This window comes from Oncorhynchus keta, chromosome 19 (genome assembly GCF_023373465.1).
Source record: "Oncorhynchus keta strain PuntledgeMale-10-30-2019 chromosome 19, Oket_V2, whole genome shotgun sequence".
Classification (NCBI taxonomy): Eukaryota; Metazoa; Chordata; class Actinopteri; order Salmoniformes; family Salmonidae; genus Oncorhynchus; species Oncorhynchus keta.
Genome location: NC_068439.1, coordinates 77664352 through 77736440, shown reverse-complemented (window position 1 = coordinate 77736440; position 72089 = coordinate 77664352). Strand labels below are relative to the sequence as shown.

At 44.8% G+C, this 72089-nt stretch overlaps 3 protein-coding genes and 1 long non-coding RNA gene across 10 annotated transcripts in view; 2 read left to right on the top strand and 2 right to left on the bottom strand.

The window, feature by feature from the left end:
• Positions 1–758, bottom strand: part of LOC118398881 (actin, alpha cardiac muscle) — an 8555-nt gene extending 7797 nt beyond the window's left edge. Inside the window, exon 1 of the mRNA XM_035794677.1 lies at positions 610–758. The gene's annotated coding sequence lies outside the window, so the exon portion shown is untranslated. The remainder of the gene's footprint in view (positions 1–609) is intronic.
• An 11369-nt stretch (positions 759–12127) lies between these two features.
• On the top strand, positions 12128–26102 carry LOC118398880 (adenylate kinase 7-like). Of its 2 annotated transcripts, XM_052471354.1 has the most exons (18): positions 12128–12255; positions 12364–12522; positions 12893–13007; positions 20664–20758; positions 20935–21045; positions 21130–21213; positions 21310–21398; positions 21526–21616; positions 21751–21828; positions 22294–22443; positions 22738–22866; positions 23069–23174; positions 23325–23453; positions 23584–23640; positions 23741–23938; positions 24132–24352; positions 25212–25370; positions 25741–26102. In XM_052471354.1, exons 1-18 carry the CDS (start codon positions 12169–12171, stop codon positions 25774–25776), a joined length of 2094 nt encoding a protein of 697 aa, XP_052327314.1. In that variant the 5' UTR covers positions 12128–12168; the 3' UTR covers positions 25777–26102. The 2 variants fall into 2 exon arrangements, with proteins under 2 accessions (XP_052327314.1, XP_052327315.1); XM_052471355.1 differs by lacking the exons at positions 21310–21398; positions 21526–21616; positions 21751–21828.
• A 5987-nt stretch (positions 26103–32089) lies between these two features.
• LOC118398878 (poly(A) polymerase type 3-like) lies at positions 32090–57442 on the top strand. 5 transcript variants are annotated; one of them, XM_052471351.1, is made up of 20 exons: positions 32090–32305; positions 33617–33787; positions 35425–35491; positions 36760–36841; positions 37200–37309; positions 40424–40477; positions 40609–40720; positions 41265–41354; positions 45779–45917; positions 47444–47561; positions 48275–48395; positions 48752–48836; positions 51910–51963; positions 52148–52267; positions 52340–52449; positions 52605–52726; positions 52891–53145; positions 54550–54756; positions 54962–55033; positions 55208–57442. In XM_052471351.1, the coding sequence occupies exons 1-20, from the start codon at positions 32298–32300 to the stop codon at positions 55301–55303; spliced, it is 2193 nt and encodes a 730-aa protein (XP_052327311.1). In that variant the 5' UTR covers positions 32090–32297; the 3' UTR covers positions 55304–57442. The 5 variants fall into 5 exon arrangements, with proteins under 5 accessions (XP_052327311.1, XP_052327312.1, XP_052327309.1 ...); XM_052471352.1 differs by having other exon boundaries at positions 32097–32305; positions 47444–47516; XM_052471349.1 differs by lacking the exon at positions 32090–32305 and adding an exon at positions 32313–32439 and having other exon boundaries at positions 37200–37294.
• On the bottom strand, positions 47441–47998 carry LOC127909493 (uncharacterized). Of its 2 annotated transcripts, none has more exons than XR_008071481.1 (3): positions 47856–47998; positions 47631–47765; positions 47441–47585 (listed from the first exon to the last, which is right to left on the bottom strand). It is a non-coding gene; the product is annotated as an uncharacterized LOC127909493 (long non-coding RNA). The 2 variants fall into 2 exon arrangements; XR_008071482.1 differs by having other exon boundaries at positions 47631–47720; positions 47766–47941.
• Positions 57443–72089: the final 14647 nt, after the last annotated feature.

The window sequence follows — 72089 nt, the reverse complement described above, 5'->3', positions numbered from 1 at the left end:
TGATGCGCTGTCTCTTTCAACCGCAGCAGCAGCTCCCGGCAGTTAAACCAAACATCCTTCTTCCCTTTCCAAAACCACAACAACACAGCGGCACCATGCTTCCCAAGAGTACCTCACAAAAGTGTGAATCCTTCCTAACAGCACCAAGTCATGTAGTCCTCCTCCTCTCTCCTCTCTCTGTCGTCTGTCTGAAGTAGTCGTAGTCCACCAGAGAAACAGTGTTATAGACAGGACTGAGTCCACTAGAGAAACAGTGTTATAGACAGTACTGAGTCCAGTAGAGAGAGAAACAGTGTTATAGACAGTACTGAGTCCAGTAGAGAGAGAAACAGTGTTATAGACAGTACTGAGTCCAGTAGAGAGAGAAACAGTGTTATAGACAGTACTGAGTCCAGTAGAGAAACAGTGTTATAGACAGTACTGAGTCCAGTAGAGAGAGAAACAGTGTTATAGACAGTACTGAGTCCAGTAGAGAGAGAAACAGTGCTACAGGGCAGTACTGAGTCCAGTAGAGAGAGAAACAGTGCTACAGGGCAGTACTGAGTCCAGTAGAGAAACAGTGCTACAGGGCAGTAGTGGAACATGAACAATACAAAAGAAGACACTCACCAAGTTGTACACCAAGACTGGAGTTTCCACTGGGACAAAGGGTGAGGGTGAAAGGTGTCCCTTAAATATCCCCCCTTTGTCCCGGGGCTGGTGGCCGGGGGCCGGTGGGCGGGGGTCTGGGGCCTGTGGGTCGGGGGCCTGGGGCCGGGGGCCTGGGGCCTGTGGGCGGGACCAGGAGTTCACAGAAGCCCAAATAAGAGCTGCTAGATAACGGTTCACTAGAAAGTATATCCTGTGTCACTCAGGGCCTTCTTTGTGATGGGACGCCATCTAACAGAGTGTTGTTACCTAGGAGACGGAGGGATCTAGTCCCGCCCCTGACTGGCTGGCTGGTATAAAAATAAGAATTGGTTGGCAGAGTGAACTGAAAGGGATTATTTCTAGATGTTTTTTTCCATTACAGTGTTACGGTTGATTATAGTTGTGTCATGATGAAGTAGGTGTTAACAGACTGACTTTTGAAGACCTGTGATTAGCTCAGGCCGTATTCGTGACCGTATTCAGATACATTGAAACTGTCGAGGAATTTCTGGCCCTTCCTATTGGAGGAGCGAAAATAATTTACTGCCCTATCAGATTTGACCCTGTTTGTTATTGTGTTATAAAGGAAAGAAAATGAAGTGAAAAGAATGGAGGACACACAATTAATCTCCATGTTTTACATAATTTGCATATTCATTTGCATATCGACAATGATTAGGAATGACTAAAGCATACATTGAGAGTGTTATTTTTATTGTGTACATGAATGTATGTCTCAAATAGCCTACAAGTGTTATCACTGAATGTAACAGAACCTTGTTTATCTGTCAGGGCTGTTATCATGTTGATGAATGGATGATTCATTTACCCTCTCCCAACCCTTTTGGCTAATAACAGACAACCAATGGATGATTAATTTACCCTCTCCCAACCCTTTTGGCTAATAACAGACAACCAATGGATGATTAATTTACCCTCTCCCAACCCTTTTGGCTAATAACAGACAACCAATGGATGATTAATTTACCCTCTCCCAACCCTTTTGGCTAATAACAGACAACCAATGGATGATTAATTTACCCTCTCCCAACCCTTTTGGCTAATAACAGACAACCAATGGATGATTAATTTACCCTCTCCCAACCCTTTTGGCTAATAACAGACAACCAATGGATGATTAATTTACCCTCTCCCAACCCTTTTGGCTAATAACAGACAACCAATGGATGATTAATTTACCCTCTCCCAACCCTTTTGGCTAATAACAGACAACCAATGGATGATTAATTTACCCTCTCCCAACCCTTTTGGCTAATAACAGACAACCAATGGATGATTAATTTACCCTCTCCCAACCCTTTTGGCTAATAACAGACAACCAATGGATGATTAATTTACCCTCTCCCAACCCTTTTGGCTAATAACAGACAACCAATGGATGATTAATTTACCCTCTCCCAACCCTTTGGCTAATAACAGACAACCAATGGATGATTAATTTACCCTCTCCCAACCCTTTTGGCTAATAACAGACAACCAATGGATGATTAATTTACCCTCTCCCAACCCTTTTGGCTAATAACAGACAACCAATGGATGATTCATTTACCCTCTCCCAACCCTTTTGGCTAATAACAGACAACCAATGGATGATTCATTTACCCTCTCCCAACCCTTTTGGCTAATAACAGACAACCAATGGATGATTCATTTACCCTCTCCCAACCCTTTTGGCTAATAACAGACAACCAATGGATGATTCATTTACCCTCTCCCAACCCTTTTGGCGAATAACAGACAACCAATGGATGATTCATTTACCCTCTCCCAACCCTTTTGGCTAATAACAGACAACCAATGGATGATTCATTTACCCTCTCCCAACCCTTTTGGCTAATAACAGACAACCAATGGATGATTAATTTACCCTCTCCCAACCCTTTTGGCTAATAACAGACAACCAATGGATGATTAATTTTTACACCTTTGGCTGACAACAGACAACCAATGGATGATTTGTTTACCCTCTCCCAACCCTTTTGGCTAATAACAGACAACCAATTGATGATTCATTTACCCTCTCCCAACCCTTTTGGCTAATAACAGACAACCAATGGATGATTCATTTACCCTCTCCCAACCCTTTTGGCGAATAACAGACAACCAATGGATGATTCATTTACCCTCTCCCAACCCTTTTGGCTAATAACAGACAACCAATGGATGATTCATTTACCCTCTCCCAACCCTTTTGGCTAATAACAGACAACCAATGGATGATTAATTTACCCTCTCCCAACCCTTTTGGCTAATAACAGACAACCAATGGATGATTAATTTACCCTCTCCCACACCTTTTGGCTGACAACAGACAACCAATGGATGATTTGTTTACCCTCTCCCAACCCTTTTGGCTAATAACAGACAACCAATTGATGATTCATTTACCCTCTCCCAACCCTTTTGGCTAATAACAGACAACCAATGGATGATTAATTTACCCTCTCCCAACCCTTTTGGCTAATAACAGACAACCAATGGATGATTAATTTACCCTCTCCCAACCCTTTTGGCTAATAACAGACAACCAATGGATGATTAATTTACCCTCTCCCAACCCTTTTGGCTGATAACAGACAACCAATGGATGATTTGTTTACCCTCTCCTACACCTTTTGGCTGACAACAGACAACCAATGGATGATTTGTTTAACCTCTCCGACATCTTTTGGCTAACAACAGACAACCAATGGATGATTTGTTTACCCTCTCCCAACCCTTTTGGCTAATAACAGACAACCAATGGATGATTTATTTACCCTCTCCCACACCTTTTGGCTGATAACAGACAACCAATGGATGATTTGTTTAACCCTCTCCCACACCTTTTGGCTAATAACAGACAACCAATGGATGATTTGTTTACCCTCTCCTACACCTTTTGGCTAATAACAGACAACCAATGGATGATTTGTTTACCCCATCCCACACCTTTTGGCTGATAACAGACAACCAAGCCATTATTTATTCACGTCAACCATGACTGACTCCTTACTGGCTGTCATCTCATCCCAACACGAGTGAAATATTGAAGTCACAACTTAACACAGACACTGTATTTTATTTACATACCAAAACTGAAACTTGAAGCTTGAAATCTCAGCTCCATTCACTGAAACTGTCCTCCTATCCATGACAGAGATACAGTCAAGTTATAATGACTAAGCTCAGATATGGGGTGTCTATCAGAGAGGGTAGATGGTGTGGGGGTGTAACTTTAGACCTCCTTGGGGGTCTGCAGATAGGGCCTATAGTAGGGTAGGGCCTATAGTAGGGTAGGGCCTATAGTAGGGTAGGGCCTATAGTAGGGTAGGGCCTATAGTAGGGTAGGGCGTAGGGCCTATAGTAGGGTAGGGCCTATAGTAGGGTAGGGCCTATAGTAGGGTAAGGCCTATAGTAGGGTAGGGCCTATAGTGGGATCGTGTCTGTGGTGGGGTAGGGCCTGTAGTGGGATTGTTTCTGTGGTGGGGTAGGGCCTGTAGTGGGATTGTGTCTGTGGTGGGGTAGGGCCTGTAGTGGGATCGTTTCTGTGGTGGGGTAGGGCCTGTGGTGGGATAGGGCCTGTAGTGGGATCGTTTTGTGGTCCTGTGGTGGGGTAGGGCCTGTAGTGGGATTGTGTCTGTGGTGGGGTAGGGCCTGTAGTGGGATCGTTTCTGTGGTGGGGTAGGGCCTGTGGTGGGATAGGGCCTGTAGTGGGATTGTTTCTGTGGTGGGGTAGGGCCTGTGGTGGGATAAGGCCTGTGGTGGGGTAGGGCCTGTAGTGGTATCGTGTCTGTGGTGGGATAGTGTCTATGGTGGGATAGCGTCTATGGTGGGATAGCGTCTGTGGTGGGGTAGCGTCTGTGGTGGGGTAGCGTCTGTGGTGTGGTGGGGTAGCGTCTGTGGTGTGGTGGGGTAGCGTCTGTGGTGGGATAGTGCCTGTGTAGATTTGCCAGCTAAGAGCTGTTGTGGAATGTTTGAGAGTGAGGACCCAAAAATATGCCAGACAGCTGAGAGGGAGGGGGCAAAGGGGGGTTAGAAGTTAAAAGGGGGGAGGAAGTGAAAGAGAGCGAGACACCCAGGGAGAGAGAGGGGTGGGGGGGTTGGAAGCCAAGCGAGAGGAGAGAGGAGGGGGGATAACAATCAGTGTCCAGAGTCCAGACCCTCCTCTCTCTCCGTCCGCTTGGCTCAACGTGTCTTGGAGCCAGCCTGTGGCAGCAGCCGGGTGGTAGCCTCTTTCCGATTGGCTCCTCTCTCTCCTTTTAGGGGCATGCTGTGTAACAGGTGTCGGCGGCTGCACGTTGTGGTGGCTTCCGGAAGTAACGTTCTCTGCCCCAGCTCCTTATTAGTCACCTCCATCCCCCCCATACACTCTGGCTTTGTATCTTATCAGGAGACAGAGAGGGTTTTTTCAGAATAGAATCTTGGGCCGGTAAGGTCCAATAGGAATGCGAGGACCCCCCCACCGTCACCATTTTGGACTGTGGTATTCCATTTGTAGCTGCTGTAGTGTGTGTGTTGGGATGTTGATGTACCCAAAGGGAGTATCTGTGGCCAACCTACTTTAATATGTCTATTCTCAGAATTCACACAAGAAGATAACTGTTTAAAACCAAGGATTCCTACAATTCTTATTGTACTTATGTTGGAGAATAATAGCTAGGTTGAATACATATTGAGAAATCTCCTGGTGAATCTCTTCACACAACAACACTACTTCACAACTCTCATTGTTGGAGTCTCTCTTAAGTACAATAGGGTCACATTGTTTTAGAAATGTATCATGACAGTATAGATACCTACACCTGTCTAGTCATCTGAATGGGAGAGATGTGAGATGGATAGAAGGATGGTGAGGTGTTGTGTGTTACACTATGTCCCGTTTCAGACAGTGAATCAACACCATGAGGTATTGGCCTGACTGTGTTCCATCACGATGATGTGAGAGCATTTTTTTCTGGCTGCGTCCTAAATGGGACCATTCTCCCTATGTAGTGTATTACATTGGACCAGAGCCCTAGACCCTATTTCCCTAAGAGCGTATGGCCCTGGTCCAAAGTAATACACTCTAGTGAATAGAGTGGCATTGGGATGCAACCACAGTGTAGTCTCACTGGATACCTTGCTGAGGAGAGGCTAGGGGGCTATATTTACTAGATACCTTGCTGAGGAGAGGCTAGGGGGCTATATTTACTAGATACCGTGCTGAGGAGAGGCTCGGGGGCTATATTTACTAGATACCGTGCTGAGGAGAGGATAGGGGGCTATATTTACTAGATACCGTGCTGTGGACAGGCTAGGGGGCTATATTTACTAGATACTGTGCTGAGGAGAGGCTAGGGGGCTATATTTACTAGTTACCGTGCTGAGGAGAGGATAGGGGGCTATATTTACTAGTTACCGTGCTGAGGAGAGGATAGGGGGCTATATTTACTAGATACCGTGCTGAGGAGAGGCTAGGGGGCTATATTTACTAGTTACCGTGCTCAGGAGAGGCTAGGGGGCTATATTTACTAGTTACCGTGCTGAGGAGAGGATAGGGGGCTATATTTACTAGTTACCGTGCTGTGGAGAGGCTAGGGGGCTATATTTACTGGAACCCGTGCTGAGGAGAGGCTAGGGGCTATATTTACTAGTTACCGTGCTGTGGAGAGGCTAGGGGGCTATATTTATTGGGGGTTATCACAGCAGTAAGTAGAGAGCCTGTGAACACAACCCTTCAGGATTCCCTGTAGTTGTACTGTAGTCTGGATCTTAATGAGGGATGAGGAACCATGTAGATGAAGAACAACATATCACTGTCTGTAGGGAGGGATGATCTGAACAACAGCTAGGGTCAACGGTTTCCGTTTAAAGTATAAGAACAAACAAAAAAAACACAATTCTAATTTACTTTTGAGAATAAAAACGGTATGAATCACCATAAGTTTGTTTCCTGTGAAATGTGAAGGGTATTCACCAAATTCAGCCTTTATGTTCCTCAAAAGTTCCAGCACTGACATCCATGTTGAATCCTTCCATGACAGACACAGAGGAGACATATCAGACATTCCAACAACATGAATTAGACCCTATACGTAGCCAAAATACTTTATTTTTTACATTTATCATAAATACATAAAACATTGCATTCTGAGCTAGCAGATAACAGATAAACAACAAATGAATGATACACAATGAATACCACTCCAATAATGAATACCACTCCAATAATGAATACCACTCCAATAATGAATGCCACTCCAATAATGAATGCCACTCCAATAATGAATGCCACTCCAATAATGAATACCACTCCAATAATGAATACCACTCCAAGAATGAATACCACTCCAAGAATGAATACCACTCCAAGAATGAATACCACTCCAAGAATGAATACCACTCCAAGAATGAATACCACTCCAAGAATGAATACCACTCCAATAATGAATACCACTCCAATAATGAATACCACTCCAAGAATGAGGCTAAACAAATACCATATATTCTGTTACCAATAGGGGTGAAAAAGGAAAAGGAAATCACTTTGAATCACCATTGAATTTTAAAAATGATTTTTATTACTTGTTTCACGGTCAAGTGGCACCAAGCCCAGTGAGAGTTGACCAGGATAATCAGAATAGGTCTGAAACAGGGCATCATTTTAAGGGACCTTCTTCCTTATAAGGTAACACAGGAGACCCAGGATATGTCTGTCCCTGACAGCTGCCTGGCCTGGCCTGGCCTGGCCTGCCCTGTGTGTGTGTGTGTGTGTGTGTGTGTGTGTGTGTGTGTGTGTGTGTGTGTGTGTGTTTTTTGGTTTTTAATTTCCTTGTGGGGACAAGAAGTCCTCACAAGGATAGTGAAATGAGGAACATTCGGACAATTTGGGACATTTCGCCGCTCACCCCAAGGAAAAAGGCTATTTTAGGCTTAGGGGTTAGGTTTAGAGTTAGGGCTACAATTATGGTTAGGGTTAGGCATTAGGTTTAGGGGTTTGGGGTTAAAGTTAGGCTTAGGGGTTTGGGGTTAAAGTTAGGGTTAGGTTTAGGGAAAATAGGATTTTGAAAGGGAATCGATTGTTTGGTCCCCACAAGGATTGTGGTGCGCATCACCATAGGCAGCTGTTCTGTTGGCCTCAAATGTATTTTAGCATTAGCACGCGCATGCCCCACCCACCTGAGGATCTGTGTTTTCCAACAATTTCCTGTGTTTGAGGGGTGCAAATTCCACTTGTCACTTAAATCCTGCTGGGTTGATTGCTTTAATTTTTACTCCTGCGACTCTTTCATGCTATTGCTTGTGTCTGTTAACGTTACGACCACGGAAATGTTTGTTAAACACACCCTGGTAATGGATGAAATGGGCTCAATGGAATACATAGTCTTTATGTTGCATCTATAATGTAGCGACCCGCACAGTCAGCTGTGTGTTATGTGTCAGGCTATTAGTTGGTTGTGTTGTACTTACCAGTACCCAGTGTTCACGGGGTCTGACATACCAATCAACCTGCTATCTGCCAATCACGGTAATGCCTGGAATGTTCTGACGCTGGGCTTCCTGGTGGTTGGTGGAGGGGGGTGGGGCAGGGGGATGGAGCATTGGAAGTTAAGACCAGGTTTAGCCTTTGTTCTCTCTCTTATGTCTGGCCTTCACAAGAGAAGGTCACGGTTGTTTTTATAGGGTATCGCTCATCTGTTTGGCGTGGGCTACGTCCAAACAGTAGCCTGTGTTAAGTAGGGTTAATAAACCGTCAATTTGTAAACTCAACCCCTCTGTCTGGACAATTGTTCCTTTATGATCTGGTCAATACAATAAGAACACTAAAGCTTCATCAGGGATTTAATGCAATGTCTCAACACTTACATCACAAGAAAGAGGCGAGAGAACTTTGTTTTGATGGGTGTTCATTTTTTGGGGGAATAAAAAAAAAGTTATAATCACTACAGTTTAAATTTTTACAAATTAGACACGTTGAAATGAAAGCAACTTCCTGAAAATGAACACAGATTATAGTGATACGGGGGGAGAACCCCCTGTCTACATATTCATCCCTCTCAATATCTACACCACAAGTTCGCCCTTAGTCTAGAGGTGTAATCTAGAGCCTAGCGTGTTGATTATTATTATTTTTTAAATCAGAGGCTATCCTGCTATCGACAGACTTGTTGAATGATGCAACAGTATGTGACAACAACTGTAATTAATGAGGCAGTCTAGACAGCACAGGCGAGTGCAGGAAGGACTAAACAGAGCGAGCGGTTGGTGGTGGCAGCTCTGTTCCACCCCTTTATGTTAATGTATTCATATATGCAAATTATCCCGGTGTGTTTATGCAATTGAAGCGCATATCATTATCTTTATTTTAACTCGAAATATTAAAAAATACCTTATCATTAGAACATTTATATTTGAGTGCATGCTAAGAAAAAAAGGGGAATGTGGCAATAAATTGAATTCCTGAATTCCCACCAAAATCCCTGAACTCTGTTCAGTATTCCCACCAAAATCCCTGAACTCTGTTCAGTATTCCCACCAAAATCCCTGAACTCTGTTCAGTATTCCCACCAAAATCCCTGAACTCTGTTCAGTATTCCCACCAAAATCCCTGAACTCTGTTCAGTATTCCCACCAAAATCCCTGAACTCTGTTCAGTATTCCCACCAAAATCCCTGAACTCTGTTCAGTATTCCCACCAAAATCCCTGAACTCCGTACCAGTAAGATGTTTTATGTGCTATAATTCAGTCAATATCTGATGGATTTTTTAAATTATAAAATTCAAAAAGTTTGGAGTATCAGGAGTCCCCCTTTTTCTCCCCAATTGTGTGGTATCCAATTGGTAGTTACAGTCTTGTCCCATCACTGCAACTTTCCTACGGACTCGGGAGAGGCGAAGGTTGGGAGCCATGCGTCCTCCGAAACAGGGACCTGCCAAGCCGCACTGCTTCTTGACACACTGCTCGCTTAACCCGGAAGCCAGCCACACCAATGTGTCTGGGGAAACACCAGTCAGCTTGCAGGTGCTAGGCCCACCACAAGGAGTCGCTAGAGTGCAATGGGACAAAAAAATCCCGGCCAGCCAAACCCTCCCCTAAACCGGACAACACTGGGCCCAATTGTGCACTGCCTCATTGGTCTCCCGGTCACGGCCGGCTGTGATTCATCATGGGATCGAACCCAGGTTTGTAGTGATCCCTCAAGTCTTGCAATGCAGTGCCTTAGACCGCTTCACCACTCCAGAGGCCCCTGCAAATTGATTTTATCAAACAATTGGTCCCCCCAAAAATGCGTCCCTCCATTGAATTTCAAAATCCTGATGTGGTCCTCGAGCCAAAAGGTTTGCACACCCCTGCTCTATACGCTCTCAAAGACAGGATTTAGATGCAGTTAGACCACTCGTTGAGTAGTGTGTAAAGACAGAATTTAGATGCAGTTAGATCACTTTTTGAGTAGTGTGTAAAGACAGAATTTAGATGCAGTTAGATCACTCGTTGAGTAGTGTGTAAAGAATGACTAGGTGAATGACAGGAGCATGAAATCATGCAATTTGAAAGGGTGAAAATAACTTTGACTTAGAGTATTCTATTTGAGTTATAGTATTCTATTTGAGTTAAGTATATTGCCTATTTGAATAAGAACTGAAGTCTCAATCGAAATATCTATATAGTTTGCCAGTGACATCTACTGCCTAATTCTGTCACTCTACCTTGCTATTCTATGAATATGTCTTACAATTTCCTGCCAGGTGCCATGTCTGTAATTATGTTTTATAGCATGCTGTCATTGACAGTCATACCATTGTGTCGTTGTGTTTTACAATGTGTTGTCATTGACAGTAATTCCATTGTGTAGTTGTGTTTTACAATGTGTTGTCATTGACAGTAATTCCATTGTGTAGTTGTGTTTTACAGTGTTCTGAAAGAGAGGCCTGTAGTAGGTAGTTGAGCCGTTTGAAGGCAGATAAGGCCGTGCCAGCAGTTTGTCAGATAGTGTCAGCTCTATAAATATGTGAAGTGCTTTGGAAGTTTCAATGTCAACGCTAACTAACCCTGTTGTTGTCCTGTGCTGCTATAGGTGTGTGGGGGTTGTGGGGGGTGTGTGTGTGTGTGTGTGTGTGTGTGTGTGTGTGTGTGTGTGTGTGTGTGTTGCATTGCACATACAGTGTGCTCCAAAAGTATTGGGACAGTGACACATTTTTCTACAAATTTGTTGGATGCATTTGCTATTTGTTTTGATGTGTTTCAGATGATTTTGTGCCAATAGAAATGAATGGTGAATAATGTATTGTTTCGTTTTGGAGTCATTTTGTAAATAAGAATAGAATATGTTTATAAACACAGCCAGCTCTAGGAAGAGTCTTTGTGGTTTAAAACTTCTTCCATTTACGAATAATGGAGGCCACTGTGTTATTAGGGACCTTCAATACTGCAGAAATGTTTTGGTACCCTTCCCCAGATCTGTGCCTCAACACAATCCTAACTCGGAGCTCTACGGACAATTCCTTCGACCTCATGGTTTGGTTTTTGCTCTAAAAATAAAGAGAGTCGAACACTCTATATAAATAAACTCCCAGTAATTTATTTGGTGAAACAGGATGCACCTGAGCTCAGTTTTGAGTCTCATAGCAAAGGGTTTGAATACTGTTTTTTATTTTGAATACATTTGCAAACATTTCTAAAAAACAGTTTTCACTTGTCATTATAGGGTATTGTGTGTAGATTGGTGAGGGAAAAAATTAATTTAATCCATTTTTAAAAAAGGGCTGTAAGGTAAAAATGTGTAAAAAGTTAAGGGGTCTGAATACTTTCCGAATGCACTGTAAGTGAATTTGTCCCAATACTTTTGGTCCCCTAAAATGGGGGGACTGGGTACAAAAAGTACTGTAATTTCTAAACGGTCCACCTGATATAGATGAAAATACCTTCAAATTAAAGCTGAGAGTCTGCACTTCAACCTCCATAGTATTATTTCAAATCCAAAGTGCTGGAGTACAGAGCCAAAACAACCAAGATATATGTCACTCTCCCAATACTTTTGGAGCTCACTGTATAATAGCCTACAATCAATCACCTGTCCTATTCGTAACAGAGTAGTTTAAAAGACTAGTTGCGTTGAGTTTTGGAGGAAGACATACTTTAAATCACCAAACAATCACCACCCTTCCCACAGAGGAAGATAAAGGATGAAGGCATGTATCATTCACATGACAGGACACAACAGGTAGAAGTCATGAGGAGTTTTATTATGTGACTGACAAAAAAAGAAAATATTTCACACAACTGGAGAACAAGTGCTATCTTCTGCACAAAAAACTCCACCAAAATAACCTGTGTAAAAAAGTTGACATTTATGCATAGCATTTTGTTACAATATGAAATTAACATTGAATGATGTATTTTTTTTAAATGTATTTTTTAATAATTTACTGGTATCTAAGCAAGACTCTTTTGGCGCTGTCATTGCTCATTGCTCACTTTTGCAAATGCACTTATTTCATTGGCTGAGGTGACGTTAGCAACCCCAAAGCGTCCCTCTTTCCCCAGCAACGGCAAACATGGCAAATGAAAAGACAGGAAGCTACCGAACTAAACGGGTTTTCGTCAACAATATTGATACGTATTCGTCTAAATGTATCGCAAAGGTAAAGTAGCAACGGTATACGTTTTTGTATCAGAGTTTGATGTGGCGAAATATTACATAATGTAGCTGACAATGTTTTTGTTTACACTTTCTTTGCAACTGTGTATAGTTTCTGTCAACCTGCATGGTTGGCGGCTCCTTGGAGGAGGCAGATGAAGAAGGTCCCGCTGAGGATGAGACAACACTTCAAGATGGGACTTTTCAAATTGTTGGAACTATCTCAAACAACGAAGGGGAAAAACCCAGTTTTGCATTACAATGTTATGCAGTGAGTATAGCTAATAACCAACTATAAACTGGGTGGTTCAAGCCCTGAATGCTGATGTTCTGACAGCAGTGGTATACCACGGGTGACAAGTCATTTATTTTTACTGCTCGTATTACGTTGGTAAGCGGTTTACAATAGCAATAATGCACCTTAGGGGTTTGTGGTATATGACCAATATACCACAGCTAAGGGCTGTATCCGCGTTGTGTTGTGCGAACAGCCCTTAGCCGTGGTGTATTGGCCATATACCGAACCCCCTCTTGCCTTATTTCTTAAATATACAATATTGATATAACCACACACTTCATCATTCAGAGCTATGCAATTTTCATCTAGGCCTGTCATTGACGTCTGTCCATGTCCATTCCAGTCACAGAAGCGAGATCAGCTGCTGCCAAGCCTTTTGAAATGTGATGTGGTGGTTTACAACATCTCAGAACATGCAACAGCAGAGCTGATAGATGAGGCAACTTGGGCAATTTCAGGTAGGCTATGGACCAGTCCATCTGTTGGATGAAACCATCATGATAAATTCACTCTCAGATAGGGTTGCCAGAGTTAATCAGTTTTACTCAAGTTAACTTTTTGTAATTAAAAAATAAATAAATTGTGTTTTCGTTGCAGTCTGAAAACATTCAAAATACACATCATCTACACAGATAAAAACAACAGTGTAATGTCAAAGCAAGTTGACATTGAAGTTAAAAGTGACCTTTATTAATTTGCTTGATTTTGCAAAACAGTACTTTGGACAAAATCAATATGTCAATATTCTTGTAATGCTTTTTGTATAAAAATAAACATTTAATTACAGCTCAATGTGAGCAAATTCAGAATTTGCCATTGTGATTAATCACAGCAATTTCTGCGATGAACTAGATGTGTTCCTTAATGTCTGTCCCTACTCTCAGACTGACAGCCCTACTCTCAGACTGACAGCCCTACTCTCAGACTGACAGCCCTACTCTCAGACTGACAGCCCTACTCTCAGACTGACAGCCCTACTCTCAGACTGACAGCCCTACTCTCAGACTGACAGCCCTACTCTCAGACTGACAGCCCTACTCTCAGACTGACAGCCCTACTCTCAGACTGACAGCCCTACTCTCAGACTGACAGCCCTACTCTCAGACTGACAGCCCTACTCTCAGACTGACAGCCCTACTCTCAGACTGACAGCCCTACTCTCAGACTGACAGCCCTACTCTCAGACTGACAGCCCTATTCTCAGACTGACAGCCCTATTCTCAAACTGACAGCCCTATTCTCAGACTGACAGCCCTATTCTCAGACTGACAGCCCTACTCTCAGACTGACAGCCCTACTCTCAGACTGACAGCCCTACTCTCAGACTGACAGCCCTACTCTCAGACTGACAGCCCTACTCTCAGACTGACAGCCCTACTCTCAGACTGACAGCCCTACTCTCAGACTGACAGCCCTACTCTCAGACTGACAGCCCTACTCTCAGACTGACAGCCCTATTCTCAGACTGACAGCCCTACTCTCAGACTGACAGCCCTACTCTCAGACTGACAGCCCTACTCTCAGACTGACAGCCCTACTCTCAGACTGACAGCCCTACTCTCAGACTGACAGCCCTACTCTCAGACTGACAGCCCTACTCTCAGACTGTCAGCCCTACCTCAGACTGACAGCCCTACTTTCAGACTTACAGCAAATACTCTCAGACTGGCAGCCCTAGCCTCAGACTGTACCTACGGTCAGATGCTGTCTCCTCAGACTGACAGCCCTACTCTCAGACTGACAGCCCTACTATAGCCTACCCTACCTCAGACTGTAAGCCCTCTCCTCAGACTGACAGCCCTATATCAGCCTACTGTACCTACGGTCAGACTGCAGTCTCCTCAGACTGACAGCCCTACTCTCAGACTGACAGCCCTACTATAGCCTACTGTACCTACGGTAAGACCCTCAGCCCTCCTCAGACTGACAGCCCTACTCTCAGACTGACAGCCCTATATAGCCTACTGTACCTCAGACTACTCTCAGACAGCTCAGACTCTACTCTCAGACTGACAGCCCTATATAGCCTACTGACCTACGGTAAGACCCTGTCTCCTCAGACTGACAGCCCTACTCTCAGACTGACAGCCCTATATCAGACTACTGTACCTACGGTAAGACGCTGTCTCCTCAGACTGACAGCCCTACTCTCAGACTGACAGCCCTATATAGACTACAGCCCTACAGAAGACAGCTGTCTCCTCAGACTGACAGCCCTATATAGCCTACTGTACCTACGGTCAGACTGACTGTCTCCTCAGACTGACAGCCCTATATCAGCCTACTGTACCTCAGACTGACAGACGCTGTCTCCTCAGACTGACAGCCCTATATCAGCCTACTGTACCTACAGTCAGACTGCAGTCTCCTCAGACTGACAGCCCTACTCTCAGACTACAGTACCTCAGACTAAGACAGCTGTCTCCTCAGACTGACAGCCCTACTCTCAGACTGACAGCCCTATCTCAGCCTACTGTACCTACTCTAAGACCCAGCCCTATCTCCTCAGACTGACAGCCCTACTCTCAGACTGACAGCCCTATATAGCCCTACTGACTGACAGCCCTACTCTAAGACTGACAGTCTCCTCAGACTGACAGCCCTATACTAGCCTACTGTAGCCCTACGGTAGAGACAGCTGTCTCCTCAGACTGACAGCCCTACTCTCAGACTGACAGCCCTCAGATAGCCTACTGTACCTCTCAGTAAGACAGCTGTCTCCTCAGACTGACAGCCCTATATAGCCTACTGACTGACGGTAAGACCTGTCTCCTCAGACTGACAGCCCTACTCTCAGACTGACAGCCCTATATAGCCTACAGACTGACAGACGCTGTCTCCTCAGACTGACAGCCCTACTCTCAGACTGACAGCCCTATATAGCCTACTGTACCTACGGTAAGACGCTGTCTCCTCAGACTGACAGCCCTACTCTCAGACTGACAGCCCTATATAGCCTACTGTACAGACTAAGACAGCTGCCCTCTCTCAGACTGACAGCCCTATATAGCCTGACTACTGCCCCTACGGTCAGACTGCAGTCTCCTCAGACTGACAGCCCTACTCTCAGACTGACAGCCCTATATAGCCTACTGTACCTACAGTAAGACGCTGTCTCCTCAGACTGACAGCCCTACTCTCAGACTGACAGCCCTATATAGCCTACTGTACCTCAGACAGTAAGACCCTGTCTCCTCAGACTGACAGCCCTACTCTCAGACTGACAGCCCTATATAGCCTACTGACCTGACAGTAAGACGCTGTCTCCTCAGACTGACAGCCCTACTCTCAGACTGACAGCCCTATATAGCCTACTGTACCTACAGTAAGCTGTCTCCTCAGACTGACAGCCCTCCTCAGACTGACAGCCCTACTCTCAGACTGACAGCCCTATATAGCCTACTGTACCTACGGTAAGACGCTGTCTCCTCAGACTGACAGCCCTATATAGCCTACTGTACCTACGGTAAGACGCTGTCTCCTCAGACTGACAGCCCTACTCTCAGACTGACAGCCCTATATAGCCTACTGTACCTACGGTAAGACGCTGTCTCCTCAGACTGACAGCCCTACTCTCAGACTGACAGCCCTAGCCCTCAGATAGCCTACTGTACCTACGGTAAGACGCTGTCTCCTCAGACTGACAGCCCTATATAGCCTACTGTACCTACGGTAAGACGCTGTCTCCTCAGACTGACAGCCCAGCCCTACTGTACCTACTGACCTACGGTAAGATGCTGTCTCCTCAGACTGACAGCCCTACTCTCAGACTGACAGCCCTATATAGCCTACTGTACCTACGGTAAGACGCTGTCTCCTCAGACTGACAGCCCTATATAGCCTACTGTACCTACGGTAAGACTGCTGTCTCCTCAGACTGACAGCCCTACTCTCAGACTGACAGCCCTATATAGCCTACTGTACCTACGGTAAGATGCTGTCTCCTCAGACTGACAGCCCTACTCTCAGACTGACAGCCCTATATAGCCTACTGTACCTACGGTAAGACGCTGTCTCCTCAGACTGACAGCCCTACTCTCAGACTGACAGCCCTATATAGCCTACTGTACCTACGGTAAGACGCTGTCTCCTCAGACTGACAGCCCTATATAGCCTACTGTACCTACGGTAAGACGCTGTCTCCTCAGACTGACAGCCCTACTCTCAGACTGACAGCCCTATATAGCCTACTGTACCTACGGTAAGACGCTGTCTCCTCAGACTGACAGCCCTACTCTCAGACTGACAGCCCTATATAGCCTACTGTACCTACGGTAAGACTGCTGTCTCCTCAGACTGACAGCCCTACTCTCAGACTGACAGCCCTATATAGCCTACTGTACCTACGGTAAGACGCTGTCTCCTCAGACTGACAGCCCTACTCTCAGACTGACAGCCCTATATAGCCTACTGTACCTACGGTAAGACGCTGTCTCCTCAGACTGACAGCCCTATATAGCCTACTGTACCTACGGTAAGACGCTGTCTCCTCAGACTGACAGCCCTATATAGCCTACTGTACCTACGGTAAGACGCTGTCTCCTCAGACTGACAGCCCTATATAGCCTACTGTACCTACGGTAAGACGCTGTCTCCTCAGACTGACAGCCCTACTCTCAGACTGACAGCCCTATATAGCCTACTGTACCTACGGTAAGACCCTGTCTCCTCAGACTGACAGCCCTATATAGCCTACTGTACCTACGGTAAGACCCTGTCTCCTCAGACTGACAGCCCTACTCTCAGACTGACAGCCCTATATAGCCTACTGTACCTACGGTAAGACGCTGTCTCCTCAGACTGACAGCCCTACTCTCAGACTGACAGCCCTATATAGCCTACTGTACCTACGGTAAGACGCTGTCTCCTCAGACTGACAGCCCTACTCTCAGACTGACAGCCCTATATAGCCTACTGTACCTACGGTAAGACGCTGTCTCCTCAGACTGACAGCCCTACTCTCAGACTGACTGTACCTACGGTAAGACGCTGTCTCCTCAGACTGACAGCCCTACTCTCAGACTGACAGCCCTATATAGCCTACTGTACCTACAGTAAGACGCTGTCTCCTCAGACTGACAGCCCTACTCTCAGACTGACAGCCCTACTCTCAGACTGACAGCCCTATATAGCCTACTGTACCTACGGTAAGACGCTGTCTCCTCAGACTGACAGCCCTACTCTCAGACTGACAGCCCTATATAGCCTACTGTACCTACGGTAAGACGCTGTCTCCTCAGACTGACAGCCCTATATAGCCTACTGTACCTACGGTAAGACGCTGTCTCCTCAGACTGACAGCCCTACTCTCAGACTGACAGCCCTATATAGCCTACTGTACCTACAGTAAGACGCTGTCTCCTCAGACTGACAGCCCTACTCTCAGACTGACAGCCCTATATAGCCTACTGTACCTACAGTAAGACGCTGTCTCCTCAGACTGACAGCCCTACTCTCAGACTGACAGCCCTATATAGCCTACTGTACCTACAGTAAGACGCTGTCTCCTCAGACTGACAGCCCTACTCTCAGACTGACAGCCCTATATAGCCTACTGTACCTACGGTAAGACGCTGTCTCCTCAGACTGACAGCCCTACTCTCAGACTGACAGCCCTATATAGCCTACTGTACCTACGGTAAGATGCTGTCTCCTCAGACTGACAGCCCTACTCTCAGACTGACAGCCCTATATAGCCTACTGTACCTACGGTAAGACGCTGTCTCCTCAGACTGACAGCCCTACTCTCAGACTGACAGCCCTATATAGCCTACTGTACCTACGGTAAGACGCTGTCTCCTCAGACTGACAGCCCTATATAGCCTACTGTACCTACGGTAAGACGCTGTCTCCTCAGACTGACAGCCCTACTCTCAGACTGACAGCCCTATATAGCCTACTGTACCTACGGTAAGACGCTGTCTCCTCAGACTGACAGCCCTACTCTCAGACTGACAGCCCTATATAGCCTACTGTACCTACGGTAAGACGCTGTCTCCTCAGACTGACAGCCCTACTCTCAGACTGACAGCCCTATATAGCCTACTGTACCTACGGTAAGACGCTGTCTCCTCAGACTGACAGCCCTACTCTCAGACTGACAGCCCTATATAGCCTACTGTACCTACGGTAAGACGCTGTCTCCTCAGACTGACAGCCCTATATAGCCTACTGTACCTACGGTAAGACGCTGTCTCCTCAGACTGACAGCCCTACTCTCAGACTGACAGCCCTATATAGCCTACTGTACCTACGGTAAGACGCTGTCTCCTCAGACTGACAGCCCTATATAGCCTACTGTACCTACGGTAAGACGCTGTCTCCTCAGACTGACAGCCCTACTCTCAGACTGACAGCCCTATATAGCCTACTGTACCTACGGTAAGACCCTGTCTCCTCAGACTGACAGCCCTATATAGCCTACTGTACCTACGGTAAGACCCTGTCTCCTCAGACTGACAGCCCTACTCTCAGACTGACAGCCCTATATAGCCTACTGTACCTACGGTAAGACCCTGTCTCCTCAGACTGACAGCCCTACTCTCTGACTGACAGCCCTATATAGCCTACTGTACCTACGGTAAGACGCTGTCTCCTCAGACTGACCGCCCTACTCTCAGACTGACAGCCCTATATAGCCTACTGTACCTACGGTAAGACGCTGTCTCCTCAGACTGACAGCCCTATATAGCCTACTGTACCTACGGTAAGACGCTGTCTCCTCAGACTGACAGCCCTACTCTCAGACTGACAGCCCTATATAGCCTACTGTACCTACAGTAAGACGCTGTCTCCTCAGACTGACAGCCCTACTCTCAGACTGACAGCCCTACTCTCAGACTGACAGCCCTATATAGCCTACTGTACCTACGGTAAGACGCTGTCTCCTCAGACTGACAGCCCTACTCTCAGACTGACAGCCCTATATAGCCTACTGTACCTACGGTAAGACGCTGTCTCCTCAGACTGACAGCCCTATATAGCCTACTGTACCTACGGTAAGACCCTGTCTCCTCAGACTGACAGCCCTACTCTCAGACTGACAGCCCTATATAGCCTACTGTACCTACGGTAAGACGCTGTCTCCTCAGACTGACAGCCCTACTCTCAGACTGACAGCCCTATATAGCCTACTGTACCTACGGTAAGACGCTGTCTCCTCAGACTGACAGCCCTATATAGCCTACTGTACCTACGGTAAGACGCTGTCTCCTCAGACTGACAGCCCTATATAGCCTACTGTACCTACGGTAAGACGCTGTCTCCTCAGACTGACAGCCCTACTCTCAGACTGACAGCCCTATATAGCCTACTGTACCTACGGTAAGACGCTGTCTCCTCAGACTGACAGCCCTATATAGCCTACTGTACCTACGGTAAGACGCTGTCTCCTCAGACTGACAGCCCTATATAGCCTACTGTACCTACGGTAAGATGCTGTCTCCTCAGACTGACAGCCCTACTCTCAGACTGACAGCCCTATATAGCCTACTGTACCTACGGTAAGACGCTGTCTCCTCAGACTGACAGCCCTATATAGCCTACTGTACCTACGGTAAGACGCTGTCTCCTCAGACTGACAGCCCTACTCTCAGACTGACAGCCCTATATAGCCTACTGTACCTACGGTAAGACCCTGTCTCCTCAGACTGACAGCCCTACTCTCTGACTGACAGCCCTATATAGCCTACTGTACCTACGGTAAGACCCTGTCTTCTCAGACTGACAGCCCTACTCTCTGACTGACAGCCCTATATAGCCTACTGTACCTACGGTAAGACCCTGTCTCCTCAGACTGACAGCCCTATATAGCCTACTGTACCTACGGTAAGACGCTGTCTCCTCAGACTGACAGCCCTACTCTCAGACTGACAGCCCTATATAGCCTACTGTACCTACAGTAAGACGCTGTCTCCTCAGACTGACAGCCCTATATAGCCTACTGTACCTACGGTAAGACGCTGTCTCCTCAGACTGACAGCCCTATATAGCCTACTGTACCTACGGTAAGACCCTGTCTCCTCAGAGTGACAGCCCTACTCTCAGACTGACAGCCCTATATAGCCTACTGTACCTACGGTAAGACGCTGTCTCCTCTTCCTTTTATGCTGCAGCTCTTCACTCAGATATTGAGAGTTTTGCGTCTCAGAAGATATTCATTTTGATATCATCAGTCATGACCTGGGCAATGAGCAAGCCTGCCGATCCTGTAAGTTTCTATTCAAATCTTGTGTTTCCTAACATTTACATTTACATTTAAGTCATTTAGCAAACGCTCTTATCCAGAGCGACTTACTAACTACTATATCTAGATCTATATCTATCTATATCTATATGTGTCAATACACTTTTCTGAATATTACTCGTATATTTTCTGTCCTTTAGAACGACCCAGAGATTCCTCTGACAGAGGACGACTACAGGAGGAAAAGACATCATCCTAACTTCAAGGAGCACGCCAATGCAGAGAAAACGGTGCTCAAACTGGGCAAAACCGTAAGTATAATGGGTAGGGTTCGGCAATTGTCAACAACAATGTCAACAACAACAAAACCAACAAGTCTTTTGTTTACCATACAGAAAAAGTCCAAGCTGTCCAGTTATGTTGTGGCGGCAGGTGTTCAGTATGGAATGGGAGAAAACCTCCTCCACTACTTCTTCAAGGTACATCTGAACTATATAACGTGAGACATTATTGTTCTATCAAGACATCGGTGGATGTTCTCTGTCTCACTCTTTCCTCTGGCTTGACTCCTCAAGACGTCTTGGCTGGGGGACTTTGCAAAAGTTCCTGTTTTTGGGCCTGGCACTAATGTTATCCCTACCATTCATGTCAACGACCTTGCAGGGTTTGTATTTTTCAATGAGTCCATTCCATTGTATTGATGTTCAATTATTGCTTATTTAAGGGCATCTGCTAGAGTTTGGGTGAAAAAAAAGACTAATTATATGATATTGTCTACTTTTGTCTACAAGGGTAATTCAGAATGTAATCGACCACAAGCCAAAGATACATTATTTCCTCGCTGTGGATGATTCCAATAATACTTTTGAGGATATTGTGAAGGTAAATAGGCTAAGCCAGACAGACATCTTGTTGATCATTTCAAGTTGGTAAAATTGTTGCATTTCTTTCTTTTTTTAAAATAGATTTGTAGATCTACAAAATGGTTGGTGTATTTTTCTGTATCCCCCTGCTAGATAATAAGCTTTGTGCTCGGTCCAGGGAAGATCAAGAAAGTCCCTAAGGAGGAGGCCTACCTCACCAAAGTTCTGACGGTCTGTCTGTTTTCATCCCTCATCTCAGGTTTAGGAAAGCTAATTCAGAAATGACCGTTGTCAGTTGGAGCATATCTTAATTAGCCTGGTCCCAGATCTGTTTGTGTGGTCTTGTTTGACCATGGGAATCTTAACTAGCCTGGTCCCAGATCTGTTTGTGTGGTCTTGTTTGACCATGGGGATCTTAACTAGCCTGGTCCCAGATCTGTTTGTGTGGTCTTGTTTGACTATGGGAATCTTAACTAGCCTGGGCCCAGATCTGTTTGTGTGGTCTTGTTTGACCATGGGAATCTTAACTAGCCTGGTCCCAGATCTGTTTGTGTGGTCTTGTTTGACTATGGGAATCTTAACTAGCCTGGTCCCAGATCTGTATGTGTGGTCTTGTTTGACCATGGGGAATTGACAGAACAGCAGTAGATCCGGGTCTGGTCGATGTTGGAGCATCAATTTCACCTTGTTTTCCAGAACGCTGATGTGGATTACCTGAGTGTCAACCTGCGGATAGAGCCAGTCTTTCTGAAGGAAACCTTCAACCTTCACTGGGTGTCGGAGGCTGGCATCATTGATAACATCAACCGGGTGGTGGAGGAATACAAACTGTTGAGATTACTACTGGTGAGGGACCAAACCAACTACTGTATGTTTACCTCTTCTGTTCTTATATTAGCTAGGGACTGAATAGATTTTCCCAGCACCAATTTAGAATGTGAGCATGTGTATTGTCTCTTATTGGAAGGAAAGCTTTGTTACACAGCAATACATAGAATGAGCACTGTGTTTAGGCTTATAGATAGATATATATTATAGATTATAGATAGTGTCATTATATTATTTTATATGATATTATATACTCATTTTCAAGCCAGAAATGGTTAAAATATTTATCATGCTCTTTGGTTTCCCCATCAGCCCATCAGAATCTGTCTTCTGGGTCCTCCAGCAGTAGGAAAGAGCAGCGTGGCAGAGAAACTGTGTAAACATTACAAACTGCACCACATCAACCTCAAAGAGGTCATTGATGAGAAGATGCAACATCTGGTCAGTAAAAGCAAACCGATGACACTTGTAAAGCGCTTCATATTTATTCTCTCTTGTAAAATAGGAAATGCCTCCCCCTTGTGGCAGATCAAAATAAATGCACCCCCTTATTATTTTCTGATATTACAGGTCTCTGTACTATACATGTACACTTACAATATATGAATCCAGGTATTCATTTGAGTTGTCCATTATATGTCAGGAGGAGGCTGTGAATGGCACTGAGCAGGAGGGAGAGAGTGAGGAGGCGCTCAGTAACGCTCAGGACCAACTGGACTCTCTGAAGGACAGCATGGAGCAAAATGGAGGTACAATAATATTCCACAACACAGCCATGAGTTGTTCCTGAAAGCATGTTTGTAAATTTAATTTAGACTCCGCCCCTCATCTCTATAATTTGTTTGATTTTATATTATGAAGATGCAGTGGTTTCATGAATGTCATCATAATTCTTGCAGGTCGCCTGAGCGATGGGCTTGTGTACCGTATCATGCGAGATAAGCTGAACTCAACGCCTTGCAGGAACCACGGCTTCGTCCTGGACGGCTTCCCCAAGTCCTACGATCAGGCCAAGGAGATCTTCTATGGTAAACATAAATCAAATGAACGTTATTTACAATTAAAGCGTTGATGATATCGTAAAATACTTTTCAAATAAATGATGGAAAAGATAACCTTGTCATCCTGCTTGTTCTCTTAAACACGGATGTTTTTCAGATGAACTGGATGATCCCAGGTCCAAAATGCCTGCCTTCAACAAGAAGATCATTCCTGGTAAGTGATTGTTAATATAACTGAATTGCACAGTATTGCATGTCTATCTATCACTGATCCCCCCACCCCCACCCCCCCACCCCGTCGGTCTCTTCTGCAGAGTTCATTTTCTCCCTGGAGGCATCGGATGACTTTTTAAAGGAGCGGGTGCAGAACCTGCCTGAGAGTGTGGCAGAGAAAATGCACTACTCTAAAGACGAGTACCTTACCCGGCTGAAGAAGTTTAGAAAGGCCAACGTGGAAGATGCAACGGTTCTGAACTACTTTGACGAGCTGGAGATTCACCCAGAGCACATTGGTTAGGACGAAATACTGTAGATATTGATTTACCAAAAGAGAATCATGTGATAGATTTTTGCATCATTTTGAAACCCTAATATTCAACTGTAACTATCAGAACCAGTAATTGTAGTAAATAGTGATTTGATTAGAACTCAACGCATTGAGAGGAAGTCTGTCAGTCTTTCATATTCTGTCTGTCTGTCTGTCAGAGGTGAACAATGCCGTCGATCCTGAATACGGTGCTGTGATGGACAAAATCACCAGGCTGGTGGGGCGTCCCAGGAACTACGGACCCACCCCTGAGGAGAGAGAGGAGATGGAGAGGAAGTCCGTAGAGGAGACAGCACAGCGCCTGGTACTGGAGACAGCAGAGTGGAATAGGAGGGAGGCTGAGACCGCTGCCAAGATGGCCACACAGCTCGAGGAGTGGGTAAGAGATGGGCTGCATCAGAAGTAGTATACTAGAATGGGAATAGGGTGGCATTTCAGGAAACATCTCTCTCACATTACTCATTGAGATTTGATTCCATTTTGGAATCCTTATAAACTCATCTCCACATTGCTTACCCCTATCCAGTCCTCTCAGATCTATAAACTCATCTCCACATTGCTTACCCCTATCCAGTCCTCTCAGATCTATAAACTCATCTCCACATTGCTTACCCCTATCCAGTCCTCTCAGATCTATAAACTCATCTCCACATTGCTTACCCCTATCCAGTCCTCTCAGATCTATAAACTCATCTCCACATTGCTTACCCCTATCTAGTCCTCTCAGATCTATAAACTCATCTCCACATTGCTTACCCCTATCCAGTCCTCTCAGATCTATAAACTCATCTCCACATTGCTTACCCCTATCTAGTCCTCTCAGATCTATAAACTCATCTCCACATTGCTTACCCCTATCCAGTCCTCTCAGATCTATAAACTCATCTCCACATTGCTTACCCCTATCCAGTCCTCTCAGATCTATAAACTCATCTCCACATTGCTTACCCCTATCCAGTCCTCTCAGATCTATAAACTCATCTCCACATTGCTTACCCCTATCCAGTCCTCTCAGATCTATAAACTCATCTCCACATTGCTTACCCCTATCCAGTCCTCTCAGATCTATAAACTCATCTCCACATTGCTTACCCCTATCCAGTCCTCTCAGATCTATAAACTCTTAAAACCCCTCTTTGTATACCATGGAAGAGTGGGCCACCAGCAACGACGTAAACCCTGGAGCTGTAGTTTCTGTTTAGCTGAGCTGTACATACGTTTTGTGTGGGTATCTCTAGAACCGTCACGTGACTGAGGTGAAGAGGCAGGAGCACGAGCTGCTGGAGGCTCGCTCCGCCCCCCTGAGGAACTACCTGATGAATTACGTAATGCCTTCTCTCACTGAGGGCATGATGGAGTGCTGCAAGGCCAAGCCAGACGACCCGGTAGACTTCCTGGTAATGTTTTTATTTGATTTAAGAAATAAACTTTATTAATCCCACAAAGAGAAATCAGATTTGTCACCGTAAAGAGACATACAGAAAAAATATACTGTTCACACGCATACATCAGAGACCAGTAGACGGAGGACTGATGGCTGATGAAATAAGCAAAACAAATGTCTTCCATAGAAGCAAATAGATTCAATAGAGTAGTAGCCTACTTCTCCTCTTCAATAATATAGGTTGCTCTTCACAATAAACAGATGTGAATTGTTGTCAGGTACCGAAGTAGCTCGGCCTACAGTAAAGAAATGTCACGTTTCCAACCGAATTGTCCTTTTTTTTCTTCTTCTAAATACTACATTTTTGTGTTTATCTATTTCAGGCTGAATATCTCCTCCGGAATAATTCACAAGATTAGTGTGATGTGGATAAGACATTCCAAACGTCTATGAGACCTTGTCGACTGGTATTATAAATGTTTTGTCATGACAGTGTTCTGTGTTGATCAAGTCTACCTTGTTTATTTTTCCCCACAAGAAATACGAAAACATATAATGCTCTGTTTGGAGGAATTATCATTTTATGAATATAATGATCTTTAACTAAAAAAAAGTGAAATGTATATTCTGATTAAATTGTGTGTTAAGGCCTCTTCTACACCCACCCTAGCATGAATTGTAATCCAGTTACAAACCCACAGCTGATTGGCACAGTGGCTGAATATTAAAAACAAGCGTGAAAACAGAGCTAGTGATTTTCTGAACAAGAAGTTCAACTGATTAAAACTCACAATAAGAAAAAAGCTGACATTTTAAGGCCAGGCATCACAGGCTGACATTTTAAGGCCAGGCATCACAGGCTGACATTTTTGCGTCTTATTAATTTTGAGATTTGTTTGTATTTTGGTCTATTAATATTAGTATTTTCACACAAAAAAAATATAAACATTTCAAAAACGTGATGAAAATATATATTTTCTTTAGCTGATCATATTCTACCTTAATTTGAATGAATTTTAACCACTTTAAAATGGAATTATATCAATAATTTCAAAGCTCACTGCATTGATTTCCCCATAATAATTTAAAATCCCATTTTCATAGAGAATGTTACAAACTGGACTATATTTAGTAACTTACTTAGAAGAGATGGTGATTGGGTCTAAGTAGGCATTTAGGAGTCTAATTTCAGTGTACTTGTCAGACATTTACCACCACATTTTTTTCTCAGCATCAGAAGCATCTGTATTCACCGATGTGTGTGTGGTTATGATAAGATATATTCTCCAGACTTGCCCTGAGGGAATTGTTGATATGTTGTAAATGTTTTATTCTAGATAACATTTTCTTTAGAAAATGGAAAAAAAATGAATGTCATTAAATCAAATCAAATCAAATTGTATTTGTCACATACACATGGTTAGCAGATGTTAATGCGAGTGTAGCGAAATGCTTGTGCTTCTAGTTCCGACAATGCAGTAATAACCAACAAGTAATCTAACTAACAATTCCAAAACTACTGTCTTATGCACAGTGTAAGGGGATAAGTTAGTATTTTAATCTGCTCTACTAATGTCCGGTGCTGGAGTGAAACCATCCAGCATCCAGAAAAAGGAATATGTGCGATATGTAAATATGCACATATGAGACATCACCTAATTTGCATATTTGTACAAAATATTGATTGAAAAATATATTTAAAAAATGTGTCTACGTTCAACTGGTAAAAGTTGATTGTGACATAATTAAGATAAAACAAATCCCTATTGGGGTGTGGTGACATGAACGGGACAGTGTCACGATCGCAGATTAAATTCTTGTTAATATAACTAAACTGTCCAAGTTACAGTAGCTATTACTCCGAAAAATGCCATGTTATTGTTTGAGGAGAGCTCCTAACAGCAAAACACTTTTCACCTCGATAAGTTTGATAAATTCACCTCTGAAGGTGAAATGTGTACTTACATTCTGAAATCTTGCTCTGATTTATCAATCCAAAGAGTCTCAGAGGTAACAGGAAGTGTTGTTTTGTTAGATAAAATCCTTTTTCATATCCTAAAAAGGTCCACTCGTTTAATTTACAAAGAAAGGAATCTGTGAAAATCTCACCCTAAACGTTGTTTCAACCAGTCAAATCACATTCGTATTTATTCCTCAGAGATTCTAGAACATAACCAGACTTCACTATATAATTAGGGGTGTTTACCTATAGGACACCAAATTTGTTCAGAGAGCGATGCCTTCATGGCACGCCAATGACGCGGGCGGTCTTCACTTGATCGAATGTAACTTTCTCAAATAAGCACCAATCGGGGTCAATAAAAGCTAACTAGATAGCCAATGAGCTGGGCTTTATGGGAGTGTCGGGAAACCCTGTATCTGTCACAAAAGATAAATCAAAGTCCAAGTATACAGATTTGACAAAATTCTTGCAGAAAAATGTAATGTGAATGTCTCCTTCACGATTTGCCCAAATGTACCTGGGTGACTTCACGCTAAAAGTCATGTAGTTTGCTCATACTTCAAGTTATCCGTCTGACACTTTGTACATTCACTGCTGGCTGCCATCTTGTGGACACTATCGGAATTACAACCTGAGTGATGGCTAGATGTGTGACCTTTCTGTAGCCTTTCAAAGATGGTGTTAGAAGCAAAAAAAGTTAGTTTTTTTCTTTGTATTTTCTTCTACCAGATCTATTGTGTTATATTCTACATTCAATTCACATTTCCACAAACTTCAAAGGGTTTTCTTTCATATGCATATCCTTGCTTCAGAGCCTGAGCTACAGGCAGTTGGATTTGGGTATGTCATTTTAGGGCGAAAATAGAAAAAAAGGGGGCTATCCGTAATTAACAGTGAACACAGAACAGCACTAAACTTTCTCTGTTCATGTCCTCCCTATTGAGTAGTAGACTGAACGTATCAAGGTGACATCTAGATGGTTATCAACATTAGTTATTTCTTGTGTAGGCTGCTATCCTACTTGAAATAAAATCATGTGACAGAGTGAATTTTGTCGTTTAGGTTAGTATTGTGGAGTAACTTTTTCCCACAAATCAAGTGGGAAAAACAGGCTACCTAAGTGTGATTCTCAATCAGAGACAACGATTGTCAGCTGCCTCTGATTGAGAACCATACCAGGCCAAACACATAGAAAACCAAAACTAGAACAACACATCGAATGCCCACCCCAACTCACGCCCTGACCAACCTAAACAAGAAACATAACAAAGGAACTAAGGTCAAGACGTGACACCCAATCCCAAATCGACCCTACTCCCTATTCACTTGTAGAAATCTGAGGTGATTGGACAGGTCTATGTAATAGGGTGAAACTTCTACCCAGCCTATCAGAGGGCAAGTAGGTAATATGTAGGTAAACTAGGTAAACTATTACCATATTACCATATTAACTATTACCAAGTAGGTAAACTATTACCATATTGATTGCACCTGTCACATCCACAAGTGTGTAGGGTCTAGGGCACGGACTATCAACTACACTGAACAAAAATATAAATGGAACAGTTGGTCCCCCCTTTGCTGCTATAACAGCCTCCACTCTTCCAGGAAGGATTTCCACTAGATGGTGGAACATTCCTGTGGGGACTTGCTTCCATCCAGCCACAGGAGCATTAGTGAGGTTGGACACTGATTTTGGGCGATGAGGCCTGACGTTCCAATTCATCCCAAAGGTGTTTGACGGGGTTGAGGTCAGGGCTCTGTGCAGGCCAGTCAAGTTCTTCCACGCCGATCTCAACAAATAATTTCTGAATGGTACTCGACTGACGGGATGAGGTCAATATCCTTCCAGGATATGAGGTCAATATCCTTCCAGGATATGAGGTCAATATCCTTCCAGGATATGAGGTCAATATCCTTCAATATCCTTCCAGGATACCGGGGCCAGGTTGATTAGAAAGTCCTGCTCGCGGAAGTGTTTTAGGAAGTGTTAGATAGTGATGAGCGGTGGTCGTTTGACCGAGGACCCATAGCGGATGCAGGCAATGAGGCAGTGATCACTGAGATCCTGATTGAAAACAGCAGAGGTGTATTTGGAGGACAAGTTAGTCAGGATAATATCTATGAGGGTGCCCATGTTTACAGATTTAGGGTTGTACCTGGTGGTTTCCTTGATAATTTGTGTGAGATTGAGGGCATCTAGCTTAGATTGTAGGACTGCTGGGGTGTAAAGCATATCCCAGTTTAGGTCACCTAAAAGAACAAACTCTGAAGATTGATGGGGGACAATCAATTCACATATGGTGTTCAGGGCACAGCTGGGAGCTGAGGGGGGTCGGCAACAATGAGAGACTTATTTCTGGAGAGATACATTTTAAAATTAAAAGCTCTAACTGTTTGGGCATAGACCTGGAAAGTATGACAGAACTTTGCAAGCTATCTCTGCAGTAAATTGCAACTCCTCCCCCTTTGGCAGTTCTATCTTGACGGAAAATGTTGTAGTTGGGGATGGAAATCGCAGAATTGTTGGTGGCCTTCCTAAGCCAGGATTCAGACACGGCAAGGACATCAGGGTTGGCGGAGTGTGATAAAGCAGTCATTAAAACAAACTTAGGGAGGAGGCTTCTGATGTTAATATGCATGAAACCAAGGCTTTTTCGATTACAGAAGTCAACAAATTAGAGTGCCTGGGAACATGCAAGGCCTGGGTTAGCCTCCACATCACCCGAGGAACAGAGGAGGAGTAGGATGAGGGTACGGCTAAAGGCTTGCAAAACTGGTCGTCTAGTGCGTTGGGGACAGAGAATAAAAGGAGCAGATTTCTGGACATGGTAGAATAGATTCAGGACATAATGTATAGACAGGGGTATGGTGGGGTGCAGGTACAGTGGAGGTAAACCCAGGCATTGAAAGACGATGAGAGAGGTTGCATCTCTGGAGGCACTAGTTAGGCTCGGTGACATCACCGCATGTGTGGGAGGTGGGACAAAGGAGGAATCTGAGGCATGTTGAGTGGGGCTAGGGGCTCCGCAGTAAACTAAAACAATGATAACTATCCTAAACAACAGTATACAAGGCATATTGACATTTGAGAGAGACCTAAAGCGAGGCATAAAGCAATCACAGGTGTTGATTGGGAGAGCTAGTTAAGACAACAACGGGTGAGACAACAACAGCTAATTAGCTAAGACAACAACAACAGGTAAAATGGCGATGAATGGGCAGAGAGGATCAGGTAACTACACACAGGGCCTGAGTTCGGGGCGAGGGCCGACAGATAAACAAAGGTAAACAAAATGGAGTACCGTGATTAATAAACAGCCCAGCGGACATCAGCTATGTAGCCAAGTGATCATAGGGTCCAGTGAACAGCAATAGATGGAACAGGGAAGCCGCGGGGTAGTCGTTGCTATGCTAGCATGCTGGAGACACGGTGTTTAAAGTTAGCAGGCCGGGGTTAGTAGAAGAGTCTGCTCCGATGTACGGCAAAGCCGGTTGAAGGCACAGCGGATGGAATTGCGTCTGCGGACCAGTCGTGGTGGTACGGCGGGGCGTCGTGTCGACGAGTGGACCGGGCCAGATGGCGGAAGAGGTATTGTAGTTGTGGTCATTTTGTTTGCTAGCCGGGAGATGCGCCTGGCTCAGGGCTAGCTTCGGGGCTGGGTCACTCAGTGGCAGCTAGCTAGCTGTGATGATCAGGAGTAGTGGTCCAGGGTTTACGGCAGGAATCCGGTGTTGTCGTGGAGAAAAACAGTCCGAGGCTGGCAGGTATTATTGCTGGCAGGTTTGTTGTCTGTAGTTTATGCCTGCCCATACCATAACCCTCCGCCACCATGGGGCACTCTGTTCACATCAGCAAATCGCTCACACAATGCCATACATGTGGTCTGCGGTTGTCAAATTCTCTAAAATTAAGTTTGAGGCAGCTTATGGTAGAAAAATGTACATTAAGTTCTCTTTCAAGAGCTCTGGTGGACATTCCTGCAGCCAGCAGGCCAAAATAAAAAAAACTGATTTGCTTTTATGTCCAACAATAAATACATTAAAAATATATTTTGCTTTTTGGACTGCTCAGGATATTTGTGGGACCAAATCAAACCAAATAGAACCCTTGATTTGGGATTTGGCCAGACTTTTGTTGAAACGAGAAATTCCCCTTGTCCTTCAGCAGAGGTGGAACTGTAGCGATAGAAAAACGATTAATCTTCATATCTGTGCCATCCGAGCGTGCCCATGCTAAAATTCACTTTTGGCCACTGTGGCTGAAGAGGAAGAGAGGCCCAACTCTGCGGAAAATCTGTTTCCCTCCAGCAGGTTGCGGTTTTTCGTTGTTTTGACCATCAAGCAAATAATTTTTGAATGGAGGTCAAATAGTGCATGTAGAATTTGTTCAACAAAAACATGAATGGCTTATTTGCTACGTGACCGTTTATTTAATCAAATATAAGTTGTGTAATGCTTAAGTTGTTAAGAGTGTACTGATTTATGTAGGACTCGTGACATCCGGCAACTTTGAGAGAAAAAATAAGTTTATGGAGATGGCTATGCATATTCATGACATGAGGCTAGAAGCATCGTATAGATCTCGATTGAATTACAGGCGGTAGAAGTAAATAATCATATTCGAATATTTAAAAAATAAAATGTAATTAAAATAAATAAATAAATAAAGAATGGGTCGGACATTTAAAGGACTACAATTCCCATATGCTAAAAGTAAAATTGTGCTTTACGTCATGACGGTCACGCAACACGCCCACCCTGTCAAGGTTGCGGTTTTTTGCGGTGACAGCAAAGCGGCACACGCCATGTTCAGTAGAAACAAAAGGGCCAAGTTTCCACTGATTGGTTGCCGGGTAAAGAAATAACATCGCTGGTTAGTTAGCTAAATTTAATGAAAAATGATAAAACGAGTATGAGAAGGGATTATTTTTTGGGGGCGGGGGGCTGATTGGAAAATTGCTGGAAGTTGTTACAATGCCCTTGTAAGTATCTCCCTTGGACACTGTACTGAGTGTGTTTGGAAAGGGGATTGATTGGGCCTACCGATGCGAGGTTGCCAGTCCATGTTTGCAACAAAAATAAAGAAAAAGAGAAAGAAAGAAGGAAGAGCTAGCAGGTTGTGTAGTGGGGAATGGCTTTGAAACAAGATGGAGCACATTTTGTTTTTAGACTATTGGGCTAAAGCTAATGTTACTTAGGTCTGACATTTATAGGCTAGACATTTTAAGAGGTCTTGAAAAGTTGCAAACGGTATCAAGCTAGTTAGCAACATAGCTACATGCAGTTTATTAATGTTAACGTTAAGTCAGTTAGCTACATGTTGTAGTTTAGTCATGTTAACGTTTAGCTAGTTAGCATAGCAACGCTAGCTACCGCTAGTTATTTTTAACTAACACGCCGCAATTCGGAACAGCAGTAAATTTGCTATTTTGTGGTCACATGTACCACCTAACTAGTTGCCAAATCACAATTAACTGCAAACTACCTGTTTTTACTAGTGTCCAAGATGTTGAAGTGTTAATGAATATCCGCAGAAGTAGTTAACTTAGTTAAATAGTCATCCGTGTACGTGACAGAACATTTGCAATATTGCATGTTGTCTGTAAGATGTAACGTTACTAGTTTTATAATGATTTTCTCAAACTAAACATGATCATATTTGTCTGGTAGACTACTTAAGTCACATCGTTGTTGTTGCCGTCTCTGACACGAAGCTATAGCAGAGGACAAATCACGTTTTGGGAGTCTTGAGTACCTACTTTTTGTTGTTGTTGTTCATTGTAATGGGACACAATAAGACATGCAAAACATCATATTTCGCCTTTACAATGTCATGTTAACATAGGTACGATAGGTTACCAAGTTGATGATAATTTCCTTATTGGTGCTTTACACCCAAACACTGTCAAAAGACGTTTGAATATAAACGTCTGCTGAATGAGAAGAATACACGTACGTGTTTTTACCCAGAGGCCAACATTTTATACGTATACCTTCTACCACATCCAAATAAACCACAGCAAGCAACGTAGCTATGTAAATCAGCATAGAAATAAGCTAAAAGCACACAGTACGAGCAGCAGTTGTAGCTCACTATGTGCTTTTTGATAACCTGTACAAAAAGGGTTCCATGGTATCAGGTGTATATATTTTTTTTATTGATATTCAAATCGTTTATTTAAAAAAAAAATGTGTTTCTTTGCACAACACCAAGATAAATTCCTAGTAACATTTTGTTGCATGGCTATAAAGTCTTCTTATTCTGATCACAACCACATCTGTCCTGTTTTCAGTCCGTCTACAAACCAGGTGTTGTTGGGTCGGGAAACACCCAAGCACTATGGGATCACTTCTCCTATCAGCCTGGCCCAAGCCAAGGAGACTGACCTGGTCCTCACACACAGGCTGACTGAGGCCCTGAAACCATATGGGGTGTTTGAAGAGGAGCTGGAACTACAGCGCAGGTAAGCTGGTTGTCACTAGTAGGCTAAATTGTCATGTTAGAATGGGCACAAGTTTCATCAAGGCCTATAAGGGCTGGTGGTAGGTTGAGGCCTATAAGGGCTGGTGGTAGGTTGAGGCCTATAAGGGCTGGTGGTAGGTTGAGGCCTATAAGGGCTGGTGGTAGGTTGAGGCCTATAAGGGCTGGTGGTAGGTTGAGGCCTATAAGGGCTGGTGGTAGGTTGAGGCCTATAAGGGCTGGTGGTAGGTTGAGGCCTATAAGGGCTGGTGGTAGGTTGAGGCCTATAAGGGCTGGTGGTAGGTTGAGGCCTATAAGGGCTGGTGGTAGGTTGAGGCCTATAAGGGCTGGTGGTAGGTTGAGGCCTATAAGGGCTGGTGGTAGGTGAGGCCTATAAGGGCTGGTGGTGAGGCCTATAAGGGCTGGTGGTAGGTTGAGGCCTATAAGGGCTGGTGGTAGAGGTTAGGGGCTGGTGGTAGGTTGAGGCCTATAAGGGCTGGTGGTAGGTTGAGGCCTATAAGGGCTGGTGGTAGGTTGAGGCCTATAAGGGCTGGTGGTAGGTTGAGGCCTATAAGGGCTGGTGGTAGGCCTATAAGGGCTGGTGGGCCTATAAGGGCTGGTGGTAGGTTGAGGCCTATAGGGGCTGGTGGTAGGTTGAGGCCTATAGGGGCTGGTGGTAGGTTGAGGCCTATAGGGCTGGTGTAGGTTGAGGCCTATAGGGCTGGTGGTAGGTTGAGGCCTATAAGGGCTGGTGGTAGGTTGAGGCCTATAAGGGCTGGTGGTAGGTTGAGGCCTATAGGGGCTGGTGGTAGGTTGAGGCCTATAGGGGCTGGTGGTAGGTTGAGGCCTATAAGGGCTGGTGGTAGGTTGAGGCCTATAAGGGCTGGTGGTAGGTTGAGGCCTATAGGGGCTGGTGGTAGGTTGAGGCCTATAGGGGCTGGTGGTAGGTTGAGGCCTATAGGGGCTGGTGGTAGGTTGAGGCCTATAGGGGCTGGTGGTAGGTTGAGGCCTATTAGGGGCTGGTGGTAGGTTGAGGCCTATTAGGGGCTGGTGGTAGCTTGAGGCCGAGGCCTATTAAGGGCTGGTGGTAGGTTGAGGCCGAGGCCTATAAGGGCTGGTGGTAGCTTGAGGCCTATTAAGGGCTGGTGGTAGGTTGAGGCCGAGGCCTATTAAGGGCTGGTGGTAGGTTGAGGCCTATTAGTGGTGGTGGTAGGATGAGGCCTATTAGGAGAAGTAGTGGTAGGATGAGGATAATAACTGGATCCGATATCTTGTCAGTACATCAGCCAATTATTCTTGGCTGGTGGGGCGGCAGGAAGCCTAATGGTTAGTGTTGGACTAGTAACTGAAATTTTGCAAGATCGAATCCCCGAGTTGACAAGGTAAAAATCTGTCGTTCTGCCCCTGAACAGGCAGTTAACCCACTGTTCCTAGGCCGTCATTGAAAATAAGAATTTGTTCTTAACTGACTTGCCTAGTTAAATAAATACAAAAATAAGGAACTTCTTAGGTTGGTGTTTTGGTCAGTACTAAGTAGACTGTATTTGTGGTTATAAAGTGCCATACTAGTTTAGTTATGATTAATTTTTTTATTGTCAAAATACCAAAGACTTCCTCTAAATCATGCCTTGTTTTCCATAGAATACATGTGTTGGGAAAACTGAACACACTGGTGAAGGAATGGATTCGTGACGTCAGTGAGACAAAGGTATGATTCTACTTCCTCCTCCTGACTGTTCTCTCTGCTCACCAGCAGGGGTCTGGTGATCAATGGATGTGTCCCAAATGTTCCCTTTCTAGTGTACTACTTTTGACCAGGGTTTTGCACTATGAATGGAAATGGGTGCCATTTGGGACATGGATGATATTACAACAACAAGGCAGTGTTGCCATACCATAATGCAGTGTTGCCATACCATAATGCAGTGTTGCCATACCATAATGCAGTGTTGCCATACCATAATGCAGTGTTGCCATACCATAATGCAGTGTTGCCCACCATAATGCAGTGTTGCCCACCATAATGCAGTGTTGCCTACCATAATGCAGTGTTGCCCACCATAATGCAGTGTTTCCCACCATAATGCAGTGTTTCCCACCATAATGCAGTGTTGCCCACCATAATGCAGTGTTGCCCACCATAATGCAGTGTTGCCCACCATAATGCAGTGTTGCCATACCATAATGCAGTGTTGCCATACCATAATGCAGTGTTGCCATACCATAATGCAGTGTTGCCATACCATAATGCAGTGTTGCCATACCATAATGCAGTGTTGCCATACCATAATGCAGTGTTGCCATACCATAATGCAGTGTTGCCCACCATAATGCAGTGTTGCCCACCATAATGCAGTGTTGCCCACCATAATGCAGTGTTGCCCACCATAATGCAGTGTTGCCCACCATAATGCAGTGTTGCCCACCATAATGCAGTGTTGCCCACCATAATGCAGTGTTGCCCACCATAATGCAGTGTTGCCATACCATAATGCAGTGTTGCCATACCATAATGCAGTGTTGCCATACCATAATGCAGTGTTGCCATACCATAATGCAGTGTTGCCATACCATAATGCAGTGTTGCCATACCATAATGCAGTGTTGCCATACCATAATGCAGTGTTGCCATACCATAATGCAGTGTTGCCATACCATAATGCAGTGTTGCCATACCATAATGCAGTGTTGCCATACCATAATGCAGTGTTGCCATACCATAATGCAGTGTTGCCATACCATAATGCAGTGTTGCCATACCATAATGCAGTGTTGCCATACCATAATGCAGTGTTGCCATACCATAATGCAGTGTTGCCATACCATAATGCAGTGTTGCCATACCATAATGCAGTGTTGCCATACCATAATGCAGTGTTGCCATACCATAATGCAGTGTTGCCATACCATAATGCAGTGTTGCTATACCATAATGCAGCAGGTTATAATGATTATTATTTTATTTTTTTGTCCTAGAATCTGCCTGCCTCAGTGATTGAAACGGTTGGAGGGAAGATCTTCACATTTGGGTCCTACAGGTTAGGAGTCCACACTAAAGGTAATTATGTCATCTTCAGGAGGGATACAGGTTGTTGAGTTGTGGTTAACACATTTGGGAACCTACTGGTCAGGAGTTCACACTGAAGGTAGGCGGCACTATTGTACGGGCAACCTTTCCATTTTGATGTTGTCCTCTAATCTTAGGAGGACTTGTCCAATAGCAACATTTTCTCCGGTTTGGTTTTTAAAGTTACTTTGACATTCTCTTTGAAAAGCACTGTATAATATACTATAGAATACGCTATATAATATACTTATTAAACACAGCCTGAGTGCACTGCATAGGTAACATTTTCACACAACTCTTTATCACAGTGAACTTTGAATTGTTGTGTCTCGTCCCTGTCCTTGTGTAGGTGCTGACATTGATGCCCTGTGTGTGGCTCCTCGGCATGTGGAGAGAACAGACTTCTTCTCCTCGTTCCTGGACAAGCTGAAGGAGCAGGAGGAGGTCAAAGATTTGAGAGTGGGTTTCTGGACTATCTCAATTACATTGCCTTCATTCCTTGCGTCTTCTTTCCTCTTCTCAAACCCCATTTTGTACATCGACTAACTTGTACCCCCGCACATTGACTGTACCGGTACCCCCTGTATATAGCCTCCACATTGACTGTACCGGTACCCCCTGTATATAGCCTCTACATTGACTCTGTACCAGTACCCCCTGTATATAGCCTCCACATTGACTGTACCGGTACCCCCTGTATATAGCCTCCGGTTTGACTGTACCAGTACCCCCTTTATAGCCTTACATTGACTCTGTACCAGTACCCCTGTATAAAGCCTCCACATTGACTGTACCGGTACCCCTGTATATAGCCTCTACATTGACTCTGTACCAGTACCCCCTGTATATAGCCTCCACATTGACTCTGTACCAGTACCCCCTGTATATAGCCTCCACATTGACTCTGTACCAGTACCCCCTGTATAAAGCCTCCACATTGACTCTGTACCGGTACCCCCTGTATATAGCCTCCACATTGACTCTGTACCATTACCCCCTGTATATAGCCTCCACATTGACTCTGTACCAGTACCCCCTGTATATAGCCTCCACATTGACTCTGCACCAGTACCCCCTGTATAAAGCCTCCACATTGACTCTGTACCGGTACCCCCTGTATATAGCCTCCACATTGACTCTGTACCTACCCCCTGTAGCCTCCAGTACCCCCCTGTATAAAGCCTCCACATTGACTCTGTACCAGTACCCCTGTATATAGCCTCCACATTGACTCTGGGTACCCCCTGTATACTATCCACATTGACATTGCCTACCCCATATAGCCATTCACATTGACTCGTTACCCCTGTATATATCCTCCACATTGACTCTGTACCAAACCCCTGTATAAAGCCTCCACATTGACTGTACCGGTACCCCTGTATATATCCTCCACATTGACTCTGTACCGATACCCCTGTATAAAGCCTCCACATTGACTGTACCGGTACCCCTGTATATAGCCTCCACATTGACTCTGTACCGGTACCCCTGTATAAAGCCTCCCATTGTACCCCCTGTATATAGCCTCCATATTGACTCTGTACCAGTACCCCCTGTATATAGCCTCCACATTTACTCTGTACCGTAACACCCTGTATATAGCCTCCACATTGACTCTGTACCGTTACCCCCTGTATATATCCTCCACATTGACTCTGTACTGATACCCTCTGTATAAAGCCTCCACATTGACTGTACCGGTACCCCCTGTATATAGCCTCCACATTGACTCTGTACCGGTACCCCCTGTATAAAGCCTCCACATTGACTCTGTACCGTAACATCCTGTATATAGCCTCCATATTGACTCTGTACCAGTACCCCCTGTATATAGCCTCCACATTTACTCTGTACCGTAACACCCTGTATATAGCCTCCACATTGACTCTGTACCGTAACACCCTGTATATAGCCTCCACATTGCCTCGGTACCGGTACCCCCTGTATATAGCCTCCATATTGACTCTGTACCGGTACCCCCTGTATATAGCCTCCTACATTGACTCTGTACCAGTACCCCCTGTATATAGCCTCCACATTGACTCTGTACCAGTACCCCCTGTATATAGCCTCCACATTGACTCTGTACCAGTACCCCTGTATAAAGCCTCCACATTGACTCTGTACCAGTACCCCTGTATATAGCCTCCACATTGACTCTGTACCAGTACCCCTGTATATAGCCTCCACATTGACTCTGTACCAGTACCCCTGTATATAGCCTCCACATTGACTCTGTACCAGTACCCCTGTATAAAGCCTCCACATTGACTCTGTACCGGTACCCCCTGTATATAGCCTCCACATTGACTCTGTACCAGTACCCCTGTATATAGCCTCCACATTGACTCTGTACCAGTACCCCCTGTATAAAGCCTCCACATTGACTCTGTACCAGTACCCCCTGTATATAGCCTCCACATTGACTCTGTACCGGTACCCCCTGTATAAAGCCTCCACATTGACTGTACCGGTACCCCCTGTATATAGCCTCCACATTGACTCTGTACCGTTACCCCCTGTATATATCCTCCACATTGACTGTGTACCGAAACCCCCTGTATAAAGCCTCCACATTGACTGTACCGGTACCCCCTGTATATATCCTCCACATTGACTCTGTACCGATACCCCCTGTATAAAGCCTCCACGTTGACTGTACCGGTACCCCCTGTATATAGCCTCCACATTGACTCTGTACCGGTACCCCCTGTATAAAGCCTCCACATTGACTCTACCGTAACATCCTGTATATAGCCTCCATATTGACTCTGTACCAGTACCCCCTGTATATAGCCTCCACATTTACTCTGTACCGTAACCCCTGTATATAGCCTCCACATTGACTCTGTACCAGTACCCCTGTATATAGCCTCCACATTGACTTGACTCTGTATAAAGCCTCCACATTGACTGTACCCCTGTATATAGCCTCCACATTGACTCTGTACCAGTACCCCCTGTATAAAGCCTCCACATTGACTCTGTACCAGTAACCCCCTGTATATAGCCTCCATATTGACTCTGTACCAGTACCCCTGTATATAGCCTCCAAAGCCTCCACAAGCCTCCACATTGACTCTGTACCGTACCCCCTGTATATAGCCTCCATATTGACTCTGTACCGGTACCCCCTGTATATAGCCTCCACATTGACTCTGTACCGGTACCCCCTGTATATAGATAGCCTCCACATTGACTCTGTACCGGTACCCCCTGTATATAGCCTCGTTATTTTATTGTTACTCTTTATTTTTGTATTTTAGTAAGTATTTTCTTAACTCTATTTCTTGAACTGCATTGTTGGTTAAGGGCTTGTAAGTAAACATTTCATGGTATGGTCTCCCCCGGTTGTATTTGGCGCATGTGACAAATACCATTTGATGAGAAGGTAAGAGGCCTCGCCCCTCTGACCTTTGTATCCAATGGGTTTTTAGGAGGTGAGAAGAGGACGAGAGGAATTAAGGCAATGTATTTGCGATTCTGGTCTTGGTAGACTAAGAGGGGAAGATGTGTTCCCAAAAGTTGAGGTGCAGACTGTTCATCAACTCTTCTTTTTTTTCCCCCCAGGCTGTCGAGGAGGCATTTGTCCCCGTGATAAAGCTGTCTTTCGACAGCATTGAGGTATGACATTTGAAAGTATTTATTGTTTAAGATTTCATTGTAGGCCTAAATGTGAAGTTGGTTCAGGACATTCAATGTGAATTGAGATTTGCGGCTTTTTTAAATGTCCTAAGAGTCTTGTGTATTTCCAGATCGATATCCTGTTTGCTCGGTTAGCGTTGCAAACCATCCCAGAGAATCTGGACCTCCGAGATGACGGGTTGCTGAAGAACCTTGACATCCGCTGCATTAGGAGTCTCAATGGTAACACAGCTCTTTATATCTCCTGAGCTCCAGTCCTGATGTGGTTCAGTTGGTAAAAAGGGTGCCGCCGTCGTCAACGGTGTTGTGGGTTCAATATTATCGCTGGGGTCACATGGTAAAATGTATGTCGCTTTGGATAAAATCATCATCATCATCTGCTGTGGGGTTTCTCCACTTCACTGATGTTGATATCGGATCCATGTTAAAAACGTTTGAAAAATAAAGGATTTGAATATCAATAAAAAAAATATACACCCGATACCATGGAACCCTTTTTGTACAGGTTATCAAAAAGCACATAGTGAGCTACAACTGCTGCTCGTACTGTGTGCTTTTAGCTTATTTCTATGCTGATTTACATAGCTACGTTGTTTGCTATGGTTTATTTGGATGTGGTAGGTTGTTGGCTCACCTCTGACCCTACCTACTCTTAGTTGAAAGCATCCACTTGTGTTGTAGAATTTCCAGTAAATCTGCATTGTCTATGTTATCCCCCTCTGTCTATTGTGAGTGATAATGGCTTGGACCTTTTTGTTGTTGTTAGGTTGTAGAGTTACAGATGAAATCCTCCATCTTGTGCCCAACATTGAGAACTTCAGACTGACACTGAGGACCATCAAGCTGTGGGCTAAACGTGAGTTGGATCTGTGTAGTGTTGCGTAGCGTCAAGCATAGGAGTACAATCATTTGCCTTGGTGGAAACAACTGTTGAGTTGGCATCGCCTGTAAGCGTGTGTATGTGTCTGGACTTGGTCCCTGTACTATATCAGTTTGTACGTCTTGCTGTGTAACACTGTTGTGGCCAGGCAGGTGGGATTATCTCTTCTAAAATAAACAGAGTCATGGCATTTTTTTTTACACAGGACAGACCACACCCCTCGTGGCCATGGTGAATTTGTTTGGCTTGCATACGCTGCCTGGCAACCAACTGTCCAATCATGTTTTGTCTTGTGGGATCAACTGCCGTGGAGTCACTCTCTGGCTTGTATAATAAAAGGCCAGGTGCATAACTAAGCCCAATTCAAAACATCCCCAGCCCCCCCCAACCCTTTGGTGATCTTTAGAAACTAGATAAATGTAAGCTATATGGCATAAGCATTTCCAAGTTTATTGGGAGGCAAGGCAGAACCATCAAGGAATTGCCTTTTTGAATGACAAAATCAGAAAAATTACACTGGTGCCTTGTGGTCATTGACGTAATGCCCTTATTAGGTCTGTGTGTTTCTCTCACCTGTACCAAATGGCTCAATTACCATCACATGTGAATCCACTGGTATACTACCAGAAAATGTCTCTACGACTCGCTTGCCTCTATCCTGCTGACTGTCATGTAGGGCAACAACAACATAACTAAATCTACGCCATCTACAGTGCTATACACCTCCTCCCCCAGCTCATAACATCTACAGTGCTATACACCTCCTCCCCCAGCTCATAACATCTACAGTGATGGACACGTCCTCCCCCAGCTCATAACATCTACAGTGCTATACACCTCCTCCCCCAGCTCATAACATCTACAGTGCTATACACGTCCTCCCCCAGCTCATAACATCTACAGTGCTATACACGTCCTCCCCCAGCTCATAACATCTACAGTGTGCTACATCCCCCAACATCTACAGTGCTATACACCTCCCCCCAGCTCATAACATCTACAGTGCTATACACCTCCTCCCCCAGCTCATAACATCTACAGTGCTATACACGTCCTCCCCCAGCTCATAACATCTACAGTGCTATACACCTCCTCCCCCAGCTCATAACATCTACAGTGCTATACACGTCCTCCCCCAGCTCATAACATCTACAGTGCTATACCAGTCCTCCCCCAGCTCATAACATCTACAGTGCTATACACCTCCTCCCCCAGCTCATAACATCTACAGTGCTCATATCTACAGTGTCCTCCCCCAGCTCATAACATCTACAGTGCTATACACGTCCTCCCCCAGCTCATAACATCTACAGTGCTATACACCTCCTCCCCCAGCTCATAACATCTACAGTGATGGACACGTCCTCCCCCAGCTCATAACATCTACAGTGCTATACACGTCCTCCCCCAGCTCATAACATCTACAGTGCTATACACCTCCTCCCCCAGCTCATAACATCTACAGTGCTATACACGTCCTCCCCCAGCTCATAACATCTACAGTGCTATACACGTCCTCCCCCAGCTCATAACATCTACAGTGCTATACACCTCCTCCCCCAGCTCATAACATCTACAGTGCTATACACCTCCTCCCCCAGCTCATAACATCTACAGTGCTATACACGTCCTCCCCCAGCTCATAACATCTACAGTGCTATACACGTCCTCCCCCAGCTCATAACATCTACAGTGCTATACACGTCCTCCCCCCAGCTCATAACATCTACAGTGCTATACACCTCCTCCCCCAGCTCATAACATCTACAGTGCTATACACCTCCTCCCCCAGCTCATAACATCTACAGTGCTATAACATCTACTCCTCCCCCAGCTCATAACATCTACAGTGCTATACACCTCCTCCCCCAGCTCATAACATCTACAGTGCTCCTCCCCCAGCTCATAACATCTACAGTGCTATACACCTCCTCCCCCAGCTCATAACATCTACAGTGATACACGTCCTCCCCCAGCTCATAACATCTACAGTGATACACGTCCTCCCCCAGCTCATAACATCTACAGTGCTATACACGTCCTCCCCCACAGTGCTCATAACATCTACAGTGCTATACACCTCCTCCCCCAGCTCATAACATCTACAGTGCTATACACCTCCTCCCCCAGCTCATAACATCTACAGTGCTATACACCTCCTCCCCCAGCTCATAACATCTACAGTGATGGCTCATAACATCTACAGTGCTATACACGTCCTCCCCCAGCTCATAACATCTACAGTGCTATACATCCTCCCACCTCCTCCCCAGCTCATAACATCTACAGTGCTATACACCTCCTCCCCCAGCTCATAACATCTACAGTGCTATACACTCCTCCCCCAGCTCATAACATCTACAGTGCTATACACCTCCTCCCCCAGCTCATAACATCTACAGTGCTATACACCTCCTCCCCCAGCTCATAACATCTACAGTGCTATACACCTCCTCCCCCAGCTCATAACATCTACTCCTCCCCCAGCTCATAACATCTACAGTGCTATACACGTCCTCCCCCAGCTCATAACATCTACAGTGCTATACACGTCCTCCCCCCAGCTCATAACATCTACAGTGCTATACACGTCCTCCCCCAGCTCATAACATCTACAGTGCTATACACCTCCTCCCCCAGCTCATAACATCTACAGTGCTATACACCTCCTCCCCCCAGCTCATAACATCTACAGTGCTATACACGTCCTCCCCCAGCTCATAACATCTACAGTGCTATACACGTCCTCCCCCAGCTCATAACATCTACAGTGCTATACACGTCCTCCCCCAGCTCATAACATCTACAGTGCTATACACCTCCTCCCCCAGCTCATAACATCTACAGTGATGGACACGTCCTCCCCCAGCTCATAACATCTACAGTGCTATACACCTCCTCCCCCAGCTCATAACATCTACAGTGATGGACACGTCCTCCCCCAGCTCATAACATCTACAGTGCTATACACCTCCTCCCCCAGCTCATAACATCTACAGTGATGGACACGTCCTCCCCCAGCTCATAACATCTACAGTGCTATACACCTCCTCCCCCAGCTCATAACATCTACAGTGCTATACACCTCCTCCCCCAGCTCATAACATCTACAGTGCTATACACGTCCTCCCCCAGCTCATAACATCTACAGTGCTATACACTCCTCCCCAGCTCATAACATCTACAGTGCTCATAACATCTACAGTGCTATACTCCTCCCCAGCTCATAACATCTACAGTGCTACAGTGCTATACACGTCCTCCCCCAGCTCATAACATCTACAGTGCTATACACGTCCTCCCCCCAGCTCATAACATCTACAGTGCTATACACGTCCTCCCCCAGCTCATAACATCTACAGTGCTATACACCTCCTCCCCCAGCTCATAACATCTACAGTGCTATACACGTCCTCCCCCAGCTCATAACATCTACAGTGCTATACACGTCCTCCCCCAGCTCATAACATCTACAGTGCTATACACGTCCTCCCCCAGCTCATAACATCTACAGTGCTATACACCTCCTCCCCCAGCTCATAACATCTACAGTGCTATACACGTCCTCCCCCCAGCTCATAACATCTACAGTCCTCCCCCAGCTAACATCTACAGTGCTATACACGTCCTCCCCCAGCTCATAACATCTACAGTGCTATACACGTCCTCCCCCAGCTCATAACATCTACAGTGCTATACACGTCCTCCCCCAGCTCATAACATCTACAGTGCTATACACGTCCTCCCCCAGCTCATAACATCTACAGTGCTATACACGCCTCCCCCAGCTCCTCCCCCACGTCCTCCCCCAGCTCATAACAACATCTACACCTCCTGCTCATAACATCTACAGTGCTATACACGTCCTCCCCCAGCTCATAACATCTACAGTGCTATACACGTCCTCCCCCAGCTCATAACATCTACAGTGCTATACACGTCCTCCCCCAGCTCATAACATCTACAGTGCTATACACCTCCTCCCCAGCTCATAACATCTACAGTGCTATACACGTCCTCCCCCAGCTCATAACATCTACAGTGCTATACACGTCCTCCCCCAGCTCATAACATCTACAGTGCTATACACACCTCCCCCCAGCTCATAACATCTACAGTGCTACGTCCTCCCCCAGCTCATAACATCTACAGTGCTATACACGTCCTCCCCCAGCTCATAACATCTACAGTGCTATACACCTCCTCCCCCTCATAACATCTACAGTGCTATACACCTCCTCCCCAGCTCATAACATCTACAGTGCTATACACCTCCTCCCCCCAGCTCATAACATCTACAGTGCTATACACCTCCTCCCCAGCTCATAACATCTACAGTGCTATACACCTCCTCCCCCCAGGTCATAACATCTACAGTGCTATACACCTCCTCCCCCCAGGTCATAACATCTACAGTAATATCCTGGGCTTCCTGGGTGGTGTCTCCTGGGCCATGCTGGTAGCCAGGACCTGCCAGCTCTACCCCAACGCCGTGGCCTCCACCCTCGTACACAAGTTCTTCCTCGTCTTCTCCAAATGGTAAGCAGTCGCTCTCCATTCGGATGTGCTCTGTGACCTGTTTCTCATAGCCGTTGAGTTGTTCTGTCTTTTTGAAGGAGATTTCTTTGTTTCTCTTTAGTCTGAAGTAGAGGTCTGACTGATTAATCGGAATGACCGATTTAATTAGGGCCGATTTCAAGTTTTCATATCAACCGGAAATCAGTATTTTTGGGCGCCGATTTGACGATTTTATTTATTGACATTTTATTTTTTAATATATTTAAAAAAATATATATATATATTTTTTTCACCTTTTATTTAATCTTTATTTAACTAGGCAAGTCAGTTGAGAACACATTCTTATTTTCAATGACGGCCTAAGAACAGTGGGTTAACTGCCTTGTTCAGAGGCAGAACGACAGATTTTCACCTTGTCAGCTCGGGGGATCCAATCTTGCAACCTTACAGTTAACTAGTCTAACGCAATAACGACCTGCCTCTCTCTCGTTGCACTCCACAAGGAGACTGCCTGTTACGCGAATGCAGTAAGCCTAGGTAAGTTGCTAGCTAGCATTAAACTGATCTTATAAAAAAGAATCATAATCACTAGTTAATTACACATGGTTGATGATATTATCTAGCATGTCCTGCGTTGCATATAATCTGACTGAGCGGTGGTAGGCAGAAGCGGTGGTAGGCAGAAGCACGTAAACGCGCGTAAAAGGCGCGTAAACATTCATTCAAACAGCGCTTTCGTGAGTTTTGCCAGCAGCTCGTCCTGTACGTCAAGCATTGCGTTGTTTATGACTTCAAGCTTATCAACTCCCGAGATGAGGCTCGTGTAACCGAAGTGAAATGGCTAGCTAGTTAGCACGTGCTAATTGTCGTTGTGTTGCTGGTTCGAGCCCAGGGAGGAGCGAGGAGAGGGGCGGAAGCTATACTGTTACACTGGCAATACTAAAGAGCCTATAAGAACATCCAATAGTCAAAGGTTAATGAAATACAAATGGTATAGAGGGAAATAGTCCTATCATTCCTATAATAACTACAACCTAAAACTTCTTACCTGTGCATATTGAAGACTCATGTTAAAAGGAACCACCAGCTTTCATATGGTCTCATGTTCTGTGCAAGGAACTGAAACGTTAGCTTTCTTACATGGCACATATTGCACTTTTACTTTCTTCTCCAACACTTTGTTTTTGCATTATTTAAACCAAATTGAACATGTTTCATTATTTACTTGAGGCTAAATTGATTTTATTGATGTATTATATTAAGTTAAAATAAGTGTTCATTCAGTATGGTTGTAATTGTCATTATTTACAAAAAAAATGTAAATGAAAAATCATAATCGGTCGACCTCTAGTCTGAAGTGTGTATGATCCGTGAACACATTTTTCTCACTCCTTGGTGCTTGTGGCAGCTCTATTACTGCTGTTTTCCTTAGGAACACAAGATGATGTGTGTCTAAAGGGGTGACTGACTGGTGTAGTGGGGTTGCCTGACCTACTGGTATTTCCTGGTCTGTATCATCACACTAAACTGGAGTTGTGTTAATGCAGGGAATGGCCCAACCCTGTTCTCCTGAAGCAGCCAGAGGACTGCAACATGAACCTGCCAGTCTGGGACCCCAGGGTAATGCTGATCATAATGTTGAACCTGCCAGTCTGGGACCCCAGGGTAATGCTGATCATAATGTTGAACCTGCCAGTCTGGGACCCCAGGGTAATGTTGATCATAATGTTGAACCTGCCAGTCTGGGACCCCAGGGTAATGCTGATCATAATGTTGAACCTGCCAGTCTGGGACCCCAGGGTAATGCTGATCATAATGTTGAACCTGCCAGTCTGGGACCCCGGGGTAATGTTGATCATAATGTTGAACCTGCCAGTCTGGGACCCCAGGGTAATGCTGATCATAATGTTGAACCTGCCAGTCTGGGACCCCAGGGTAATGTTGATCATAATGTTGAACCTGCCAGTCTGGGACCCCGGGGTGTCGTAGTTATGTCGTAGTCAAACTGTTACTAGTCCGGTCCTGAGCAACACTGACTACGTCAAGGACGGTCATGAACTTAACTACCTCAAGCATTTTACCTGCAGAGCTGCCAAGTTAAGGGAAATCCAACAAAAACAGGTGGTTAATTAACCCTGTTCCTCCAGGACGTATCCCATGGTGTTAACCGTGTAAAGTCTAGAGCCATGGGGTTGTTCCCTGTAACATCTGTCAGTCCCACTTCTTTCATCCATTCCAGTACAAACGCATTTAGATGCTTCGTAACACTATTATCAAGATAGTTACACACATTCTCAGAGTTCTATCGTACCAAGTGACCCCTTCTGCATGTAGTGGAGGGTTTTGATTGGCTCTGAGTGTCCTAACTGCTGTTCCAGGTGACCCCCAGTGACCGGTACCACCTGATGCCCATCATCACACCAGCCTACCCCCAGCAGAACTCTACCTACAACGTCTCTGCCTCTACGCGTGCCGTCATGGTGGACGAGTTCAAACAGGGTCCGTAAAGCCGTCTCAAATTCTAACTTTACACACAAACTGTTGCATCCACTCTTAGGTCCAGTCTCTCTGAAATTGGATGCTCTTAATACAAAACCCTTCAGGCCAGAGTCCTAATTTCAGAGACTTGAGCAAGAGACATACTCCCAACATTCACATAAATGATCCATTAGTGTCAAAAAGGGAGGTTGCATCAAATGTAAGTTGTTTTATGCCCATGTGAAGTAAATTCAGCCTCCTTCGGGTGTCTTTTCTCAAGGGGTTCCCTAACGGCCTTTAGCGACGTTGCCTCATCTGTAGTTTTTCCTGTTGGTTCTCCTTCTGTTTTGGTCAACGCGTTTTCCTTCCCTCTACAGGTCTGTCCATCACAGATGAAATTTTGCAGAGTAAAGCAGAGTGGTCCAAACTATTTGAAGCACCAAACTTCTTTCAGAAATACAAGTATGTATTAAGCAGCTTATCCTGTGGGACACGCATGGTGAGACAAACCAACTATTTCAATAAAGATTTCGATTTTCAAAATACACCAACCACCTCACTCGCACCTTTTTCAGTAAATGTGAAGTTCTCTTGTTCCTCTCTGTATATGTAATCCACTCATTCAGTTTGATTTATTTGTGTTATTAAATAAACACTTCAGGCTTAGACAAGACTCAAAAGATGCTTTCTTCTGCCCTAAGCAGCCTCTCTGATTCTCAGAACGATGATCGTAAAGACAAATACAATGTTAATGTTATGCAGAGCCTGAAGTGCAGTATAATCCCTGCTATTACCTATAGACTGTGCTCTCTAATGTAAGCACAACTCAATATTTGATGTTTGTATATTTTAATATCTTACTAAAGGTAGGTACTTCAGCTGTAAGGTTCTTATTATACTGTACATCTACTTCCCAAATAAAATGCTTTAGTTAAACATTTGCACTATGTATTTCTTGTTAGTCTTCATTTTGTAGATATGTTTTTGCTTTTTTCCTTAAGTTTTGATCATGACAAATCCGTAAGTTGTAGCAGCACAACATTAGCAGGAAGCCATGTGAAGAATACAAGATTTAAGTAATTGGATCTTTGTTTCATTCTATACATGTGGGTACCACATCCTCTTTCACTTATCAGTTCTGCTCAATCTGGAGAAATGTACTTGAATGTTGAAATCTGAAGTGTGGGGGGGGTAAAGATGAAAAGATCATTTTGTTAATTGGTTCATCAGTAATATGCAAAGAGCATGAAGCTAGCCTTGTACAGTGGCAACAATTATGTTACTGAAGAGGCCTTGTCCTTGGCGGAGGAGACATTCCTCCTCTTGCAGCCCCAATCAACATGTAGACCTATTTACAGAAGGCTGATATTTTTGTTGCCCAGTCCCCTCTAAGTGTTGTAGATTGACTTGTTCCAATCCCCTTTCTTTTACCAAAATCTTCTATTCCCGAGGCTCTCTATTTGAAATCAAATCCCCTCAAGTCTTCTGGGAAATCAGTTTGATCCAGCGACCCTTTCTTTGACAGACAAGTGTCAGAACGTGTTGATGTGTAATTGCCTTAAGCACACCCTGGCTTAAGCACCTCTTCTCATCCTTTGAGTTGCTGACAGAGGAAAGGACAAAATGCACCAGCACATTCTGGACAGTCATTTGACAGCACTGGAGAGCCTGAAAACATGGATACAATTTAAAAGTGATTTAAAAAAATAAATCCAGCCTGTGGATTGGATTGCGCATTAGAGGAGACAGTATATATCCAGCCTGTGGATTGGACTGGCGCATTAGAGGAGACAGTATATATCCAGCCTGTGGATTGGACTGGCGCATTAGAGGAGACAGTATATATCCAGCCTGTGGATTGGACTGGCGCATTAGAGGAGACAGATGTTGTTATGCTTTGATTGTTATCCAGGTTAGACTGTTTCCATATCAGGCTTGATGAACATATTTCATAACCAGACCATCCTGCTGGTCTGGCTCGCACCCTGCTGATTACTACACCCGTTTCTCTGTACTCTTGTTGTTTGAATAAATCAATCATTTGTCCTGGGCTCAGACCTTTTATTTTCAACGTGGCCTGAAAATGAAATATCTTATCCTTTTCCATTCATCTGCTTGGTAATGTAATCCTATTTTATAATATTCTAACCTCGTGGGAACTGATCGGAACGAGCTCCTGTGATTGGACTAACAGTGAGGTAGTGTGGTTTTCAACCGGTGCAAAGCAGAGTATACAGTAGCAAATGACTATGCTTGGTGCTACTGTGATAACTGCATGGATATTGTACATGTAGGCAGACAAGACATGTAAGTGAATATGTTTGTGCAGTTAGTGTAATAATAGTGACTTTCAGTATACTTGAATATCGCGGAAGATATATTTTACAATAATTAGGTTCGTCCTCAAGTTGACGTGAAGAGGGTTTGGTGAATGAATTATCTTGGTAGTGCGATTGGGTTTTTCTCTGGCTACCTGGATTTGTTATGGAGCGTTTGTAGCTGTTACTGTGACATGTTTGTGTAAAAGACATGTTCAGTTTAGGACAATGTAGTTTCTTGCCTTTTAAAACACAGACTGTTGGTAATTCATTTGTAGTTTTTTTTTAGCTGTTTTAGTTTGATAAAGTGTGTTTTTAGAAATTAACATATTTCCATGACCTGCTGTAGGGTGGTGGCGAGGACTGGGTGATCTGGTCGGGCCCCTCTGTGCCTGGGCCCCTCTGTGCCTGGGGCTCTCCTAGCCTGGGGCTCTCCTAGCCTGGGGCTCTCCTAGCCTGGGGCTCTCCTAGCCTGGGGTTCTCCTAGCCTGGGTTTGTTGCCTGGTTGCTGTCTTTAGGGGTTCCTAGCCTGGGTTCGTTGCCTGGCTGCTGTCTTTAGGGGTTCCTAGCCTGGGGCTCTCCTAGCCTGGGTTTGTTGCCTGGTTGCTGTCTTTAGGGGTTCCTAGCCTGGGTTCGTTGCCTGGCTGCTGTCTTTAGGGGTTCCTAGCCTGGGAATCTCCTAGCCTGGGTTTGTTGCCTGGTTGCTGTCTTTAGGGGTTCCTAGCCTGGGTTTGTTGCCTGGCTGCTGTCTTTAGGGGTTCCTAGCCTGGGTTCGTTGCCTGGCTGCTGTCTTTAGGGGTTCCTAGCCTGGGTTCGTTTCCTGGCTGCTGTCTTTAGGGGTTCCTAGCCTGGGTTCGTTTCCTGGCTGCTGTCTTTAGGGGTTCCTAGCCTGGGTTCGTTGCCTGGCTGCTGTCTTTAGGGGTTCCTAGCCTGGGGCTCTCCTAGCCTGGGTTTGTTGCCTGGTTGCTGTCTTTAGGGGTTCCTAGCCTGGGTTCGTTGCCTGGCTGCTGTCTTTAGGGGTTCCTAGCCTGGGTTCGTTTCCTGGCTGCTGTCTTTAGGGGTTCCTAGCCTGGGTTCGTTTCCTGGCTGCTGTCTTTAGGGGTTCCTAGCCTGGGTTCGTTTCCTGGCTGCTGTCTTTAGGGGTTCCTAGCCTGGGTTCGTTTCCTGGCTGCTGTCTTTAGGGTGTAATGGTAATGTTCTGTCTCTTATGTTCCAAGGCATTATATTGTGTTGCTAGCAAGCGCCCCCACCGAGAAGCAGCACCTGGAGTGGTGAGTACTGACTGTGTGTGTGGGGGGGGGACCTTTTGGGTGAGATTATGACTGACTGAGTGAATGAGGGTGGAGACATGATGTATTACATGTGAATCTATTACATGTTACTCTTTTAAAGCCTTTATTCACCTACTGTTAGGGAATACGTGAGGAAAAGTGCTGTTTCTCTCTGTCCTGCCAGGGTTGGTCTGGTTGAGTCTAAGATCAGGATCCTTGTGGGAAACCTGGAGAAGAATGAGTTCATAACGTTGGCCCATGTCAACCCCCAGTCATTCCCTGGACCCAAGGAAAGCAGGGAGAAGTGAGTCTATTATACTCTTATGCAAGGTTGTAGTACTATTGGACTATTTCTCACCCGTCTTGTGTTTTCCAGAGAGGAGGTCAGCACCATGTGGGTGATAGGGGTTATCTTTAAGAAGATGGAGGCATCTGAGAACCTCAACGTTGACCTGACTATTGACATCCAGTCTTTTACTGACACGGGTATAAAATCACCTTACTCAATTCGACTCAGGAATGTAGAATTTGAAAACGATATTTGTCATGTTTTCTGCACTTGTATCTAGTTCTATTATTTGACACAAACTAGCATGCTAATGTTATATTAAAAAGTTATATTTTCTAAATGCTTCCTGCAGTGTACCGGCAGGCGATGAACAGCAAGATGTTTGAGGCGGACATGAAGATCCAGGCCATGCATGTGAAGAGGAGACAACTTCACCAGCTACTGCCCGACCTGGTCATGCCCAAACGCAGGAAGGTACGACATGTCATTTAATTATTTAGTCTGCTCCTTGTTAACAATAGAGGTGTAACACTCATTTCTAGAGTTTTATATTCTGCTTTTCACACAGTCTCTTAGCTGACTGATTGCTTGCTTGCGGTATTGAGTTGTAACCAGTGTTGTTTTGTTCTGTCCTCCAGCACTCGACAGAGGGGCTTCGTCAGATGAATGACAGCAGTCTGGACTTATCGTTAGACAGTGACAACAGTATGTCTGTGCCATCCCCCACGGCCATGCCAGCCACTGTGCCCACGTCAACCCCAGTGAAGTGTGGCCCACTAGGTCCCCCTCCAAGTCCCCTTGCGGCTGCAGCCGGCCAGCCTGAGGCCCCAGCTGTGAAGAGACCTGGCTCCCCTATGCAGGAAGAGAGGAAGCGGTTCAAATCAGATGCTGAGGTATTCCATCTTCATTGTGTAGCCAGGAGTTTACAGATAATACTGTAACATGTGTATCCTTATGTTTTATTCCGGCTTTTTACTGTCATTTTGAGACGCCCCTCTTCTGTCTACAGATTTGTCTCTTATTTCTGGCATAGTAGTGGGCAGTGTTGGGATAAAAAAGTAACACTATATATTATCTTGCGTTACTTTAATTAAAGAAATCTGTTTGTTTGACTGTCGGGAGAAGCAAGGACAAGCCACCGAAGATGGTCTACTTACTAGGCGGCAGGTGGCCTAGTGGTTAGAGCAGGTGGCCTAGTGGTTAGAGCGGGTGGCCTAGTGGTTAGAGCGGGTGGCCGAGCGGGTAGCCTAGCGGTTAGAGCGGGTAGCCTAGCGGTTAGAGCGGGTAGCCTAGCGGTTAGAGCGGGTAGCCTAGCGGTTAGAGCGGGTAGCCTAGCGGTTAGAGCGGGTAGCCTAGCGGTTAGAGCGGGTAGCCTAGCGGTTAGAGCGGGTAGCCTAGCGGTTAGAGCGGGTAGCCTAGCGGTTAGAGCGGGTAGCCTAGCGGTTAGAGCGGGAGCCTAGCGGTTAGAGCGGGGGGCCTAGCGGTTAGAGACAGGGGGCCTAGCGGTTAGAGACAGCGGTTAGAGACAGGAGCCTAGCGGTTAGAGACAGGGAGCCTAGCGGTTAGAGACAGGGAGCCTAGCGGTTAGAGACAGGGAGCCTAGCGGTTAGAGCGGGGAGCCTAGCGGTTAGAGCGGGGAGCCTAGCGGTTAGAGCGTTGGGCCAGTAACCGAAAGGTTGCTCGATCGAATCCCTGAGCTGACAAAGGAAAAGAAATGTCATTCTTCCCCTTAACAAGGCAGTTAACCCACTGTTCCCCGTGTAGGCCGTCATTGTAAATAAGAATTTGTTATAAACTGACTTGCCTAGTTAAATAAAGGTTAAATAAATAAAAAAACGAACTCCGGTTTGAGCACTACTTCCTCCTCCTCTGTGGCACTGCTTTCCAGTGCTGCTGAATTAGCCATGTACACTGCAAGACAAACAAATGTACAGACCCATAGAGATGTATAGAGGACACACTTCCCACTAGACGGGGTAGCCCTCTGTGGGCTTTTCCCTCTGTGACAATGGAAAAGATCAGAGGTGCACCCTCTATACGTTTCTATTGGACAGTAGCTGTCATGGCGTTTCCCAGAACAGTTTTTCTACGCTCGCATGAGAACTAAATGAGGAAATGAGATATTATTGTGAAAATAACCACATAAAGTAACTAATTAAGTTACCCAATTTAAAAAGTAAACCGTTACTTAACACCGTTACTCATGTAGAGTCATCTGAATACTTAACGCTCCAACACGGAGTCCATTTATTGATCTACTAAATATGCTTAACGGATAAACTTCTCTTCCTTTGTAGGATTCAGCTGTTGAGAAAAAGCCTTCAGGAGACACAGTCCCCACAAGCCTGACCCCCTCTCCTCCACCCACCATGGGCCCCCCAGCGGCCCCCCTCACCTCTCGCCAGGAGATGCTGGAGGAGGAGAACCCCTCCCCAGTCCCAGAGACTAGGACAACAGAGAATGGGGCAGCTGCCGGAGAGGAGTGCACCACTGTGGAGGCACAGGTACGTAAACAAGCTTATCCATAGTGTCACATCATCATGTATAAATATATTAATTGTTGTAGTCTATCTTTTCAGAATATGTTTGGCTACATCTTGATGATATTATAAGAAGCATATATTTTTAATTAATGCTAGATTTAGAAGAGTCAGGTGAAGATGGTTAGATAGTTGTGATAAACTGTTCTGTGGGCCTTGCTGTTCCCAGGTCAATGAGGACAGTATGTCCGAGGAGATGCCTGCTTCTGAAGGGGAAGGCAAGATGGAGGCAGATATTAAGGTATCAATGCACTCTATTTTTCTGTCTGCCTCCTCTCTCTCTGCCTCTCACTTTCATAATTCATGTCTGAAAAGTGTACAGATAATTTTCTAAATGGTCTATATTTCCACTTTGGTCTGTCTGTTTTTAGTTTTGCAGCCAAACTACAACTTGATTATCTTACTCTTCCCTCAGCGAATGGTCAGTGCAGATCTGTCTGATGTGCCCCTCCTGCCAGCCAACCCCATTCCAGTGGTGAAGAACTCTATAAAGCTTCGCCTCAGCAGGTAGGAGAGAGGACAGACAGACGCATCTACTCGCCTCCCAGGCCCCCGGCCCCTATACCCTGAACTCTACTGTGGGTGTCCTAAGACATTCTCAGTCCTTTGCCACGGAATGCCCACAGTGCTGCAGATAGACCGACAACACAGGCGACTAGACAGACCGTCATCTCTTTTCAACCAGGGACATTGTCAATTGACATGAAGGACGTAGCTGCAACTGTCTCCACAAGAGGGCGATGTTGCTCTTCTGCTGAATTCTCCTAGGTGGCTTCCAACCTATACCTTACTGGTTAAAGGGTAGAAGTTGTCCCATAGACACAGATCTAGGATCAGCACACCTTCCCCTGAGTCTTAGTAAAACACAAAACGGACCCGAGATCAACATGTCGGCATCTTCATCCTACTCCTTCCAGAGCTGCTGGTTACCAGGAATAAACAACGTGACATAAAGATGTCTGCATGCACAGGAAAGATGACGTGTGTGTGCTGTGCGTGGACGTGGATGCTCATTGGTTCGTTCTCTTCTTCTCTCCTCATTGTGTTGTCCAGAGAACAGATGATGACAGAACAAGTTCTGTTGACTAATGATTTTGGGATTTCTTTGTCCCAGTGGTTTACGGTGTGTGTGTGTGTGTTTGTGTGAGTGAAGTACCTTGGTATGATGTCAAAACGTACTTTGAGTAATAAAGAAGAGCAGAACGGAAAATGAAGATTGGGTCAGTGGTGTTAGATGTCTTCCTGTTACCGTTGTGATATACCGAAGTGTGTAACAGATGACCGGTTACGGCTGCGCCAAAGGTAGTACACTATCAAGGGAATTGGGTGCCATTTGGGACGCCCAAAGCTAATCACTGTCAGTCAGTCAACTGTTGGGATGTGAGGTGGCCTTTGGGGTTGTAAGGAGATGTATAGAAAAGGGTATGAGGGTGTTTGGGAGGCATCAAAAAGACATGGACACAACGCTTGCTAAAGGAACTAGCTCAGGTTCGAGTACATACACAACACAATAACTTTGACCAAAAAAAAATAAAGCTCAACTTCTGTGGAAAAAGAATAGCTTAGTCTCTTCAGGATAGTTTAGTGTTTTTATTACGGTAGTCGTATGTACAGCATACACATGGAAAACATCGTCTGACGAAATGCTAACTGGTTCCTTCTGGACAATGCAACAATAATAAGACCTAATAAAATATAACAACAGGAACATGAAGTACAAGTCACAGTAGAATAGAATAAACCTTAATAATTTCTAGTACAATATTTGGACAGAGTAGAATAGTCAATAGTGATACAGGTCTATCGTCTAGAGATGACGGGGAGTTAAGAGTTGAGTTCTACAGGAATGTTCAGATTATATCAGAGGAAAATATGGTTTTAGAGGGCTATGGCTGGCATGTTGAGTGGAGAAGTGGTCTGGTGTCTTGAGTAGACCATTTAGTTATATATATGCATAGACTTTGAATGAATAGAGCGGGTGTAGTACCTCTGACTATTCTATTCATTCTGATTCTATGTATACATGCATTGTACAGTAACTGTTAGTGTCATGTACCAAAAACATAAATGATGAAAAACTAAGCTTTTTCTTTTGCGTGGAACATGTAAGACTTGAGCTTTCTCATTGTTGGACTATTTGAATAGAAATATAATTACTCAACTATCACGCAGAAGGTTAAGAGCACAAATATTCTTTGTTGGCTATTAATTTCTGATTTACTAGGTCATAACATAATTGGAATTGGCCAGAATAGTCGACAGGTTGAATACTCGATAGTATTGTTAGAGGACGACAGTTATTTTTGGTTTCACTTTTTTTTTTTTTTTTAAGTTTTAAAACAATGTGTACTGAATTTTCACTTACTCAATATTTTGTTGATGTCTTAGCAAAATGTAGCTTTTGTCTCGGTTGTTTTGTGCTAATTGTGTGGGACTCGTATGTTAACGATGAATCTGAATTTAGACCGCTGTCAACATAGAGTGCGTTAATCTACATGAATAGATAATTTCCTTCAATGACAAAACATTATTTCCCGTTCTTACAATGCTCTTTTTCAGTTAAATGGTTTCTTAGGTGTATTTGTAAGGATGAGGTATTGTACTTTTTTTTCCCCCCCCACCAAAAATAAAGCTCTACGTTGCAAAAATGCGTTGGTCTTGTGTTCTTGTTCAAAGTACCCCACCACCATGAACAAAAATAGTTATCGCTTCCAACACCGCGACATAACGCCACATCAGACTCTTATCCACCCAACACCGTGACATAACGCCACATCAGACTCTTACCCACCCAACACCGCGACATAACTCCACATCAGACTCTTATCCACCCAACACCGTGACATAACGCCACATCAGACTCTTATCCACCCAACACCGTGACATAACTCCACATCAGACTCTTATCCACCCAACACCGTGACATAACTCCACATCAGACTCTTATCCACCCAACACCGTGACATAACGCCACATCAGGCTCTTATCCACCCAACACCGTGACATAACTCCACATCAGACTCTTACCCACCCAACACCGTGACATAACGCCACATCAGACTCTTACCCACCCAACACCGTGACATAACGCCACATCAGACTCTTACCCACCCAACACCGTGACATAACTCCACATCAGACTCTTACCCACCCAACACCGCGACATAACGCCACATCAGACTCTTACCCACCCAACACCGTGACATAACGCCACATCAGACTCTTACCCACCCAACACCGTGACATAACGCCACATCAGACTCTTACCCACCCAACACCGTGACATAACTCCACATCAGACTCTTACCCACCCAACACCGTGACATAACGCCACATCAGACTCTTACCCACCCAACACCGTGACATAACTCCACATCAGACTCTTACCCACCCAACACCGTGACATAACGCCACATCAGACTCTTACCCACCCAACACCGTGACATAACTCCACATCAGACTCTTACCCACCCAACACCGTGACATAACTCCACATCAGACTCTTACCCACCCAACACCGCAACATAACTCCACATCAGACTCTTATCCACCCAACACCGTGACTTCCACATCAGACTCTTAACACCCAACAACATAACTCCACATCAGACTCTTACCCACGTGACATAACTCCACATCAGACTCTTATCCACCCAACACCGTGACATTCCACCACTCTTACACCACAACTCACGGTTTCAGACTCTTTCTTTCATTTGTGCTGTAGGTGTCATCAGACTCTTGGTGCTGTAGGAGTCTGTAGTGACATAACTCCACATCAGATGGTGACATGCCACATCAGACTACTTCATGGTGCTGTAGGAGACTCATGGTGCTGTAGGAGACTCCACATCAGGTGCTGTAGGAGTCTCATGGTGCTTTAGGAGACTCATGGTGCTGTAGGAGTCTCATGGTGCTGTAGGAGACTCATGGTGCTGTAGGAGTCTCATGGTGCTGTAGGAGACTCATGGTGCTGTAGAAGTCTCATGGTGCTGTAGGAGACTCATGGTGCTGTAGGAGTCTCATGGTGCTGTAGGAGACTCATGGTGCTGTAGGAGTCTCATGGAGGTGTAGGAGTCTCATGGTGCTGTAGGAGTCTCATGGTGCTGTAGGAGACTCATGGTGCTGTAGGAGTTTACTTTGGCAGTGCTTACATCAATGTTTCATCACATTTTTGAATAATTGCTGGTAGTTTTCATTACTATTTAAAATGTGGTTAAAACATTTCAGTGAATTCACAGAAGAAATCCTAAAAATCTGAGATGGGAAGAAAGTAAATTGTAAAGTAGAAAAAGTTTCAACTCCTAGTAGACGAGGAGACTTCTACCCAGAGAGTAGAATCACAAGTCAGACAATAGTTTCTAAAATATCACAAAGGAAATGTAAAGACTGGAAACTGGCTACCCAGAGAGCAGGCTCATAACTCGGCCTAGTTAAAGGTGTCTGTAGTCTGTTGTTATTCCTGTCTGCATCCCGATTTGGTCCGAATTTCCCAAGACGTTATACGGATCTTACAAGAGTTTCCTGTTGCTTAGGAACAGTCTTCCTCCTGGCTCAGCAGGTGGTCTGTTTCCTTTTGAATATCATTATGACACACACACACACACACACACACACACCACCTCATTCACTCCCAGATCATCTGTATCACTCCTTTAATTTATTGCTTCAATATGGTACGGTGTTCATGTCACACACTTTACACACCACCTCATTCACTCCCAGATCATCTATAGGTCCTATGTATTTACAGCGAACTGTATATGTGGCACACAGCTTCTCAGTCAGCAATCCCTTAGATAAAGAGGCAGAGGTACATAAGAAATACTAAACTTGGTAGTTTGTATGACTGTCTCTGCTTTACATAGGGCCTAACTTAGACTCTATAGGTCCTATGTATTTACAGCGAACTGTATATGTGGCACACAGCTTCTCAGTCAGCAATCCCTTAGATAAAGAGGCAGAGGTACATAAGAAATACTAAACTTGGTAGTTTGTATGACTGTCTCTGCTGGCGTCGGGATCACATGTAGACTCAGTGGTGCTCCAGCTGGTCTGATTCAGGTGGATCCTCATCATAACCCACTGTGTACGTTTCAACCACAGCAGTGACACTGCACCATAGAACGTAGGTGGGTATGTCCATTCTAGTGATTCTACTTCTATATGCGTGGATATCCGTCCATACCGTTCTCCATAGAAACACATTGAATTACTGTTGTATTTAATTATATGCTATTCTCATAAATCATCCTCTAGCTTAGGTCTTCATCCAGAGGTGTGTCTGCTCTGTGGGAGAGAAATGTGCCGGGCCATGGGTTACCCCCGGTGTTGTGGCCCCTCTTAGCCCAGCAGAGTGTTCTCTGTGTGGGGTACAGGCCCAGGGCATTGCCCCATGTCCTCCTGCTGGGCCTCCATCTGCTGGAGGTTGTTAGACCACCAGATTGACGGGACAAGAAGGAAGTGACACGTGTACCATGAGAATGACAGAGTGGCTCTGTACCACCTACTGGCACACGTCTATGTTGCCATGACCACACACTATGGTTACCAGGAGGGAATAGTCTGCAAATGCATAGTGGGACTTGTATTTTTAGTTCAGGATAGCTCATAGTTGACATAGGGCCATAGTGATATTATGAGTTGACATAGGGCCATAGTGATATTATGAGTTGACATAGGGCCATAGTGATATTATGAGTTGACATAGGGCCATAGTGATATTATGAGTTGACATAGGGCCATAGTGATATTATGAGTTGACATAGGGCCATAGTGATATTATGAGTTGACATAGGGCCATAATGATATTATGAGTTGACATAGGGCCATAGTGATATTATGAGTTGACATAGGGCCATAGTGATATTATGGGTTGACATAGGGCCATAGTGATATTATGAGTTGACATAGGGCCATAGTGATATTATGAGTTGACATAGGGCCATAGTGATATTATGAGTTGACATAGGGCCATAGTGATATTATGAGTTGACATAGGGCCATAGTGATATTATGGGTTGACATAGGGCCACAGTGATATTATGAGTTGACATAGGGCCATAATGATATTATGAGTTGACATAGGGCCATAGTGATATTATGAGTTGACATAGGGCCATAGTGATATTATGAATTGACTTAGGTTTTAATTTTTTTTTAATCTTTATTTAACTAGGCAAGTCAGTTAAGAACAAATTCTTATTTTCAATGACGGCCTAGGAACAGTGGGTTAACTGCCTGTTCAGGGGCAGAACGACAGATTTGTCAGCTCGGGGATTCGAACTTGCAACCTTTCGGTTACTCGTCCAACGCTCTAACTACTAGGCTACCCTGCCGGTTTAGAGTGACCTTAATAACCTCTCCTCTAAGTGGTACCCAGGAGAGTGCTATGTACAGTGGGGCAAAAAAGTATTTTGTCAGCCACCAATTGTGCAAGTTCTCCCACTTAAAAATATGAGAGGCCTGTAATTTTCATCATAGGTACACTTCAACTATGACAGACAAAATGAGGAAAAAAATCCAGAAAATCACATGCAAATTATAGTGGTCAATAAGTATTCGGTCACCTACAAACAAGCAAGATTCCTGGCTCTCACAGACCTGTAACTTCTTCTTTAAGAGGCTCCTCTGTCCTCCACTCGTTACCTGTATTAATGGCACCTGTTTGAACTTGTTATGAGTATAAAAGACACCTGTCCACAAGCCAGTACATGTCCAGGCCCGTCTGAAGTTTGCTAGAGAGCATTTGGATGATCCAGAAGAAGATTGGGAGAATGTCATATGGTCAGATGAAAGCAAAATATTACTTTTTGGTAAAAACTCAACTCGTCGTGTTTGGAGGACAAAGAATGCTGAGTTGCATCCAAAGAACACCATACCTACTGTGAAGCATGGGGGTGGAAACATCATGCTTTGGGGATGTTTTTCTGCAAAGGGACCAGGACGACTGATCCGTGTAAAGGAAAGAATGAATGGGGCCTTGTATCGTGAGATTTTGAGTGAAAACCTCCTTCCATCAGCAAGGGCATTGAAGATGAAACGTGGCTATGTCTTTCAGCATGACAATGATCCCAAACACACCGCCCGGGCAACGAAGGAGTGGCTTCGTAAGAAGCATTTCAAGGTCCTGGAGTAGCCTAGCTTGTCTCCAGATCTCAACCCCATAGAAATTCTTTGGAGGGAGTTGAAAGTCCGTGTTGCCCAGCAACAGCCCCAAAACATCACTGCTCTAGAGGAGATCTGCATGGAGGTATGGGCCAAAATACCAGAAACAGTGTGTGAAAACCTTGTGAAGACTTACAGAAAACGTTTGACCTCTGTCATTGCCAACAAAGGGTATATAACAAAGTATTGAGATAAACTTTTGTTATTGACCAAATACTTATTTTCCACCATAATTTGCTAATAAATTCATTAAAAATCCTACAATGTGATTTTCTGGATATTTTTTTTCTAATTTTGTCTGTCCTAGTTGAAGTGTAACTATGATGAAAATTACAGGCCTCATCTTTTTAAGTGGGAGAACTTGCACAATTGGTGGCTGACTAAATACTTTTTTGCCCCACTGTATATCTACACAGACAAACACACAGACACACAGACATACAGACCTGACTTTCCTTTGCCTTGGATGCCTTCTCCTTCTACCCTGGCTTCTCCTCCTACCCTGCCTTCTCCTCCCACCCTGCCTTCTCCTCCTACCCTGCCTTCTCCTCCCACCCTGCCTTCTCCTCCTACCCTGCCTTCTCCTCCTACCCTGCCTTCTCCTCCCACCCTGCCTTCTCCTCCCACCCTGCCTTCTCCTCCCACCCTGCCTTCTCCTCCCACCCTGCCTTCTCCTCCCATCCTGCCTTCTCCTCCCCTGATTCCTCCTCTTCCTCTCTGAGTTGCTGTCTGTGAAGGCTGTTAAATGCTCTGGTATCCTGACTACTTAAAGTTTCCCTCCCAGTTAATCCTTTACTTTTAGATGCCCTGCTCTTTACCATGTTATACCTGTTATTGATGCTATCCTCTTTACCATGTTATACCAGCTATTGATGCTATCCTCTTTACCATGCTATATCTGCTATTGATGCTATCCTCTTTACCATGATGTACATGTTATACCTGTTATTGATGCTATCCTCTTTACCATGTTATACCTGCTATACCTGTTATTGATGATATCCTCTTTACCATGTTATACCTGCTATACCTGCTATTGATGCTATCCTCCTTACCCTGCTATATCTGCCTGACTGTCATTGTCCAAATTGAAAAGACATCTCTCCTGACTGTTTTCAAACGTCTCCACTTGGCAAACAGGTGATTAAAGCGGGAACGGCTTTCACAAACTGAGAGGTGAGGTGAAAACAATGAAACGATGGATGCTACTGTACTGTATACCTTCAAAAGAAAAGTAATTCCAGGGACACACCATAATGTCTGTTGGGAGACAGGAAGAGAAAAACCATAATGTCTGTTGGGAGACAGGAAGAGAAACACCATAATGTCTGTTGGGAGACAGGAAGGGAAACACCATAATGTCTGTTGGGAGACAGGAAGGGAAACACCATAATGTCTGTTGGGAGACAGGAAGGGAAACACCATAATGTCTGTTGGGAGACAGGAAGAGAAACACCATAATGTCAGACTGTTGGGAGACAGGAAGGGAAACACCATAATGTCTGTTGGGAGACAGGAAGAGAAACACCATAATGTCTGTTGGGAGACAGGAAGGGAAACACCATAATGTCTGTTGGGAGACAGGAAGGGAAACACCATAATGTCTGTTGGGAGACAGGAAGAGAAACACCATAATGTCAGACTGTTGGGAGACAGGAAGGGAAACACCATAATGTCTGTTGGGAGACAGGAAGAGAAACACCATAATGTCTGTTGGGAGACAGGAAGGGAAACACCATAATGTCTGTTGGGAGACAGGAAGGGAAACACCATAATGTCTGTTGGGAGACAGGAAGGGAAACACCATAATGTCTGTTGGGAGACAGGAAGGGAAACACCATAATGTCTGTTGGGAGACAGGAAGGGAAACACCATAATGTCTGTTGGGAGACAGGAAGGGAAACACCATAATGTCTGTTGGGAGACAGGAAGAGAAACACCATAATGTCAGACTGTTGGGAGACAGGAAGGGAAACACCATAATGTCTGTTGGGAGACAGGAAGAGAAACACCATAATGTCTGTTGGGAGACAGGAAGGGAAACACCATAATGTCTGTTGGGAGACAGGAAGGGAAACACCATAATGTCTGTTGGGAGACAGGAAGGGAAACACCATAATGTCTGTTGGGAGACAGGAAGGGAAACACCATAATGTCTGTTGGGAGACAGGAAGGGAAACACCATAATGTCTGTTGGGAGACAGGAAGAGAAACACCATAATGTCTGTTGGGAGACAGGAAGAGAAACACCATAATGTCAGACTGTTGGGAGACAGGAAGAGAAACACCATAATGTCAGACTGTTGGGAGACAGGAAGAGAAACACCATAATGTCTGTTGGGAGACAGGAAGAGAAACACCATAATGTCTGTTGGGAGACAGGAAGAGAAACACCATAATGTCAGACTGTTGGGAGACAGGAAGAGAAACACCATAATGTCAGACTGTTGGGAGACAGGAAGAGAAACACCATAATGTCTGTTGGGAGACAGGAAGAGAAACACCATAATGTCTGTTGGGAGACAGGAAGAGAAACACCATAATGTCAGACTGTTGGGAGACAGGAAGAGAAACACCATAATGTCAGACTGTTGGGAGACAGGAAGAGAAACACCATAATGTCAGACTGTTGGGAGACAGGAAGAGAAACACCATAATGTCTGTTGGGAGACAGGAAGAGAAACACCATAATGTCTGTTGGGAGACAGGAAGAGAAACACCATAATGTCTGTTGGGAGACAGGAAGAGAAACACCATAATGTCTGTTGGGAGACAGGAAGAGAAACACCATAATGTCTGTTGGGAGACAGGAAGAGAAACACCATAATGTCAGACTGTTGGGAGACAGGAAGAGAAACACCATAATGTCTGTTGGGAGACAGGAAGAGAAACACCATAATGTCAGACTGTTGGGAGACAGGAAGAGAAACACCATAATGTCTGTTGGGAGACAGGAAGAGAAACACCATAATGTCTGTTGGGAGACAGGAAGAGAAACACCATAATGTCTGTTGGGAGACAGGAAGAGAAACACCATAATGTCTGTTGGGAGACAGGAAGAGAAACACCATTATGTCTGTTGGGAGACAGGAAGAGAAACACCATAATGTCAGACTGTTGGGTGACAGGAAGAGAAACACCATAATGTGGGAGACAGATGTCTGTTGGGAGACAGGAAGAGAAACACCATAATGTCTGTTGGGAGACAGGAAGAGAAACACCATAATGTCTGTTGGGAGACAGGAAGAGAAACACCATAATGTCTGTTGGGAGACAGAAACACCATAATGTCTGTTGGGAGACAGGAAGAGAAACACCATAATGGGAGACAGGAAACCATAATGTCAGACTGTTGGGAGACAGGAAGAGAAACACCATAATGTCTGTTGGGAGACAGGAAGAGAAACACCATAATGTCTGTTGGGAGACAGGAAGAGAAACACCATAATGTCAGACTGTTGGGAGACAGGAAGAGAAACACCATAATGTCTGTTGGGAGACAGGAAGAGAAACACCATAATGTCTGTTGGGAGGGAGACAGGAAGAGAAACACCATAATGTCTGTTGGGAGACAGGAAGAGAAACACCATAATGTCTGTTGGGAGACAGGAAGAGAAACACCATAATGTCTGTTGGGAGACAGGAAGAGAAACACCATAATGTCTGTTGGGAGACAGGAAGAGAAACACCATAATGTCTGTTGGGAGACAGGAAGAGAAACACCATAATGTCTGTTGGGAGACAGGAAGAGAAACACCATAATGTAATGTTGGGAGACAGACTGTTGGGAGACAGGAAGAGAAACACCATAATGTCTGTTGGGAGACAGGAAGAGAAACACCATAATGTCTGTTGGGAGACAGGAAGAGAAACACCATAATGTCTGTTGGGAGACAGGAAGAGAAACACCATAATGTCTGTTGGGAGACAGGAAGAGAAACACCATAATGTCAGACTGTTGGGAGACAGGAAGAGAAACACCATAATGTCTGTTGGGAGACAGGAAGAGAAACACCATAATGTCTGTTGGGAGACAGGAAGAGAAACACCATAATGTCTGTTGGGAGACAGGAAGAGAAACACCATTATGTCTGTTGGGAGACAGGAAGAGAAACACCATAATGTCTGTTGGGAGACAGGAAGAGAAACACCATAATGTCTGTTGGGAGACAGGAAGAGAAACACCATAATGTCTGTTGGGAGACAGGAAGAGAAACACCATAATGTCTGTTGGGAGACAGGAAGAGAAACACCATAATGTCTGTTGGGAGACAGGAAGAGAAACACCATAATGTCTGTTGGGAGACAGGAAGAGAAACACCATAATGTCTGTTGGGAGACAGGAAGAGAAACACCATAATGTCTGTTGGGAGACAGGAAGAGAAACACCATAATGTCTGTTGGGAGACAGGAAGAGAAACACCATAATGTCTGTTGGGAGACAGGAAGAGAAACACCATAATGTCTGTTGGGAGACAGGAAGAGAAACACCATAATGTCTGTTGGGAGACAGGAAGAGAAACACCATAATGTCTGTTGGGAGACAGGAAGAGAAACACCATAATGTCTGTTGGGAGACAGGAAGAGAAACACCATAATGTCTGTTGGGAGACAGGAAGAGAAACACCATAATGTCTGTTGGGAGACAGGAAGAGAAACACCATAATGTCTGTTGGGAGACAGGAAGAGAAACACCATAATGTCTGTTGGGAGACAGGAAGAGAAACACCATAATGTCTGTTGGGAGACAGGAAGAGAAACACCATAATGTCTGTTGGGAGACAGGAAGAGAAACACCATAATGTCTGTTGGGAGACAGGAAGAGAAACACCATAATGTCTGTTGGGAGACAGGAAGAGAAACACCATAATGTCAGACTGTTGGGAGACAGGAAGAGAAACACCATAATGTCTGTTGGGAGACAGGAAGAGAAACACCATAATGTCAGACTGTTGGGAGACAGGAAGAGAAACACCATAATGTCAGACTGTTGGGAGACAGGAAGAGAAACACCATAATGTCAGACTGTTGGGAGACAGGAAGAGAAACACCATAATGTCTGTTGGGAGACAGGAAGAGAAACACCATAATGTCTGTTGGGAGACAGGAAGAGAAACACCATAATGTCAGACTGTTGGGAGACAGGAAGAGAAACACCATTATGTCTGTTGGGAGACAGGAAGAGAAACACCATAATGTCTGTTGGGAGACAGGAAGAGAAACACCATAATGTCTGTTGGGAGACAGGAAGAGAAACACCATAATGTCTGGGAGACAGGAAGGAAACACCATAATGTTGGGAGACAGGAAGAGAAACACCATAATGTCTGTTGGGAGACTGTTGGGAGACAGGAAGAGAAACACCATAATGTCTGTTGGGAGACAGGAAGAGAAACACCATAATGTCTGTTGGGAGACAGGAAGAGAAACACCATAATGTCAGACTGTTGGGAGACAGGAAGAGAAACACCATAATGTCAGACTGTTGGGAGACAGGAAGAGAAACACCATAATGTCTGTTGGGAGACAGGAAGAGAAACACCATAATGTCTGTTGGGAGACAGGAAGAGAAACACCATAATGTCTGTTGGGAGACAGGAAGAGAAACACCATAATGTCTGTTGGGAGACAGGAAGAGAAACACCATAATGTCAGACTGTTGGGAGACAGGAAGAGAAACACCATAATGTCTGTTGGGAGACAGGAAGAGAAACACCATAATGTCTGTTGGGAGACAGGAAGAGAAACACCATAATGTCTGTTGGGAGACAGGAAGAGAAACACCATAATGTCAGACTGTTGGGAGACAGGAAGAGAAACACCATAATGTCTGTTGGGAGACAGGAAGAGAAACACCATAATGTCTGTTGGGAGACAGGAAGAGAAACACCATAATGTGGGAGACAGGAAGAGAAACACCATAATGTCTGTTGGGAGACAGGAAGAGAAACACCATAATGTCTGTTGGGAGACAGGAAGAGAAACACCATAATGTCTGTTGGGAGACAGGAAGAGAAACACCATAATGTCTGTTGGGAGACAGGAAGAGAAACACCATAATGTCAGACTGTTGGGAGACAGGAAGAGAAACACCATAATGTCAGACTGTTGGGAGACAGGAAGAGAAACACCATAATGTCTGTTGGGAGACAGGAAGAGAAACACCATAATGTCAGACTGTTGGGAGACAGGAAGAGAAACACCATAATGTCTGTTGGGAGACAGGAAGAGAAACACCATAATGTCTGTTGGGAGACAGGAAGAGAAACACCATAATGTCAGACTGTTGGGAGACAGGAAGAGAAACACCATAATGTCAGACTGTTGGGAGACAGGAAGAGAAACACCATAATGTCAGACTGTTGGGAGACAGGAAGAGAAACACCATAATGTCAGACTGTTGGGACAGGAAGAGACAGGACTGTTGGGAGACAGGAAGAGAAACACCATAATGTCAGACTGTTGGGAGACAGGAAGAGAAACACCATAATGTCAGACTGTTGGGAGACAGGAAGAGAAACACCATAATGTCTGTTGGGAGACAGGAAGAGAAACACCATAATGTCTGTTGGGAGACAGGAAGAGAAACACCATAATGTCAGACTGTTGGGAGACAGGAAGAGAAACACCATAATGTCAGACTGTTGGGAGACAGGAAGAGAAACACCATAATGTCTGTTGGGAGACAGGAAGAGAAACACCATAATGTCAGACTGTTGGGAGACAGGAAGAGAAACACCATAATGTCAGACTGTTGGGAGACAGGAAGAGAAACACCATAATGTCAGACTGTTGGGAGACAGGAAGAGAAACACCATAATGTCAGACTGTTGGGAGACAGGAAGAGAAACACCATAATGTCTGTTGGGAGACAGGAAGAGAAACACCATAATGTCTGTTGGGAGACAGGAAGAGAAACACCATAATGTCAGACTGTTGGGAGACAGGAAGAGAAACACCATAATGTCTGTTGGGAGACAGGAAGAGAAACACCATAATGTGTTGGGAGACAGAAACACCATAACTGTTGGGAGACAGGAAGAGAAACACCATAATGTCTGTTGGGAGACAGGAAGAGAAACACCATAATGTCTGTTGGGAGACAGGAAGAGAAACACCATAATGTCTGTTGGGAGACAGGAAGAGAAACACCATAATGTCTGTTGGGAGACAGGAAGAGAAACACCATAATGTCTGTTGGGAGACAGGAAGAGAAACACCATAATGACTGTTGGGAGACAGGAAGAGAAACACCATAATGTCTGTTGGGAGACAGGAAGAGAAACACCATAATGTCTGTTGGGAGACAGGAAGAGAAACACCATAATGTCTGTTGGGAGACAGGAAGAGAAACACCATAATGTCTGTTGGGAGACAGGAAGAGAAACACCATTATGTCTGTTGGGAGACAGGAAGAGAAACACCATAATGTCTGTTGGGAGACAGGAAGAGAAACACCATAATGTCTGTTGGGAGACAGGAAGAGAAACACCATAATGTCTGTTGGGTGACAGGAAGAGAAACACCATAATGTCAGACTGTTGGGAGACAGGAAGAGAAACACCATAATGTCTGTTGGGAGACAGGAAGAGAAACACCATAATGTCTGTTGGGAGACAGGAAGAGAAACACCATAATGTCTGTTGGGAGACAGGAAGGGAAACACCATAATGTCTGTTGGGAGACAGGAAGAGAAACACCATAATGTCTGTTGGGAGACAGGAAGAGAAACACCATAATGTCTGTTGGGAGACAGGAAGAGAAACACCATAATGTCTGTTGGGAGACAGGAAGAGAAACACCATAATGTCTGTTGGGAGACAGGAAGAGAAACACCATAATGTCTGTTGGGAGACAGGAAGAGAAACACCATAATGTCTGTTGGGAGACAGGAAGAGAAACACCATAATGTCTGTTGGGAGACAGGAAGAGAAACACCATAATGTCTGTTGGGAGACAGGAAGAGAAACACCATAATGTCAGACTGTTGGGAGACAGGAAGAGAAACACCATAATGTCTGTTGGGAGACAGGAAGAGAAACACCATAATGTCTGTTGGGAGACAGGAAGAGAAACACCATAATGTCTGTTGGGAGACAGGAAGAGAAACACCATAATGTCTGTTGGGAGACAGGAAGAGAAACACCATAATGTCAGACTGTTGGGAGACAGGAAGAGAAACACCATAATGTCTGTTGGGAGACAGGAAGAGAAACACCATAATGTCTGTTGGGAGACAGGAAGAGAAACACCATAATGTCTGTTGGGAGACAGGAAGAGAAACACCATAATGTCAGACTGTTGGGAGACAGGAAGAGAAACACCATAATGTGTGTTGGGAGACAGGAAGAGAAACACCATAATGTCTGTTGGGAGACAGGAAGAGAAACACCATAATGTCTGTTGGGAGACAGGAAGAGAAACACCATAATGTCAGAATGTTGGGAGACAGGAAGAGAAACACCATAATGTCTGTTGGGAGACAGGAAGAGAAACACCATAATGTCTGTTGGGAGACAGGAAGAGAAACACCATAATGTCTGTTGGGAGACAGGAAGAGAAACACCATAATGTCTGTTGGGAGACAGGAAGAGAAACACCATAATGTCTGTTGGGAGACAGGAAGAGAAACACCATAATGTCTGTTGGGAGACAGGAAGAGAAACACCATAATGTCAGAGAAACACCATAATGTTGGGAGACAGGAAGAGAAACACCATTATGTCTGTTGGGAGACAGGAAGAGAAACACCATAATGTCAGACTGTTGGGAGACAGGAAGAGAAACACCATAATGTCTGTTGGGAGACAGGAAGAGAAACACCATAATGTCTGTTGGGAGACAGGAAGAGAAACACCATAATGTCTGTTGGGAGACAGGAAGAGAAACACCATAATGTCAGACTGTTGGGTGACAGGAAGAGAAACACCATAATGTCAGACTGTTGGGAGACAGGAAGAGAAACACCATAATGTCAGACTGTTGGGAGACAGGAAGAGAAACACCATAATGTCAGACTGTTGGGAGACAGGAAGAGAAACACCATAATGTCAGACTGTTGGGAGACAGGAAGAGAAACACCATAATGTCAGACTGTTGGGAGACAGGAAGAGAAACACCATAATGTCAGACTGTTGGAAGACAGGAAGAGAAACACCATAATGTCAGACTGTTGGAAGGCAGGAATATTAAAGAGTTGTCTCCTCAGGGAGATCAGAGAAGATAAACTGAGGTGTGTTATGGTGTTGTGATGCACTGAGTCATCTGACCCCGCCTGGTCTTCTAGACTAGGCGTAACATAGAACTTTAAAAGCAAATCCGGGATTCTCCAAGGCTATGATATGTTACGTTTTGTGTGTTTACATACAATCGTCACGTCTGGAGGAAACCTGGCACCATCCTTACGGTGAAGCATGGTTGTGGCAGCATCATGCTGTGGGGATGTTTTTCAGCGGCAGAGACTGGGAGACTAGTCAGGATCAAGGGAAAGATGACTGGAGAAAAGTACAGAGAGATCCTTGATGAAAACCTGCTCCAGAGCGCTCAGGACCTCAGACTGTGGCGAAGGTTGATGTTCCAACAGGACAATGACCCTAAGAACACAGCCAAGACAATGCAGGAGTGGCTTCGGCACAAGTCTCTGAATGTCCTTGAGTGGCCCGGACTTGTACCCGATTGACCATCTCTGGAGAGACCTGAAAATAGCTATGCAGCGACTCTCCCCATTCAACCTGACAGAGCTTGAGAGGATCTGCAGAGGAGAATGGGAGAAACTCCCCAAATACAGGTGTGCCAAGCTGGTAGCGTCATACCCAAGACGACTCTAGGCTGTAATCGCTGCCGAAGGTGCTTCAACAAAGTACTTAGTAAAAGGTCTGAATACTTATGTAAATGTGATATTTCCATTTTTGAAATATTTTTAATATATTTGCAAAACATTCAAAAAAACTGTTTTTGCTTTGTCATTATGGGGTGTTGTGTGTAGATTAAAAAAATGTAATACATTTTAGAATAAGGCTGTTTACATAACAACATGTGTTAAATGTCAAGGGATGTGAAAACATTCTGAATGCACTGTAAAAGCAGAAGGCTACAATCTGCAGTTGCTACATCCATTTTCTGGACCAGTC

Coding starts and splice junctions, on each gene's coding strand:
- LOC118398880 (XM_052471354.1), top strand. CDS start 12,169: ATGGCAAATGAAAAGACAGGAAGCTACCGAACTAAACGGGTTTTCGTC. Junction 23,175..23,324: donor CAGCATGGAGCAAAATGGAG/GTACAATAATAT, acceptor TAATTCTTGCAG/GTCGCCTGAGCGATGGGCTT. Junction 23,641..23,740: donor CAACAAGAAGATCATTCCTG/GTAAGTGATTGT, acceptor TCTCTTCTGCAG/AGTTCATTTTCTCCCTGGAG.
- LOC118398878 (XM_052471348.1), top strand. CDS start 32,369: ATGCGAGGTTGCCAGTCCATGTTTGCAACAAAAATAAAGAAAAAGAGA. Junction 37,310..40,423: donor AGGAGGTCAAAGATTTGAGA/GTGGGTTTCTGG, acceptor TTTTCCCCCCAG/GCTGTCGAGGAGGCATTTGT. Junction 48,837..51,909: donor AACTTCTTTCAGAAATACAA/GTATGTATTAAG, acceptor TTATGTTCCAAG/GCATTATATTGTGTTGCTAG.